The sequence below is a fragment of the Vanessa atalanta genome, chromosome 29 (assembly GCF_905147765.1).
Source record: "Vanessa atalanta chromosome 29, ilVanAtal1.2, whole genome shotgun sequence".
NCBI classification, from domain to species: Eukaryota; Metazoa; Arthropoda; class Insecta; order Lepidoptera; family Nymphalidae; genus Vanessa; species Vanessa atalanta.
This window is the reverse complement of record NC_061899.1, coordinates 385835-446782: the sequence shown is the minus strand read 5'-3', so window position 1 is coordinate 446782 and position 60948 is coordinate 385835. Positions and strand designations below refer to the sequence as shown.

The 60948-nt window shown below is 34.9% G+C and overlaps 1 protein-coding gene and 1 pseudogene across 1 annotated transcript; one reads left to right on the top strand and one right to left on the bottom strand.

Moving 5' to 3' along the window:
- The first annotated feature begins 3272 nt into the window (after positions 1-3272).
- On the top strand, positions 3273-4477 carry LOC125074942 (acetyl-CoA carboxylase 1-like). The gene is made up of 3 exons (XM_047686426.1): positions 3273-3278; positions 3827-4216; positions 4294-4477. Exons 1-3 carry the CDS (start codon positions 3273-3275, stop codon positions 4369-4371), a joined length of 474 nt encoding a protein of 157 aa, XP_047542382.1. The 3' UTR covers positions 4372-4477.
- A 5383-nt stretch (positions 4478-9860) lies between these two features.
- LOC125074941 lies at positions 9861-58520 on the bottom strand (annotated as a pseudogene).
- Positions 58521-60948: the final 2428 nt, after the last annotated feature.

The following is a 60948-nucleotide window of genomic DNA, read 5'->3' as shown; positions in this document are numbered from 1 at the left end:
TAGTATAAACAATAATGTCACGTTATGAGCTTGCTTCATTGAATTTAAATTAAAGTTACAATTAATTATTTAAAGTTACAAAAGTGATAAATTAATATCCTTAAAGCTACTCAACTAATGTGAGATACATAACGAAGCTTTTTATCGTCAATAACTTGATAAAACTTCGGTATGTTAAGTCAATCAGGTTTAACTGAAAGTTTGACAAATGACAATTGTCTGTCTGTGTTTATACAGAGCACACGGACTGTATTTTAAAGTCAGACGAGACGAGGGACTAAACCGATTTTGGTGTGATTTTTAAATGAGCAATAAGCGTGTTACAGGAGTCTTCGAATTCAGAGACTTATGTCTGTGTGACTACGAATTATATATTTTTCTCGTTGAATGCGTCATATAAACATAGTATATGTTGGTGAGTATACGTTGCTAATTTCGAATATTATTTATATATATATAATGTCTGTCTTTCTGATCGTTTAAGGAACGCGGGTAGTTTTAACATATCAGAATTGTATAATTGTTCGTTCTCATTGAATTCAATGGAAGTTTTGTCACAAGAAAATCGTTTACTCCTGTCGACGTACAAACATACATGTATACATTCCTGTTTTTTATATATTGAATAAACTAGTTGTTGTTTTGGTTTGTAGAAAGAATGCTTTTGTTTGTTTTTTTTTAATTCGTTTGATTAAGGATCGCGTGGAGCGCAGCGCCCGCTTCGCTTGCGGTTCGAAGTATCGAGTATACGGTATCGAATCCGGTTGTAGTACTCGCTATTTATAGTAATAAAATATTTGTTAAATTTTATGTTTATCGTTTTATTTTGGTTCACCTTTCGCCAGTGTTAGCGGGATGTGACGTAGCTGGGCTCACTGAGGCCCCGCAGCGACGTTGGATTGAGAAAAATGTCGCGACCATCCCCCCCTATTCTGTCTGTTCATAGTCTGTCTGTTACTCTTAACAGCTAAACCACTGAACCGAAGCAAGCTTGAACCTTAAGGAAGGACATAGGCTACTCTTTATACCTAAAACTTATCAATCCCTAAAACAAAGTCGCGGTCAATAAGTAATATAAAAAAAAAACTGTTTAATTTCGCGTCCGTGCGAACACGCACTCGGTATCATAAACGACAAGTTGGTGCTCAGAAGAACAGAAATTTTAACCGCAAGACTGTAACCGATAGGTGAGAGTACATCGCGTAACAATCTCGTAACCAAGTACCGTTGAAATATATAAAAAGTGCAATTTACATTTCGAGTAGTAAATTTAATAAGTTTAGTTAGCTTATTTATTTATTTAAATACTTTATTGACCACCATAAAGTTAATGGGTCAAAAGGCGGACTTAATGCCTGAAGACATTCTCTGCCAGTCAACCGTTAGGTCAAACAGAAAAACATTATGATGGCGGTAATTAAAAATGAATTAACAATATATGCACATACTAATATATAAAACTATATAAAAAACATATACATACATACCCACATAGTATCTACAAAATAAATATTGATCTATAATGTCTATAGTAAAAACATATATATAACATAACAAAATAATAATAGCCCTTCGCTCTAATGACTTCTGTAATGCATACAGAAGTCATTAGAGCGAAGGGCTTTCTGACAATATCTGCTCGCGTAGACGAGTTTTAAAAGTAAATTTAGAGGTAGCTTTTCTAATATGTTCGGGTACTTTGTTCCATAATGCTTGAACGGCTTACTATTGATTCTGTTATAAACACTTAAGCGAATATCATTAAAGTGCATAAATTGCATCATCGGTTACTGATAAAAAAAAAAATTATAGTAAAGTATCACGAGCTTACGATAGTATCTCATGTTTGTCACCTAAAGTATTAAACTAAGTCATTTATGTATATTTGGAGGTAATGTGCACCAAGAAGTGATCCCTGTGGGACTCCCTCGTTTAAGCTATATATCTATCCAGACAGATATCTGTGAGAGATACATTTGCCATCTGAATTCTATTGCTTAGATACGAAATCAGTAGATTGGTTGCGGCTTTTCTCAGCCATTGTAATGTCGCTACTAAAACCAGTTTTTTAGCTTTTAATTTTAAATGTTTCGTTGAGACCAGAATGAGTTTTATTACATCGCATTTGTATATATTTTTTCTTTATGGTATTGACAGGCCATTTGATGGTAAGTGGTCACCACCGCCCATAGAAAATAGCGCTGTGAGGAATATTAACCATCCCTTACATCGCCAATACGCCACCAACTTAGGGAACTAAGACGTTATATCTCTTGTGCCAGTAGTTGCATAGGCTCACTCACCCTCCAAACCGGAACATAATACTGAGTAATACTGTTTGGTGGAAGAATATCTGACGAGTGGGTGGTGCCTACCCAGACAGGCTAGCACAAATATTAGTATTTAAAATGAAAGATAAATCGGATACAAAGGGATAAGAAGGTGAGTTAAACAAATAAGATTTACTTCATTATTTAATAATTTACTTAGAAATACAATTGACTTCATAAGCGATAGAGATTATTGAGTATCAGTATTATAAAGTGTAATCTTTCTTTCTCTCAAACATTACGATGAAAGTCCTTATTTGCGTCGGGCGCAGCGTAATGATGTAGTCTTGCTCAGCTTGCTCAGTTTGCTCGGCACTTTGTTCAGGCTGGTCTTCGATTGCACTTAAATTAACAAAATTTAAAGCTTATGTTAAAATTCAAGAAAAAAGGTTTAATGTTATATTCAAACCGCCTGCATCAATACATTGTAGCGTAATACATTAAAAAAAAAGTGCGATTGCCTTTCACAGACGCTGTGGTTAATTTTTGGCGCGAAGTTTGGGTGCCTCGGACATACTATTTCCGAGTCATAGAAAATATGCCGTTTTATTTGTATTTTGTTATTCATTTTAGGTAATTAATGTTAATGTTGACAGTTATAGGCGAATTATTTTCAAAAAGTCATTGTCACTTTGGTCTTTAAGACTATAGTAATTCAGGTGTTAGACTGTCTTCAAAAAGTTATAAGCCTTTTAAATAGCAATTTGTTATGTTAAGTTTACGGACAGGCTGTTAAGTGGGATGTTATAAATGCGCAAGTAAGTGTTACTTGATGTTGTAACGTTATTACAAGGCGGTACCGTTTTCTCCGTCTGCTGTAGTCATCTGCATCGTCGCCAGTATTGGTCGACTCTTCCTCTTGGGAATCTTCTTCGTAATCGCTTTCTTGTCTTTTACTTCGATTGCTTTCCCCGCGTCTAACGCCTGGGAATAATTGCAATAATGGACGTTAGTAAACATCAGGACGCAGCAATACTTTTGTCTCATTGTTATACCTTAAGATTAAGATATTTAACTTATTGTATTTAAAATTCACTCCATGCCAAAGTTGAAGGCTCCACCGGTGTTTCTTTATTTGACTGCTTTGTCTTGATGATATATGATTAATGATTTCATATAAAATATTATATTATGTAAAGCTTATCAAAAATTAAATTATTGACACATTATTTTCTAATTTACTCGGTAACTCCCAAGAAATAAGTAACTCTACTCTCGAGGGGAAGACTATTTTACAATGTACATACAATTGTGTTTCATATGATTTCCAGAATTACAGCCGACAACACACAGGTTCGTGCACAGCGAGGTCAATACCGACACGCGAATTTAAAACAAAAAGAGCTACGTATCCAGTCATCTTATATCCTAACATTGGTTTAACATGAATATTCAATAAGTTACATGTAAATGACTTACCTCTTCTAGGGTATAAATCTGCGTTATAGTCTAATCTTCTATAACCAACTCCATTTCTCTCTTTGTAACTCCCACAGTGCTCTTCAGCTTCCTGCCCACTACTATATCTTCTGTTTACAATAGAGTACAGGGGGCCCGCTCGCGCACAGGACATCGTCCCATGGCGCGCGTCGCGGCGCCTGCTGCACTGGCGCCTGCGCCGCCTGCTGCGCCAGAACGCGCAGGAGCGGCGCGTGCAGGCGGCGGCGGGGCCCGAGCCGCTGGACCAGCGCGCCGCCGCCGCCACGCTGCGCCGCTGGTTCACGGAGGACCGCGGCGAGACGCAGTCGCACCAGTGGGAGCACGACAACGAGGCCGTCTGCCGCTGGCTCGAGGCGCAGGCCGACGACCACGACTCGGTGCTCGAGCGCAACCTGCGCGCCATCAAGCAGGACGCCGTCGTGCAGACCGTCAACCGCCTCGTCATGGTGAGTTGCTCCTTCGGGCCGGATGTCGCCTCGAATAGACTATAATAGAGTTTCATTCCGATGATCCACCTTCGCAGGAGCTGACGCCGTCTCAGCGCACGGAGTTCGTGAGAAAACTCACGACCCTCGGGATGGAACCGGACTTCAGCAACTGATCGTCGCCGGTGGCAGTTTTGCGAGGAAAATGCATCCTATTTGTTATGTAGTGAAGTCGAGAATCGATTGTAATGTTGGGATTTTATAAATACTATTTATTTTGTATACTTTTAGTTGTTCAATTGTCTTCTCGATCGTCGAAGGTTGCCGAGGAGCACGTGACACGTGATCCCTTTACGTAAACTCTTCAAGTGACAGTTTTAATGTCGGGAAGTGTTTGCGACGTGACCGTTTGTCACATGTTCTTCATCGACCTCGTTGAGACGTCGTGTATAGATTTATATGATAGTTAATATGAGACAATATACTGCAGCCGCGTGACGTAACGGCGCACCCGGCTTCGCTTGTCCAATTTGAAGAATTAATGCCAAATATGTCTACATTAACGGAAGTAAAATAGTTTGAATAGTTCGAACTGAATCGAGATGAAAGGATCTCCACTGTTCCAAACGGAAGGAGTAAAGATAACACTGTTTCACTTTATGCCCATTTTAATTTAACTTCCAAAGCTCCGACGACAGCTTTGCCGGCTTTGAAGACGCAATTATTTCGCGTCCATAGAGAATGTCATAGATTATCGGCCTCGGCCAATGATATCGCGTGAGATCAGCATAGAAGTGCTTTATTGATCTCTACTCTTGCGGTTGGAATGGGGTGTGGAGCTGAATCTGCTGTCACGGGGTAGCTCCGTGACGAATCTTCAGTGATTGTTAAAACTTCGTATTCGAGAAATGCAATGTGCCTAAAGTCATGGCGCACGGATTTTTATATGTACATAGAATACTAGAATGACTGCCATATTGAAGCAATAAATATATAGCTATATATTTAAAATGATTTAAAAATCATTTATCGTGTATATTGTAACGTAGTTAGTGGTACGCAAAGGAGAGGCCGCAGTTCCGATTTATGTAAAAAGTAACCGTTACGTGTCCCTCTCTGTTAGGGGGTGAAATCTAATGGAATTATTTAAGTTAGGAATCGTGATAGAAAAATTGTTAAAAGTTAAATACATTTGAACAACTAAAATTGCATTGCATTCGTTTCATTTACGGTCTGCGCAAATTTGATCACATTTCTCAATTTCGACGTCAGTTAAAGTGGCTTCCTATCCGACTTCGCCGGAGCTTGCACATATTATCGCTTCTTTTTAATATATTAAACCATGGTAGCCCTGATTACCTACATGAGCGTTTTCTGTTTTGTCCTGCTCGTAAAAGACCAGTACGCGCATGTGTGGCGTCGAAAACTCTTGAGGTACCATTTTTTAATACTACTTCCTATGGCAACTCGTTTTCCGTTGTTGCCGCTCGCCTATGGAACTCTCTTCCAGATAATATTTTCCATAATAATGTTACGATAAAATCTTTTAAAATCAGAGTTAAGCAACACTTTCTTGCCACTTAAGTTTAATTTATTTTATATGTATGTATATATATTTTTTTGTATCTATGTAAGTTGAATGTATATATATATTATAGATAATGGTATATATTAATGTATATATTTGTATTTAGTGTGTAATATATTCATTTATCGCTAAGTCTACTTGAATTCTATAATATAAAACTAATTGATATTGTACCTACACCATAAATATGTATTACAAATAATCTCCACTAAATTCAGGGTTTCTGGAAGAGATCTCTTGTTAGAGATAAGTTATCCCTTTGTACACAATTTTCATTTATATAATTTTCTGTATACTCTGTTGGTACATAAATAAATAAATAAATAAATTAATAAAATTATTGATTAGGAAGCAAAAATAATTGTAAAAATGATTCGAAACGCAATCAGATCGTCGGTTATCTCTCAGTGAAAATACGTTTTCGGCAATGGCTGACATTCGCGCGTCGCGTATCATGACAAATATTGTGTAAGTAGATAATATCCTCATGCGTTGCCTATTTCGGTGTAAAAGTTACATGAACATAGGTCCGTCCGATGTTAGCGAATTTTATCGAATTATCCACTTGAAAGAATATAAATATAATTGTAAGTTTGTTGATGGGAGCTGCGGGAGGGCCGTGACGTGACGTAGCGAGTATACGTAGCGAGCTGGCGGCGTTCGATATGGACGAATATGTATTTAATATTCAAATGTGACCAAACTCATAGCAATTGTAATATCTTTCCGAGGAAGCTCAAAGGAAACAATTTTTTCTTCTGACGGTACATCAAATTAATGGACCAATACTCGACAATACTGTGCGCAATCGTTTCTTATTGGGTCGGTAATTTTCGTTGCTTTAAGAGTACCGTCACTGACATATAGTACATGTATGTATATAAGGCTTTAAATATACATATATAACAAGAGGCGCGCCCTCGTCGCTCGGTACGTCACGGCCGTTGGATAACGCACTCTAATTGCAATTAAAGCGTAATAAATAATAATTGGGTTTTAAGGAGAACGCACGGAGAGCATTCGCGTTTAACGTTCAGACACCAGCGGTACACGTATTCATTCATTTAGACTAATTGCATTTTATGTGTATTTATTAATTTATTTTCCTTATTACACCTAGCTCGCCCGCCCGCAGTTGTCGAAAGTACGTAATTAGCAATGGGACAGAAATATTCTAGAACATTCTTTAATTGTCTAGAACAATAGGCTTATGTAACATAACAGTTACGTTAGACGCGAGTGCTCCCAGTGTACAGCCTCCCTGTGTGATAGTTGCTGTCGGGTCTACATTTTTAATTAATTTATTAACTCATTCTAAGACGTGTTCTCTTTTCGATCCGCTTCGTGCGTTACGGAAACATATCGAACAGCCGACGTAGTGAATATCGATCGAACAGAACGTTTACTGCGATGAAGTTTTTGATATATATTTGTACAAAATGGATTTCTTTGTATCGAGGCTCCTGTTAATAACATATTTATTGCTTATTTTCTTGCTAAATTTTGCCGGTGAGGGGGGGGGGGGGGTTATTGTCTAGGTCAGTATTTGCATATCTCTACTAATTTAGTATAAACAATAATGTCACGTTATGAGCTTGCTTCATTGAATTTAAATTAAAGTTACAATTAATTATTTAAAGTTACAAAAGTGATAAATTAATATCCTTAAAGCTACTCAACTAATGTGAGATACATAACGAAGCTTTTTATCGTCAATAACTTGATAAAACTTCGGTATGTTAAGTCAATCAGGTTTAACTGAAAGTTTGACAAATGACAATTGTCTGTCTGTGTTCATACAGAGCACACGGACTGTATTTTAAAGTCAGACGAGACGAGGGACTAAACCGATTTTGGTGTGATTTTTAAATGAGCAATAAGCGTGTTACAGGAGTCTTCGAAGTCAGAGACTTATGTCTGTGTGACTACGAATTATATATTTTTCTCGTTGAATGCGTCATATAAACATAGTATATGTTGGTGAGTATACGTTGCTAATTTCGAATATTATTTATATATATATAATATCTGTCTTTCTGATCGTTTAAGGAACGCGGGTAGTTTTAACATATCAGAATTGTATAATTGTTCGTTCTCATTGAATTCAATGGAAGTTTTGTCACAAGAAAATCGTTTACTCCTGTCGACGTACAAACATACATGTATACATTCCTGTTTTTTATATATTGAATAAACTAGTTGTTGTTTTGGTTTGTAGAAAGAATGCTTTTGTTTGTTTTTTTTTTAATTCGTTTGATTAAGGATCGCGTGGAGCGCAGCGCCCGCTTCGCTTGCGGTTCGAAGTATCGAGTATACGGTATCGAATCCGGTTGTAGTACTCGCTATTTATAGTAATAAAATATTTGTTAAATTTTATGTTTATCGTTTTATTTTGGTTCACCTTTCGCCAGTGTTAGCGGGATGTGACGTAGCTGGGCTCACTGAGGCCCCGCAGCGACGTTGGATTGAGAAAAATGTCGCGACCATCCCCCCCTATTCTGTCTGTTCATAGTCTGTCTGTTACTCTTAACAGCTAAACCACTGAACCGAAGCAAGCTTGAACCTTAAGGAAGGACATAGGCTACTCTATATACCTAAAACTTAGCAATCCCTAAAACGAAGTCGCGGTCAATAAGTAGTATAAAAAAATAATGTTTAATTACGCGTCCGTGCGAACACGCACTCGGTATCATAAACGACAAGTTGGTGCTCAGAAGAACAGAAATTTTAACCGCAAGACTGTAACCGATAGGTGAGAGTACATCGCGTAACAATCTCGTAACCAAGTACCGTTGAAATATATAAAAAGTGCAATTTACATTTCGAGTAGTAAATTTAATAAGTTTAGTTAGCTTATTTATTTATTTAAATACTTTATTGACCACCATAAAGTTAATGGGTCAAAAGGCGGACTTAATGCCTGAAGGCATTCTCTGCCAGTCAACCTTTAGGTCAAACAGAAAAACATTATGATGGCGGTAATTAAAAATGAATTAACAATATATGCACATACTAATATATAAAACTATATAAAAAACATATACATACATACCCACATAGTATCTACAAAATAAATATTGATCTATAATGTCTATAGTAAAAACATATAACATAACAAAATAATAATAGCGCATAAAAGAAGTCATTAGAGCGAGGGGCTTTCTGACAATATGTGCTCGCGTAGACGAGTTTTAAAAGTAAATTTAGAGGTAGCTTTTCTAATATGTTCGGGTACTTTGTTCCATAATCGGACAGCTTGAACGGCTTACTATTGATTCTGTTATAAACACTTAGCGAATATCATTAAAGTGCATTATTTGCATCATCGGTTATTGATAAAAAAAAATTATAGTAAAGTATCACGAGCTTACGATAGTATCTCATGTTTGTCACCTAAAGTATTAAACTAAGTCATTTATGTATATTTGGAGGTAATGTGCACCAAGAAGTGATCCCTGTGAGACTCCCTCGTTTAAGCTATATATCTATACATCCAGACAGATATCTGTGAGAGATGAATCTGTCATCTAAATTCTATTGCTTAGATACGAAATCAGTAGATTGGTTGCGGCTTTTCTCAGCCATTGTAATGTCGCTTCTAAAACCAATTTTTTAGCTTTTAATCTTAAATGTTTAGATGAGATATTTTTAATACATCGCTTTTTTGTGGTATTGGCAAGCGGACGAAAAAATGGGCCATCTGATGGTAAGTGGACACCACCGCCCATAGATAATGGCGTTGTAAGGAATATTAACCATCCCTTACATCGCCAATTCGCCACCAACTTAGGGAACTAAGACGATATATCTCTTGTGCCAGTAGTTGCATAGGCTCACTCACCCTCCAAACCGGAACACAAGAATACTGAGCACTGCTGTTTGGTGGAAGAATATCTGACGAGTGGGTGGTGCCTACCCAGACAGGCTTGCACAAATATTAGTATTTAAAATGAAAGATACATCGGATACAAAGGTATAAGAAGGTGAGTTAAACGAATAAGATTTACTTCATTATTTAATAATTTACTTATAAATACAATTGACTCTATAAGCGATAGAGATTATTGAGTATCAGTATTACAAAGTGTAATCTTTCTTTCTCTCAAACATCACGATGAAAGTCCTTATTTGCGTCGGGCGCAGCGTAATGATGTAGTCTTGCTCAGCTTGCTCAGTTTGCTCGGCACTTTGTTCAGGCTGGTCTTCGATTGCACTTAAATTAACATCACAAATTAAAACTGAATTTAAAGCTTATGTTAAAATTCAAGAAAAATGCTTAATGTTATATTCAAACCGCCTGCATCAATACCTTGTAGCGTAATACATTAAAAAAAAAAGTGCGATTGCCTGTCACAGACGCTGTGGTTAACTTTTGGCGCGAAGTTTGGGTGCCTCGGACATACCTACTATTTCCAAGTCAAAGAAAATATGCCATTTTAGTTTGTTTTTTATTATTAATTATTATTCATTTTAAGTAATTAATGTTATTGTTGACAGTTATAAGCGAATTATTTTCAAAAAGTCATTGTCACTTTGGTCTTTAAGACTATAGTAATTCAGGGGTTGACTGTCTTCAAAAAGTTATAAGCCTTTTAAATAGCACTTCGTAATGCTAAGTTTACGGACAGGCTGTTAAGTGGGATATTATAAATGCGCAAGTAAGTGTAACTTGATGTTGTAACGTTGTTACAAGGCGGTACCGTTTTCTCCGTCTGCTGTAGTCATCTGCATCGTCGCCGGTATTGGTCGACTCTTCCTCTTGGGAATCTTCTTCGTAATCGCTTTCTTGTCTTTTACTTCGATTGCTTTCCCCGCGTCTAACGCCTGGGAATAATTGCAATAATGGACGTTAGTAAACATCAAGACGCAGCAATACTTTTGTCTCATTGTTATACCTTAAGATTAAGATATTAAGCTTATTGTATTTAAAATTCACTTCATGCCAAAGTTGAAGGTACCACCGGTGTTTCTTTATTGATTAATGATTTCATATAAATTATTCATATAAATTATTTTAATCGAATCCAAAATAAAATTGTTGACACATTATTTTCTAATTTACTCCCAACTCGGTAACTCCCAAGAAATAAGTAACTCTTCGCTCGAGGAGAAGACTATTTTTCAATATACATAGAATTGTGTTTCATATGATTTCCAGAATTACACCCGACAACACACACGTTCATGCACAGCGATGTGAATACCGACACGCGAATTTTAAACAAAAATAGAACGCACGACCTTTAAGAGCCACGTGTCCAGTCATCTTATATCCTAACATTGGTTTAACATGAATATTCAATAAGTTACATGTAAATGACTTACCTCTTCTAGGGTATAAATCCGCCTTATAGTCTAATCTTCTATAACCAACTCCATTTCTCTCTTTGTAACTCCCACAGTGCTCTGTGTTTCTGTTCCCAGCTTCCTCTCCACTATTATATCTTCTGTTTACAATAAAGTAGGGCATTCCTCCAGCTAGTCTTTTTTTATTATTTTTAGCTATGAATTTATAAGAATGATCCTTTTTAATTCTTCTATTGTTTCTTTTCTTAGACATTTCTGAACTTCGTTCATAAAGTTTTTGTGTGTGTATTCGGTTTTTGGTTCTATAATACATATCGTACATTGACTTGGTTACGCCGTCCCCGTAATCTTCAATTTCTGTAGACAGAACAGTAAATATATTTATATTTTCCGACTTCCCAAAATGAATACTTCCCTTTTTGGGTAATAAGAAAATTTGACTCAGTACAGAAGATTTTGGATCCCAGCCCTGCACTACTGAGTCTGCACGTAAACTTTGTGTTTGATGAAAACATCGTCGGGAAATCTGTATTTGTTCGAAGTAAATTAAGTCACCAGCCCACATAGGGGAAAAGGAGTGCTTAACTTCTACCAACGACCAGGGTTTGTTCATAACACGAGCACATTTATCAAGATATAGCTTACTCAATATGCAATTTGCAGCCAAGTATTCAGCAGTATTCTCTTTGCAAAATTTTTATCTATCTTAGCGTGAGACCGAGAATCACTAGTTCTCAGTCGAGAAATTATTCACTTTTTCCAAATTTTACACGAGATGTTACTTACTTGAAACTTCATCTTGTTTGTAATCCTTATTTCTGTTGCGATTCCTTTTCTTGAAGAATCGTCTATCACTTAACAATAAATCATCTTCAGGCGAAACATTGTCGATCTCTTTACTGTCTCCGTAAATAAATTTTCTAGGTATTTTCGATGTAAGGAAGCTTAATTTTGGCAGACCAGTCGTAAATAATCTGGATCTTGATAATGCTTTGTAATGTTTAAGTACATTGGGTCTAATAGTTCTACTATCGAAGGATAATATAGTGTTGTTCGATTCTTTGACTAATTTTGCGTAAGTTGTCAAATTTAGGTCTAGGATTTTGTCAATTATATTATCTGTACTATTTATCGCTCTTCTTCGTCTGTTAGCAAAACCTCGTTTCACTTTTGATTGGTTTTGTTTATTACTATTTTGATTCGACGTTTTCTTTCGGAAATAATCTTCTTCTGAATAATGTTCTATAAGAGAATATGTTCAATTAATGGTAAAATGATTTAGATGTAGGCAAATACATTAAAATTAAATCTCTTTGGTAATTTGTTTTTTTTTTTTTTTTAAATCTCACTTTTAAAAGTAATAGTGGTATTCTCTCTGTCTATTCGATAATCACGCTTTCGTATGCTACCGTGACGGGGCAATTTGAAACCAGCCTTAAGAGCGAATAGAATGTATCCAACAATAATTATATTTGAATAGTGAGTTTTATATATATACAGACATGAAGGTATTGCAGTACTATTTATAAATGATTAAGAAACGTGAAAATATGTTTCGTATATACAAAGTAGTGTCATATTATTGGTTTTCTGTTGGTTCCCATTTAACTAATATATGATTTAACTTCTTACCAGAGTCTTTGACTTCGGTTTGTTTGCTAAATTTGTAATCTTCAGCGTAGTCGGGATTGTCTTCTGGTAAGATGCCATCATCACCGCCGTTGTAAACGTATCTGTAATATATTTTATGTAAATATACTTTGTGATACTCTATTCCCAAATTTTCAAAGTATTAGAATAATTAACAAGTCAATTGTCTCGTTGATCTAGTCAGCTCTAGCCAGATATAAGATAGCTGATCACGTGTTCAATTCCCATGTTTGAAAAATTCTCTGAAGCAGAAGACTAGGGGTGTTCTCTGTACTCCAGGAAACTTAGTTTGGAGGCCCCCATAGTCGCCAATGGCGTCTATCATATGGGAATCGTATATGACCCACCATCGGGTCGTCACGATTGTATGCATAAGAGCTCCCGCGGCGCCGTTCAAAGCGACGAAGGAGGTGCCACTGGTTTTGTAATGGGTATGTCTGCATATAAATGTGTTTTACCAGAGATAAAAGGGTATTCCTTCAGCATAAAATTATTTCTTGATAGATTATCATATACAACAGCACACACCTGGTACTCCAATCCATTTGTCTTGCATCCTGTAACCATTGATTAGCAGCCAGGGTTGTCTCTTGGATGGCTTTGATCGGATGTAGCAATATCTTGTGAATATTGACCGTTATGTGACCATCGTGGTCAATTTGTTCGTTTTCTAAATTATTGGGGCCTAAAAACGATATAATTTCAGACATAATTACTTCCAATTACATATTTATCATATATTTGAAGAGTTCTCTTAAAGTATTATAAATATAAACTCACCATGACCTTTCTCTAAGGTATTTTCTAATCGTAGTAGAACGGAACCAGCTTTCCAAGGTTCCAACGTTAGGATGTGTATGTGTCGAGGGAGTCCGTGAATACGTAGCGCTGAAAACTAAAAAAAGGTAGATTTTTTTTTTTTATTTTAACATTTGACATTGCTTGGCGTTGAGTCCATGTGATTGTACGTCATACACTGGTCATTGCTGTTTGATGGTACCAGAGATGATGAGTTGAAGATGCTGGCTACTAATTGAAACTAGCTCTACAATCCTCATCTCAAGAAGAAATTATCCTTTAGGTCAGCAGTGGATGTTAGTAAAAGTGAAATCCAGGGTGTAGGGCATTGAGTGTGCAAAAAATCCTGGTACCACGCATGCAGCCTCACTGATGGTCAAGTCTTGGAATATAAGTATGTCGCCCTTGAAGTTCTCTTAATTTTTTTTTTTGTTAGAGGAAAGTTTACTAAAAGACTGCTTACACCCGGGCGCTTGTTAAGCTTAAAATGGGGCTGTGAAGTCCAATTCAATCTTTGAGAGCTTTTGTTGAAAAATAGAAACTGATAAAACCTTACTCTTTTATTTCTGACATTCTGCCATTTTCTCCTGCTGATTTTTTCTCCTGAAGTCATGAACAGCCAGGGCTCCAACGTCCACTTCCTCGCTAACTGTGTTGCTCGTTCGGCGAACGACAAGCCTTCAACTGTAAATAACATGTAATAAATACGTGAATAATAAATCCAAATTGTATAAGCAATTGTTTAACCTAAACTAGAAGTTTGACACTAAAGTGTTATACCTCATTTAAATCAGCATTAAATCTGCAAGCTTATTAAACACAGGATCACTTTTCCGTAGTACATTTTTTTTTTCACAGATGCTCTCAAAGTTAGTAGTAATTTTTTGTAATGCTTCAAAATTGACGGGAAGAAATGAATTGCTTTTTAAATTTGGTACCCAGAGCTGCAATTCATTTTTTTTGTAATGATACATTATCTAGTCATAATAAAACACCTTTTGTTTTGTTGTATTTTATCAACTTTTTCTGTATTAATGAAATTGTAAAAAAATCGGTAGCTTATTTGAAAAAAAACAAATCAAACAAATGTTCATCACTTTTTATGCAATTAAGTTATGACCATGCTGTAGAAAGATTTTTTGTTGGAAATTTCACCTCCTCTATCACCTTGATTCGTTTGATCCACGATATTTGGGCCATTCTGTATAATATCTCTTTTTAATTAATTCTCATATTTACCTTCTTGTTTATGGTTACCAAAAAATATTTTATGTTTCCCTTTCACGACTAATCCTACACCGAACGCTTCTTCGTTCAGAGATTCTTCAAGACCAAAGCCATCGTCTGTTAGGAGTCTCCTGTGCACCTGAACAATTTTGGTTTTGTCAAAAATCTATAATATTTGCCACATCCTTTGTTTAATGTTACCCTTTAAAAAATTCACACAAAATTTTATTTATAATTTATTCTGTAACACCTGAATCTAGATCCGCGATGTTATATGTTATTAATCAAATGATATATCTTTTCATGCTATTAATTAAGATTTTAAGATAAATTAGCTTAAATGGCATTGAATAATCGTAGAATCGTATCGAAACTAGAGCACCTATTCGCCTCCAGGCTCTATTAAAGTCATCTAAATTACATATACATGCGTACATTTTGTAATCAATAAAAGCAATCTGAACTTAATTTTTTAGGTTCGCCTACTGTTTTTAGTTTCATTAAGGCTAATTTTCGCTCAAGCAAACAGAAATTTATTCAAAAAGAAAATTGACTAAGATAAATTAAACGGGTGCGTCAGACAGACCAAATATATTAATAGATTAAATTATAGCTATTATTGTAATATTAGAATTATTGTTGCTATAAATATTACCATTAACTCAATTTCTCCTTCATTATACGAGGTCCCTGCCTGCGTTCGGTCTGTCAGTACGCACAGACCCGCGCTGCTGTTCACGCTTTGCAGGCAAATCCGTGAGGTCACTGGGTATTGGCAAGCTGGTACCGCCTTCTTTTGTAGATGACCTGTTTAGTTGAAACCAAAAGTAATCCAATAAAAATATTGCTATTCGGTGGTTAAATCACGTGACGTGAACCCAGGGAAGATGACAGAATTTTAGATTACATATCACATCGAGATAGAGTGTACCGCGTGGGGGCTCTAGAGGTATTCCCTGGTGGCGATTGTGGGCGGAGACGTCTCCTTGTGAGCCATCGTCAATCATATTGTATTCTCGGTAGCGAGACATGTTGGTCGGAAATGCACTCCTTCTGCGAAAACGTCATGTCGCAGAAGAAAGCCACCGAGCCGGAAATAGGGGAGTTCTTTTTATCCCGGGAATCCTTGCAGGTTGGAGGGCCTACAAAGGTTTAGCGGGTATTCCAGTGTCCTAGGGAGCAATAGGTGTCCTGGGCATCGGTGAGTCCCACATAGCCCCTACCCATCAGTTATTGTGGTGAATATGTGTAGAACGTTTTTCCAGTGAAAAAAAAGGAGGCTTGCAAAAAGCTGTGCTATCGATTACCTATTGGGTTTGCTATGTCAATGAAAGCTACTTGTAGCCAACTTACTAGTGGATTCATTCCAACAAGTTCTTTTCATCATTTGTCTTCCATTGGAGTCGGTGTAGAAGAAGCCATTGTTGCTGATATTGGTGTTGAAGATTGTCACCACTTCTTTGCCCAAATCAGTTCTAGATAAAAAAATATGAATTGTAAACTTCCTAAGCAAAAGAAGATTGGTTTGTTAGTCACCTACACAAACAGATTCCAATCAGAGAAGTAGTAAAGACAAATAATCAGTTTGCTTAAATAGCTCTGCTCTGTTATGCACTGCTGACAAAATCAAAATCAAAATAAATTTTATTTAAGTACCTAAGTTCATAAAAAACAATTTTGAATCGTCATGTTACAGTGTTGAATTAAATGTAAAATGACCACCGATTCGGAAACTAGATTCTACCGAGACCGTCCGGCAAAAAATTCAGTAGTTACTCTTTTCCACCATTTTAATTCCAGAGTATGTCAGTAAAGTAGAATTAAATTTATATACATAAGTATATCATTCCCAGAAATCAACAAATACAAAGTCCACGCTTTTTACTTATTAATATAATTTTGTATTAAGTAATACTACTTATTTATCAATAATGTTTGATATGAGCTTTACACTATTTAATAGATCTGATCATAGAAAAGAATACCATGTCCCAGGAAGAAACAGTTCTCAATTTATATAAATTGTTTCATAGCCAACAATATTCCATTTAATTACATATATATGTCTACCATTATTTTACTTTCAAAGTTTCGATCACAACTTCACCGACATTCAAACATATTCACATCCAACTGAGAGTTTTACCCAATCGGAACTGGTCCTATGATCCACTCCACTTCGACGAACTCCTCTCCTCGGTAAAGGCGAATGATCTGCGTGATCCAATCGCTGAAACGTTGCCTGATCTCCTTGACCAGCGTCCCTCGTATCGTGTGGTAAGATACTTTGTCTGTAACCTTAAGAATTTAAGAATCTTAGGAAATGTATCTTCTAAAACACGAGTAAGTAACAATATATTGATAGAATATATAGGCATGGGAGTGTTCCCAGAATACTATCGAGATTCTTCCTCCATAAAAATATCTAATATCGCTATTTATTGGTCACCTGAAATCTGGCAGTGAGGTCATTGCCGTGGTCCAGCTCATGAACTATTTCTGGTCACGTGTAAATCTGACATGACCCGTCTGATTATGAAAGTAAAGCAATAAAGGGTGCACCTGTGTTTGTTACACACGTATACACTTTAATGTGTCCTGCGTAGTTAGTTGATCTTCCTTAATATTGACTAACGTGGTCGAAATAGGTCAGGATGACATCAAATAATACTTACAGGTATCGGTCTATCCTTTCCAGGTCTAAAGCTGTACGCTCCAGACTGCAGTGTTTGCTGACTTTGGCTGTAGTAGTACCAGTTCTGGCTGATGAGTATTTTGATTCCTTCGATATGCTGAATAGACTCCAAGAGGCCCGAAGTTTTATTTACGTTTACTTTGATATACTGTAATATAATTTTTGATCTATACTAATATTATAATTGTGATAGAAAGTCTGTATGTCTGTCTGTTGTGCTTGCAAACACGGCAATATCACTGAACCGAATTTGATGAAATTTGGTATGAAGCAAACTTGAACTCCAAGGAAAGAAGCAAAACTACTTTTTGTGCATAGCCCCTGACGACCAACTTAAATATTCCGGGCGACCACTAGTACAATATAGATATTTGTAGAGCAAAGCTCCTTAAAGACTTACATCATATATAAAAACAATAAATAATTACTTAAATATCTACTTTTTTTAATGTTAGTCCTTAAGACGTAACTGGAATAACCGCATCCGTTCCGCAGGAAAATTCCTTCTCTTCTGTGAAAGAGAAGTTTTGGAACATATATCGCTGTTCCATTGCCAGTTTGTTGGATCGTTGATTCTTTCAAGAGTATTCTCCACAGGGCACAGGATTAATAAATGTGGTGCTTGTCTGAACCCGCGATATCGAAATAAGCTTTCTTCTAACGTACTTAATATAAATTAATTACCTCATTCGAAATAAATGACGTAAGTTCCTGTTCCGTTTCTTGGTTTTGAGTTTTTTTTACAAATTGTCCTTCTGTCTGAAAAGCATATACAAAATATACATTATTCACTTTTGAATCGACATTTCACAAATTTTATATGTTAAATTAAATACTTCTGTTTTGTTTTATTGAACAGAATCGACAATAATCCTTTGTTGTAACTAGTAGACCTACCCTAGACGCCTTAGAGCGGTTTTTTGGCAAGTTCCAAAAAAATATTAGTTATAATTTTAAATAAGTGCGTTCGTAAGCTTTATAGGTGTATATTTTGTGTGTGTGTGCCTTTAGTTTATTTTAATCTTCACTCTATGGCACTATTAAAATTAATGTTAATTAGGCTAAAAATGAAATTCGAACAAAAAACCAAAGATTTAAAAAAAAAAACAAAACAAAATATGTTTTTGTAACCTTTACATATTAAATAGAACCAAATTTCAGATTATCGCTTCGAAGTAATTCTCTGAATGGGTAGAAATATTTGCCTCACCAACTGATCTCGTATTGGCGCTATGAGATACGCTGTGTAACCCAATGGTGGGATATTCTCAGCTTCGAAGCACAGTTCTTGTATGCTGTTAGAAGTACGACCTGGCATATTGATGATTGCAGTTGGCAGCGGTACCAGCTGGTATTCCACTTCCTCGTCTGCAAAAATAATACATTACTGTGTGGTAGGGCTTTGTGCCAGCCCGTCTGGGTAGGTACCATCTACTCATCAGATATTATTCTGCCAAATAGCAGTACAGTAAAAAAGTTGTATTCCGGTTTGAAAGGTGATTAAGCCAGTGTACCTTGACATAGGGGACATAACGTATTAGTTTCCAAGGTTGGTGGCGCATTGTTGATGTTAGGAATGGTCAATATTTCTTACAGCCACGTTGTTTATGGGTGGTGATGACAACTTACCATCAGGTGGCCCATTTGCTCGTCTACCTGTCTTTATCATAAAGGAGACTGCTTATTAGTCTAGCTGACTCATAATGCAGATTTTAGGCTTTCTGGTCGAACCTCGAAACGGATTAGGATTAGTTCTCCTTATTATTCCGAAGTTTGTTAACGTAGTCATCCTCATATCACAGAAAGCGTTCTCCAGTAGTCTTGGACTACCAGAGTGACCGAAAAGAGAGAATACCCCTGTGATATATATAAACTGGTACACTATAACATTTCCTCTGCAATTGATATATATTATTACCCATAATACGATAGCCACGTTTGACCGTTGTCTTGCCTGATGTTAAGCATCGATACGATCTACGATGTAGCACGCTTGCCTAGAAGATACCGGTTAACTCTAGATTTGAAAACCAACGTTGTACCAATCGGAAATACAGACTCAGACATTGGTTGTTAAAAATTGACCCAGACAACTTCGATGTTAATCTACCCACAAATATGAATACATTGTAATATATTCCGGTTGGACGAGTAACTAAGTCATCTGGCATAAGGGATAGAAAATCTTAGTTCTCTTGATTGGTTGCTACACTTTGTTGATAATGTTAAAATTTTGTTGATGTAAGACTTAAGTTCCTATAGTTGTGGTGACCACCTTGTAGACTGATAAATAAAGTCTCATTGTTAAATTTTATAACATGGAATATTATTTTATACGTACCGTTGTAATCCCTGATGGAATAATGCAGAGCGATGGCCGGAAGTCGTACGTGAAAGTAAGCCTTCACGCTGAGTGGGTTATATACTATTAGTAGTATTGATTCTTGGGTTTCCGTGAACTGAAATATTTAGATCTTGTTTATGGAGGTATTTTTACAAAAATATCTCTCTGAGTGTGTAGAATGGAATAATAGTGGTTTTCAAATCAATTTTTTAATTATTTGTGAGTTATTATCTCCATTGAAAATTTTAAGTACGACAAGGAATGTCTGTAACGAATGTCTGTAAATTGTTTGTATTTTGTTGCAATTGTGTTCTCATGTGAGTGATGTAATTGTCTTTATGGGGATAAATAATCTTTAAACCTAAACCTTAAGCCGAGAATACATATCAGTTGCCATAAGTATTCAACTTTTGGATGTCTCGAGAACCCACTAAAGGTCACCTTTCCTTTAAAATAGGTCATTTGTGAGCCTACTAGCAGAAGATTCAAAAGGAGAGTGGGGAAACTGGTGACTGTAATATCCATTAAAAAAGCGGTATCCACCCGTCTCTTGAGGGTGAGGATTGCACATGCTACCGTGACGCCCCGACATCTTATTTTGTTTTGATTGATGAGATGAAGAAAGCAGTACGTTAAAATGACCTCTTTCTCCTTAACAGCAGAGGAGGTTTTCGCTCAGCGTTGGAATTGATAACATAAAAACTCACTCTGCACTGGCTCATGTTAAGTTGATGACATATTATAAACTGTTGGCTGTTCTTCGGTCTCCTGCTTCCTCCCCATGTCGGTGTCAAGATACTACAAAACAAAGTAATGATGTTAACTAGAAATATTCCAAGAATATATATTATCTTCCAAGAAGACGACAAGCTCGAAGTCCAGCGAAGATCTGCTGGATCTGATGTTCAGTAAAAATATTATATTACGTAAAAATATTATTAATTATATTAATTAATATTGATATTACGCCAAAATTTATAAAAATAAAATGTAAGAAAAGGCACGGGCAACTGTGAGCCCGTGGATGTTGTAAATTAAATAAAAAAAAACAAGAAATATTCATATAACATATCTTTTTTAATGGCATTGGTTGGCGGACGAGCATATGGACCACCTGATGGTAAGTGGTCACCACCGCCCATAGATAAAGGCGCTGTAAGAACTATTAACCATTCCTTACATCACCTATGCGCCACAACCTTGGGAACCAAGATGTTATGTCCCTTGTGCTTGTGATTACACTGGCTCACTCACCCTTTCAACCGGAACACATCAATACAGAGTACTGTTATTTGGTGGTAGAATATCTGATGAGTGGGTGGTACCTAAACCAATAATTTAAATTAAAAGTCACTGACATCATTGTAGTAGTAACGGGTAAACGCGGTGACGTCATTTGTTGCTGAAGTCACGTGGACAGAGTCGTCTTGGAGAGTATGGGGACTGTATAGCAACACTTGCGTTTGAGTAACCGATCAGCAAACACCTCCGAGGCGAAACTGTCGGTTAACCTTTTTTTTTTTTAGCATTAGCAGCCCGTAAATGTCCCACTGCTGGGATAAAGGCCTCCTCTCCCTTTGAGGAAAAGGTTTGGAGCATATTCCACCACGCTACTCCAATGCGGGTTGGCGGAATACACATGTGGCAGAATTTCGTTGAAATTAGACACATGCAGGTTTCCTCACGATGTTTTCCTTCACCGCCGAGCACGAGATGAATTATAAACACAAATTAAGCACATGAAATTTCAGCGGTGCCTGCCTGGGTTTGAACCCGAAATCATCGGTTAAGATGCACGCGTTCTAACCACTGGGCCATCTCGGCTTAACCTATTTAAAACTAATTTGTAATTCGTAATAAGCCTTTGTTATTAAACTACTATTTTTATTTCGATTCATCGTGATGGACCCCGTACCACCGAACACCGAAAGGACAATCGTAACGCTCAGCCATCGCTGCCTCCGTCAAATATATTATAAGAACTATTATTTGAAAACACTGACTGAAAAAACTACTAAGCTAGTGTATTATTTAAATTTATACCAGAAGACGCATCACGAAGTACGTGTCAGTATAATAAATGACACGTAACGTCAGCAGACTGTTTTTTTTAATTTCGTTGATCCTTACACCTATTTTGGTTACACCCAACCAAGCGTGCGGGTTAAAACTCGTAGGTATTAAAGCACAGACATATATGAAGTGTCAGAGATGTAATAAGGGAACAAAACTTTGATACTGCGATTATTTATGACTGTTGGAGCGCCTGATAATTTTAAATAGCAACACGAAGCGCTCGTGTATAACTTACAAGTTAATTCTAAGTTCAATTATTATATTATCTTACCAGCGTTCAGTTAATACAAGTTTTTTTAAGGTTTCCGAATTCCTCTGTTTTATTTCGTCAAGCTGGTTAACCCACTTACACGTCAACGTCAAAAATAACTCACCTTAAATAATTCGACACTCTCTTCGAGCAAGCTTCAATAGCCTCGGATAACAGTCTTATGAAATCATTTGTCACGTGCTGTTGACTTGTTCCTGAAATAAAAATAAAAACCTATTTACAAAAACAATGTAAAGATATTATAACACTATTAAATTAAAATAAAGGTGTACACTCTAAAATTAAATATTATAATAATTAGCATGAACGTAAGGGTAGATATCGGCTAAGACCTTTAAAACAAACACAAGAGAGTCGAGTAGTGTTTACACCGGTTTTCATGGGTACGCCATTCCGAGGTCACGGGATTCCCGGCCGAGTCGATGTAGAAAAAGTTCATTAGTTTTCCATATTGTCTTGGGTCTGGGTGTTTGTGGTACCGTTACTTCTGATTTTCCATAACACAAGTGCTTTAGCTACTTACATTGGGATCAGAGTAATGTATGTGATGTTGTTGAACAATTGTAATCCTGTATATCCAATGCTACTCACTTAGAGCGTGTATAATGGTTTTTTATAACTAAAACACGACACATCTCTCTCTTTGTATATAAATAAAATGTTCTATGAATTACATTACATTACATTAACAGCCTGTAAATTTCCCACTGCTGGGCTAAGGCTTCCTCTCCCTTTGAGGAGAAGGTTTGGAGCATATTCCACCACGCTGCTCTAATGCGGGTTGGTGGAATACACTTGTGCGGGATGTGGCAAATTTCGTTGAAATTAGACAAATGCAGGTTTCCTTACGATGTTTTCCTTCAACGCTGAGCACGAGATGAATGATAAACATAAACTAAGCACATGAAAATTCAGTAGCGCCTGCCAGGGTTTAAACCCGCAATCATCGGTTAAGATGCACGCGTTCTAACCGCTAGGCCATCTCGGCTTATGAATAAATAATTAAATAACCAATTCTAAAATGATTATATTTTAGGGAAAATATTGTAAAGTTTTTAGTATCCAAAATAAAGCAGTTGAATCAAGTGATATTTAATCCAGAAATTAGATTATTAATAAATGATTTCGACCTGTAATTGCGTCGTGGTGTAACGCCAAGCCGACGGCGTGTCTCAACAGATGGAGTTCGTACGAGTCCCCCATTCGCGATAGAACCGTCAATTGTTTCACAACCTGAAACATTTAACATTACAAAGATAACAAAACATGTAAAGAAGACATATTATTCGATACAAGATTATACAGATGATAAAAAAACGTGGAGAGAGTTGTTGACTTCCAGGCAGGATGTATTATATACAAAGGTCATAGGTATATAATTGTATTTAACTAACATGACTTTTTATTTTTAAATTTTGAAAAAGAGTAACTACTGAGTTTCTTGCCGGTTCTTCTCGGTAGAATCTACATTCCGAACCGGTGGTAGCTTTACTTTAAATAGTTTGTTAAGTGACGATTCAAAAGTGCTCGTAAAATGCCTTGCCTACTTGAATAAAGTTTAATTATTTCGTTTATCGTATCTCGTACTAAGTGTAAGGTTAATTGAAAACATCACGAAATGAGAAAAACTTCACGTGTCAAATAAAATACCGCCCTATTTCGTATCACAACTGTCACCAGTATACTGAAGCGAGTTTTATTGTTTCTTCCTCTCTAAATACAAGAGGTAAGAAGTACCTTTGAATGTAAAATTTACCTGCAAGAATACATGCGCCCTTTTTATCAAGTATTTAAAACTTGGTCGGGAAGTGTAGAAGCCTGTCCAGTAGGTGTTTGCGTCGCTGGCATACGGCAGGTGATCAGCCTGAACGATAAAAACATACATTTAATTCTTCAGGAATATCCCAATTGTTTCATAAAAGTGGTAATTGTCTATTTTAAATATTTGTCAGTTTCCTTTATAATATATAGGGTCTATGTGATATTACATTTATATATTGCATTGTAATACATACAGACCGGAGAACATACTTGGTGGAATGTGGTGATTTTTGCAAGATCGTCTTCAAAACAGTATAAGTTTTGTGCTGTTCCTATTTGAACTAAGTATAATTTTGTTTCGATTTGAATGGTGAGTTAGCAAGTGTAATTACAGGCACAAGGGATTTAACCTTAGTTCTCAAGGTTGGTGAAACATTGGCGATGTAAGGAATGGTTTACATTTTTTTCAGCAGTAATGTCAAGTGGCACATAGGCCGCATACCTGCTACAATAATGGCACAATAATGACAAAATCATAGATGATAAAAGCCTTCTATCTGTGGTGTCAGCGGTGGTAGCTTCACTTAATATAGTTTGTAAAATGATGATTCAAAAGTGATAAAAACCTACTCGAATAAAATATTTTTTGATTTTATTCGATTTTGGTGGATCGGGAAAATCAATCCCAAGTTTAATTACTTTTAATCTATAAATATAATTACGCCATAGTTTATTATTTGAAAAAAAGTTGGATACATGTAAATTTAGGTCTTGGTTGATGTGTCGAGTTACCTTTTCAGTGTGGAGCGCCTTATCCCTCCTCCCGTACAAATAAACAGACTTCAAATAACAAGATGGCGTCGAATAAAATATATTAACATCGGACATGTTAGCTGGATGCGTGGACACGTGGCTGTGAAAAGTTAAATCAGTTAGTTGATCTTTTGATGTATAAAATTCTATTGGTACATCGCGGATAAGACTGATTCGTATAACGTCGTAGATCAGGGTATAATATATTCGTTGTAATGTACTATTATATGACTAGATATAAAAAAAATACAGTTTATCTTTTACATTTCTTATAATTATAACTTTTATAAGATAAGTTTCCATCGAGTTTATCGTAGCCCTGCACGAAATTGTTATTTGGAACACACTTTCCGAACGCACCCATAAACGTGAAAGATGGCCGCCCGTTGAACTGTCATGTCATTGAATTTAATGGATTTAATGTCCAAATATCTCGGTTAAATGAATTTTGTAGATTAAAATATCATTATTTTTTAACGATTTATAATTGTGGATAGCTTTCGATCGGATATCGTAGACCTGCACGAAATCATGAATATAGAAAAGAGACGTGTCGTGGTAAACAAAATTGCTTTTCCTGTATTACGAATCAAAGAACAAACAACGAAAAAAATTAACAACGTTATGAAAATAATTAAATAACAATGACAACATTGTTAAAAAAAAAAATAACAAATATCATTTTAATTTTTTTTTATATTTCCACTATGACATTTTACGAATTCTAAGAATGTATTTAAATTCACAATCGTTAATTATATTTAAATAATAATTTGAAAAAAAACTGTATTTACACTATTTTCCTATTATCTCATTATTCTTATTTGATTAATTATTTTTTTATAATTATCGTTTTTAAAATGTTGACTTTCATTCCATCACTCTAATGGACGCCGCGTAAATGAACTTCGTTCCAAATATATCTTAAATTACTTTACGCCATATCTGCCGAACTTCCCGTGTCGGTAATATTATTTTTTAACGTTAAATAATTTTAATTCTAGTGTATTCACTAAAGCGTGACGTTTTGGCTCACTGACCGCTTCAGATAATACGCCGAAAATTGTACGAGGTGCACTTCCTTCCGAGATTTTTTGCTTTTTAATTTTTCGTGACTAGCAACATTGAATTCATAATAATAACCATTTTAATTTTAAATACAAATAGTTCATATTAAATCTATGTAATATATTTATATATGATTATAATTTTTCGGTACGTGTATATTTAATTGGTCTCCTAAACGGCTGGACAGATTTTGATGATTTCTTCTATGAGTGTCTTATGGGGTGGGTTGATTGTGCCCTAAGTGGTAGATTGGATCCGATTGTGGCACTGTGATCAGTTGGGAGTGGTGACTTTAATTCATCAGTGTAACATGTCGATTCTATTTATATTCACCCTTACAAAGGCGAGAATTCAACTTGTAAATAATAAAATAAATGTGTAAAATTATTATAACAATATCAGCGAAAGTGTGCAAAATTTCAAAATTAATTGCTATATCATTTATTTATATGCAAGATCTGAACTAATGTTTTTTTTTCTTTATTTAAGAGCTTTGTCGCTAAAGCGACTATGTCGCCCTGTTATTAAACATTTATATTAATTCAGATTCTTTGTACACTTTCAATCAATTTGTACAATTTCTTTGCCGAGACAGAATCAGGTATGGACAAAATACTGTTACATTCTCCAACGTTACAAAAAAAAAGCTTATCACAAAAGATTTGGCGTCTTATAGTTTCGTTCTTGACACACTCCATCAAAACATGATAGGCATCCTCCACAACTCCACAAACCGAACAATAAGGATGCGGAACCACTCCCATCAGATGCGCAAATTTTCCAAATGGAATGTGTCCAGATCGCAACCGTAAAGCAGTGACTACGTCTTTCCTGTTCAATAAAACTGTGTCAATCCAAGGCTGATTAGGTAGGAAAGGTTGTATGGTCCGATACCAGATATGAACTAATGTTATGGCCTTTGAATGGTGTTTCAAAACTTACTGGCAAGAGATTCAGTAGTTACTCTTGTTTCCAAATTGAAATGTGTAATATGTTTTTGTCTAGCAAATGTTCCATCTACAATACCATCCTAAGACTTCACTTCGTGTCTAACTCATGCGTGACAACTACAGTAACTCAATGTATTTTGTCATTTGTGTTTTGTTTTGTATTTTTGGAGGGATTTTTTTTAGCCGGCTGACAATAGAGTGAACTAGAAATCGTCACGTTAGGAAAAATGTATTGTATATCGTTTTATATAAAACTAGCGACCCGCCCCGGCTTCGCACGGGTGTAATGCTGGTAATAAATATACTACAGAATGTCCTACAACGTTCACAGTTTTTCAGTCATTAGACAATACAAACCGCTATGTCCCTGCTTTTTAAATCTGTAATATCTTCGAAAATATTCATTTTAATTACATGCTGTTAATGGCCATATTGATCTATAATTAATTCACAATGTATTTAAAATTAATGCTGTATAGCTTAAAATCGCTTCGAAAATAAGCCATTATTTCTCGTAAAAAGTAAAGGGTACAAAATGGTTAATGTGGGCTATCCCTAAGAGATAGACAGAAACTATCACGGACTTTTTCGAAGACCTTTTTAAGGTGTACAATACTGTAGTACATTATTTTGTTCTAAATCGTACGGTTCAGTCAGCGTTTGCAATGTAAACGCAAAAAATCTGTTTAATTACGACACTTCAGAAACCTCTAAAATTATCATTGTTTCTCTACTACATATACTGTGCATGTATTATAGATGTAAACATTCCTATTGAATCAATTTATCTATTTAAACAAAAAACCGCATCTAAAAGCCGTTATGTGCTTTTAAAGATCTAAGCATACATAGGGACAGACAGCGGTAAGCGACATTTGTTTTATACTATGGAATTATTATTTTTTGTTATTATTTGAATTCTATCAATATATAACAAAAGGAACTGTCCCTCTGACCGGATGTGCCATGAACCCTCTCGGTTTTAATTTAATTCATCGATAGGTATAGCTAATAATATCCACGGAGTCCTATAACAAATGAAGACTAGACTCCATGATATTCAATCTTTTAAATATTGTTATATGAAATTATTATAACGTAAGAATATAATTAACTAGTTGTTTTTCGCGGCTTCGCGTCTTAGGTTTGGTCGTTTAGTGTAATCTAGTGAAGTAGTTGAAGCTAGTGTTACGAGACTAGCCCTAGCCTCCAATACGGTGCTACGTCATAGGATATCATAATTAATAATATCATTAATAATGTCACATTATTATTATTATTATTACATATTATTACAATTATTATTGTAATTAATTAATCAATAATTTGTACAACTTTAGTTGATATTATTTTATAACATTCAATACTGGCATGTAACACTATTTCTTATTTTAAAAGTGACTGAGCTGTCATAAGGAAAACAATTGGATGATTGTGGGCATTGTAAATAGAGAGAGATTGAAACATCATGGTATAACATAATTTTATTTTGCCATCCCGAACTACTGAAATTACACTAGCTAAATACCAAATTTCATAAAATTCGGTTCAGTGGTTTCGTACTGGGTTCGAGTTATTTAAGCATTTATAATATTAATATAGATTAAAATTGAAAATATAATAATAACAAACTAAACTATATAAAACACAGACATGATATGAATTATAAAACAAACACGTCATCTAAAAAAAAAGTCACGTAGGCACGCAGGACAATGGCGCTTCCATACTTACTTAATCAATTTGTCAATATTAATGAACCAGTTGGCAGCGCTCTGGTAGGTGAAGTCTCCCCCCATTGTCACGATGATGTTGTCATGGTCGTAGTATTTGGCCTGACGTTCGACTTGCGAGATGAAATCATTCACCTGTAAATATAATTTCAATTTACGACTATACCCTGTACAAGATAGCTTGATCTTTTTGACAGATGTAATTTTTTCCGATCGACATAACTTTACAATGACAAACATATAATTTCCTTAATTTAATGATTTTAAAAATTGTTAAAATATTTAAAAAAAATACGTATAATACAAAAGTTCCTAAAGATTCAAGCGTTATCCGAAAATTTTAAGACTTTTTCTTTTACATATTATTGCTTCAAAGTAAAATTTTAAATAGAAACACTGAAAATAATAGACGCTTGTACAATGTTACATCGGTCGGACGGTAGGGACGCGAACAACAGGCAGTAACTGCTACAAATATCGATTACAAAAATCCTTATTAAAGATCATTGTTACGAACGGGGGTCCTTTTGGTTGGGTTAGCCAAAGAAAGGTTGTTGGTAGTTGGGGTCTCTTTGGCTGGTATAAATATTTTTAGAAAAACAAGTGAAAAAAAAAATGAATTCTAATTTGAATTACGCCTTCCATCGTTCCATCGACTGTTATATATGTTATATTTTCTGTTTCTCATCACTAGCCCGTCTGTCAAAAAGATCAAGCCAACTTGAACAGGGTATAAATATCAATCGTTGCATATTGGATCTTCTAGCTGTACGTACATACAAGGGTACATTTTTGTGCAGAAAATCGTAATTGTGATTTAATGGAATAATGCTGTTATCCCTTTTGACACCTCACCAAGCAGTCATGATTTGCTTTACATGAAGAAGAAAAAAGGAAAAATTGGCATGGAGTTTATGCTACCACGCTGCTCATATTGACACGATTAATTCCATATTATAATTATTGAGCCGAGATGGCCCAGTGGTTAGAACGCGTGCATCTTAACAGATGATTTCAAGTCCAGGTAGGCACCACTGAATTTTCATGTGCTTAATTTGTGTTTATAATTCATCTCGTGCTCAGCAGGGAAGGAAAACATCGTGAGGAAACCTGCATGTGTCTAATTTCAACGAAATTCCACCACATGTGTATTCCATTAACCCGCATTGGAGCAGCGTGGTGAATATGCCTCAAACCTTCTCTTCAAAGGGAGAGGAGGCCTTAGCCCAGTAGTGGGAAATTTACAGGCTGCTAATGTAATGTAAGAAAAATGTATAATTATATTATTCAAATGAACTTACTCGTTTATCGGCATTGTAGACTTTGCTGTCAGGGTCTTCGATGATCGGTTCGTCGCTGCAGAGGAAGTCGAAACAGAAGCCGTCCGGAGCGTTGTATAGATTGAACAGCGCATGCGTTATTATGTCAGACATTTTACCTTCAAGAAGTAACCTTTTATTAGTAGGAAGACTGGCTATATCTGTCCTTATTGATAAGGACATCGTCATGACTTTGCGCACAGAGCTGATACTAAAAAATCGCTGTTAATAGAGAGTGTTCCTGTAATGTCCGCGGTTCATTTCAGTTTTGTGGTAGACAGTTCTTGTATGGACTAATGGAGACGATATGATCCAGATGAACGCTATGCTGGATTACTGGACTGGGATAATGTTAACCGGGCTTAGAGTAGCGAGAATTTACGATAAAATATTAGTATCGTTAATTTGCCTACCAACGAATGAAATCCAAAAACAAATCATACTTTATTCAAGTAGGTTTTTCCAAGCACGTAACGTAAAGCTAGCACCGGTTCGGAATGTAGATTTAACCGAGAATAACCGGCAAGCAACTTAGTAGTTAAAACTATATAATTTCAAATGTAACGTAACATCAACTTGCAATAAATATTTTAGTTTTTTGATATATTTTAAAATCAATACTTTGTACTTTTTACAATTATTTTGTTTCACATTATGAAAACGTCATAATGTGAAACAAAATAATATAATATACAGTATTAGTTATGGATTCTCTGTAATCGTGGAAGTAGAGATATATTAATCAAGAACTGTTTTTAGTGCGTAAAAGGTTATGCATAGATATAGTCCAACATTTCTAAAGTCTTAGGAGTTTTTGGAACTAGCTTTACTGAATAAAGTAGCAAAACTTACCGAGCACATCGCTGCCTCTCCAAATAAACTCCATTCGGTCTTCCTCTAGCATTGTTTCTCTTTCTTTGTGTTCAACTCTACCTAGAAATTTAATCACCAATTGTACTGATTTTCTTTTGACGAACACTCATTTAAAATTAATAATAAATCAAACGTGTCATATCTGATTAGTGTTATCGATAATAATATTTTTGGTTTCTCTGAATTTGAAGATCAAACTGTCCATAATAACACTTCTCTCCTGAAAATCGCAATCTTAGAGGTAACGACCCCACCATTTGCAGTTCTATGATGTCTCCTAGACTTATGAACTTTCGATTCTTGAAGCAGTAGGATTCACATTGTATCCGCTTTTCTGGTCACACTTAAGGCTCTATCTGACGAAGAAAATGGTAATTCTTTTTCAAGAGGTCAATAGTCTTAGAGTCTTAGCAGAGTTTTGGTGCATTGTCAGTGTTCTATGGTGGAAAACTGTTGCAGAAAATGTACATTTTGAAAAACGTATTTTGGACTATATTACTTGATCCATCTCATTGAATAAATATAAAGTTTCATGAGAAGACCACATTAAATATTTACAGAGAGAGATACCTATAAAAAGACCATCGAAGCCCATTTGCGCGATCAAGGATGCGTGTTCCCGCGTATGCCCGTACGTGTCGATCTGCCACGCTGCCTTAGGTTTGCCGCATGGACCTAAAGTGTCATTTAGTTTTCTGAAAAAGTATACATTATAGCAGATTAATCTTAGTCGCATAACCGTCTGTAATTTTTCAGCACTTATTTTTTTTAGACTGCCCAATGAGATTTAGTGGCTGGATATAAGGCCGAAGATCTCGGGGTCCTGGCTTCAAACCCCACGTTGAGCGGATAAAAAGTTATTGGGTATTGTTGTCAAAAAATTTTCAGTAATAGTCCGGATTCTGGAAGTTTGAAATGTGCACAACACAGGCCCCGAAAAGCAAGTAAATCCATGGTCCTGCTTCTTCTTAAATCGGACACCACCAGTAAGAGTTCACTTACTGGTGGTGTCCGATTTGGCATCTCTATTTCCTCACTCGTATAATCCCAATGGATTATGGAGTGAGGGAATACAGAGTGCCTCTGTGTATGCACACGTATTTGTGCACTATAAAATTCATAGTAGGTAAATCATTCTTGAAATCGGTCAGGGTGGAATGATTATCATAATTATTGTCTAATATTAAAATTGCTCTAGTAGACCGAAGTGGTGCTCGAATGTCAATTATAAAGTAATTCAAAGCTTGCCAGTCACATTTATGCCATTAACTATATCTGCAGTGACATTTTAGGTGTTTTATAGCTACGACGTTACAAATATATTTCGGAAACTTTCTTATTTAATATAATTTAGCACTATTTTCTAACTGCAATAATAAGAGTCCAGACACGTTTGATGTGATAAAATTATACACGAATGCACTCTTATGGGCAATAGAATATTGCGGAGAAGCACTATATATAGCACAGTTCTCTCTGAGTCTTCACCGAAACAAGGCCTATGCTAGCACGGGTTATATGCGAATTAGTAATTGATTTCTTAAAACAAGATATAGTACATATTAGGCTAAAGGAAAGATATGTTAACTCCGGGGGATGGAATTTTATTTTAGAAAACATGGTGTTAGAGAAATAGATCATCAGAAATCTACTAGACAATTACCTGAGTCCCCATGTATACTGGTCCAAGAGTTGAAGATAGTCAATAGTAGCCTCATCAGCTTGCACCCAGCCACCACCCGCAAACTCTATCCGACCTTCCGCAACGAGAGATCTGAATGTGGCCCGAGTTGTTCCGCGCTGTTCCTTCCACCAACGCCAGAAGTATGCCGTTTCCGAGAAAGTGAATCTGAGGGGAAAACGTCATCAGAGACTATATTTTTCCTTGTCATAACCATTACCATGTCCATTTCCATGTCGTAACCATTAAAACAATCATATTGCAATTATCTACTTTAATATTATCAATTCGAAAGTAACTTTGTCTGTTTGTTGCTCTTTCACAGCCAAATCATTAAACCCAATTTGATAAAATTAGGTATGTAGCATGCTAGAACTCTAACGGCAGTTCCATGCTTAAAACCTGACGTCAAAACCATAAATCACTAGTGTAGTCCGATCGACAACTTGTTTTAAATAATCTAGTTCCTTTTACAAAGACACTTATAGTATAATTATTTTTCGGTAGATAGCACAAATATTTGGTGGTAGAGCTGTTGTACCCACTCAGCAGATATTCTATACAATACACAATATTATCATTCCAGGACAAGGGACAAAGCATTTTGTTTCCTAATGTTGATCACGCGTTGGTTATGTTAGAAATCATTACAATTACATACGGTGCCGATATCTATTAGCAGTGACCGCTTACCATCAGGCGATCCATTTGATCACCCGCCTAACGATGCCATTAAAACTATGGGTGACCTGGTTCAAAGACCTGTATAAGAGCTATTTCCAAATGTTTTTTCCGATGTTCCTTTCTCCGTTCATTGCCCTGGTTACATACTCTATGTCAAATTTAAGCACGACCTCTATGGTTAAGTGGTTTCAAACTGATAAACTTTCGCATTAGTTACTTACTTTCTTCTCTTGTCGTGGATCAGTTCAGATAACACAGAGTGGTATATGAGTTGAACGTTCGCTGAGCTGACGCTGGTCTTAGCTGAAAAAATAATGCCATTTCAATAGTGAAATAACCTTTTTTATGTAGATAGACGTACTGGCAAATGGTCCACCTGATAAGTCATCACCGCCATAGACATTAGCGCTGTGAGAAATATTAACCATTTCTTACATCAATAATGCGCTGTGAACCTTGGGAGATAAGATGTTATGTCCCTTGTGACTGTAGTTACTCTGGGTCATTCCGAAACAAAATAATTCTAAGTATTGCTGTATAGCTGATGAATTACTGGTACCTGCCCGGACGGCGTTACACAAAGTTCTATCACCGAGTAAGTCATACTTTATCCTTAAAAATAAAAACAGGTACCAGCCTCTAAATACCACAGAGGCTTTACTTTTGAGGATGCTATGAGCTTGTAACATCACATTAATTAGAATTACTTCTGTGTTTTCGATCACTAACACAAGATGATTTTTTTATAGATAGACGGACGGCCAAATAGCCTATCTGATGGTAAGTGGTGACCACCGCTCATAGATAATGGGGCTGTAATAAATATAACCATTCTTTACACTGCCAAAAGGCCATGGGCGCTAAGATGTTATGTTTCTTGTGACTGGTGTTACTGCTGGTAAGATATCTGATGAGTGGGTGATACCTACTCATATTTGCTTGCACAAAGCCCTACCACCATGAAAGTATTATACACACAAATTAAGTACTTGGAACTTAGTAAAGGTTACTCGAGTTTGCAAAATATTCTATCCAAATTCGTGAGTACCATTTGCTCTTAACCTTGTTTTATCTTTTTTTTTATTAATGAACGATAAAGAACAATTTTCCTGGTTTGTTATTAAATATTACAAGCCCGATATATTATTTTATTTTTTAAGGTGTTCCGGTTAGATTTTATCTGTGGTTTTTTTTTCATAATAAGTATTTTGTTGCACAAAATTAATGGGCATGATTTAACACGGAATGTTTCCTTACTGCCATAGTAATATTCATCGAAGGTCTTAACCCATCCAGCGTCCATGTGCGAGTGCGGGATCACATGGACGTTCAGAGCGCCATCCTTTGTCGGTGGACATTGCTGTTGGTAAAAGGAAAGGCCAATGTAGATTTATTTAAAATTAGCGGTGCCCGTGACTTCGTGTGCGTTTGGATTTATTACTAATTCTAAAATAAAAGTAGCCTAGTAAGTTATTCCTTATTACACCAGCTATCTGCCATTGAAAGTCCCGTTAAAATCGGTGCAGCCGTTCCAGAGATTAGCCGGAACAAACAGACAGACAGACAGACACACAATAATTGTAAAAAACGTTATTTTAGTATACGTACCGTGTGCATTTAATAAAAAGCGGGTATTTTAATATTACAAACAGACACTCCAATCTTATTATACGTATAGAAAATTGGAACTTTTTATTTATTTATTTATTCAGAACATCTAACAGGAATGACAATAGTTATAATAATCAAATTAAATGTTTTTATTGAAGTAAACTTCACAATGAAGCGTTTTTGAATCGTCAATATTAAACACTACCACCGTTTCGGAAAGCAGCCTCCAGCGATATAAAACTGCAAGAAACTCGCATAGTTGCTCTTTTCAAAAAAGCAGATTTACAATGCTGTCCTGTGATGGAACCTGAGCCTAAATCCAGACGCTTTTTTTTGTACTAGTACTTTAACGAATAATAAGATTTATTTAGTAATTTTGTTGTAATAAACTTTGTAAAAATTTTAAATGGTATACGAAATAATATTATACGTAAATAAATTGCGTGAAAATATAAGAAAAAATAGTTAATTGTAAAGTTATCTTACTTTTTTTATGAGCGGCGCGTGCACTTAGCAAAGAAATGTTAAACAGGTATATTTGTTCTACAGCGTTTAATTGTGTATTCGTTAATATACGAACATATGTCAAAATGTGTTCACAGCATATACATTATTTTATAGGTTTAACTGCCAACGGTCAACTGGTCTACGTTTTATTACAGTTAACTGATCACCCGTTAAGCAGAAGTTTTTTTCGTTACACATAATTTGGACGAAGATATCTGCCAATAATTATAATATTCCAATAAAAAATTCATGGGTACGCCACTCCGAGGTCCCCTCGAGATTCCCGGCCGAGTCGATGTAAAAAAAGTTCATTAGTTTTCCATATTGTCTTGGGTCTGGGTATTTGTGGTACCGTCGTTACTTCTGATTTTCCACAACACAAGTGCTTTAGCTACTTACATTGGGATCAGAGTAATGTATGTGATGTTGTCCAATGTGATTTATTTATTTAAAATAATATTCATAAATAAGGCATATTAATAATAAAAAAGCGTGGTCTTAGTATTTATTAATTTCTAAGCAGGATATTTAAAACAATAATAGTAATTTACTGATATACTCTATAATTAAAATACTGGAAAATAGTAACTACTGAGTTTCTTGCCGGTTCTTTTCGGTAGAATCTACTTTCCGAACCGATTGTAGCTTAACATTTAATTCAACACTGTATCACGACGATTCAAAAATGTTTTTATTAAATACCTTACCTTGTAACCACATTCCGCGTTTGTTTTGGTGAAAACACTTTTATTAATAAACGTTAATATAATAAAGTACTTAAACATTATTAATAATTAATGTTTTTAATATGTATCAACCAATTGATATATTTAGACCAGTGATTCGTTTTCATTCATCATTTTTACAAATTGAGATTGGTACAAAAAATACTAATTAAATTCTATGTATGTATAATGTTTTATACGAATCTGTCCGTCTGTTAAAACGCGTGTGAACCGATTACGCGTTTCACAAGCACGTAATAGTAATCACGAGAGTGCGTTCACAGTGAGATTTCTTGTAAGACTTTTGTCGGGCTTGGTCTTGGTGATAGGGCTTTGTGCAAACCCGTCTGGGTAGGTACCATCCACGCATCAGATATTCTGCCGTCAAACAAGTATGTCAGTGCTCAGTATTGTTGTGTTCCTGTTTGAAGAATGAGTGTACCAGTGCTACTACAGGCACAAGAGACATAACATCTTATCCCAAGGTTAGTGGGGCATTGGCGAAGTAAGGAATGGTTAATATTTCTAACAGCGCCAATGTCTACGGGCGGTGGTGACCACTTAACATCAGGTGGCCTAAAATAAAAGAAGTCTATGTTTAAATTGGTGAAAACTTGCATGTGTAACTTTTAACTAACTTGCATTGGATCGTGATGGAACAATCTTTAAACTTTCGTCTCGTAAGGTAAGTCGTTAGTCCACCAAAATCAAAATATATATAATTCGAGAACTCCCTTACGAGCACTCTTGATCGTCATTTAACAAAATTCAATTAAATCTAAAGTTAAGTTACACCTTCCAAAACAATTAAACTTTTAATTACATTTTTGTCGCAATATTAAATTCGCGGTATGGACGTTGCTTTATCATTTACAGTGAACCCGAGGTTCTATTTCTTGGTAATGTCAACACGCTCGTTTTTCCTAAACATCGATAGAAATTCACAATACAACGTAAGAATATAAGCATGCGAATAGTAACAAACGGACGGACATTTTCATGTTTACTTAGTAATAAAAAACTAATTAAAAAGATACTTTCGGGAATAAAACGATGTGATAGTATATTCCTATTATCTTATTTCGAGATTACTTTGTATTCATTGGACCGAGCTACACTGAAGCGTACCACACACGTACACACAGAATCATTAATAAAAGTCTTTAAGCTATCACTGTTGCGTCACAATATATTTACAACAATTTTATGTATATTCACAGTGGCATTGATCACTTTGATAAAATCAGTGATAATCATTGTAAGTGCACAAGAAGTGAGGGTAAGCTTAGAACGCCAAGTTTCCGACTCCGCAAAGTCAATAAATCATTCTTGGGGCAAGGTATCCGCTTCTATAATAAAATTCCGCAGATATTTTTAACTTTGGCGTTTTATAGATTCAAGTCAATTGTAAAAAATACATTGGTCAAGAAGGCATATTATTCGATACAAGATTATAATGATGATAAAAAAGCGCGGAGTTAATGCTTGTTGACTTCCAAGCAGGAGACATAACATACATATATAATTGTATTTAACTAACACGACTGTATTTTTAGATGTTGAAAAAGAGTAACTACTGATTTTCTTGCCGGTTCTTCTCGGTAGAATCTACATTCCGAACCGGTGGTAGCTTTACTTTAAATAGTTTGTTAAATGACGATTCAAAATTTCTTGTAAAAGGCCTTGCCTACTTGAATAAAGTTTAATTATTTCTTTTATCGTATCTCGTACTATGTGTAAAGTTAATTCAAAACATCGTGAGAAAGCCTGAGAAAATAAAATACCGCCCTATTTCGTATCACAACTGTTACCAGTATACTGAAGCGAGCCTACTTGAATAAAGTATATTTTGATTTTGATGAAAAAGAAAAGGATATTTATGTAATAAAAATAAATGTTACGAAATGTCTTTAATGTAATATGTTGAACATTATTACGACTCTTATTAGTACCTACTTATGTCGGTTGGAAGATTTCTACACGCGGTCCAATTGCGCAAAAAATCTCCGTCGTCTTGCCTGTGAAACTAACAGAGAGTATTCATTGATAATATTATAATAATTTAAGTTTAAAATAAGGGCTCTAATTATATACAAATAGAAATTAAAAATGGTTACTGTACAAATCATGACCGCGTGGAAAGGCAAGAATGCTAGCAGCATTTCATCGCAATTCCGATCCTCTGGCCAAAAAATTAACCAGCCCTCCTGTCACCAGTGGAGGCAATAAGGCGAGGTGTTATACATTATTAACAATTAATAAACAAAAACAAAAAGAGAGTATTGCTCAGCAGTGTTATATTAGCAGCCTGTAAATTTCCCACTGCTGGGCTAAGGCCTCCTCTTCCTTTGAGGAGAAGGTTTGAAGCATTCTACCACGCTGCACCAATGCGGGTCGGTGGAATACACATGTGGCAGAATTTCGTTGAAATTAGACACATGCAGGTTTCCTCACGAGGTTTTCCTTCACCGCCGAGCACGAGATGAATTATAAACGCAAATTAAGTGCATGAAATTTAGCGGTGCCTGCCTGGGTTTGAACCCGAAATCTTCGGTTAAGATGTATGCCTTCTAACCACTGGGTCTTCTCAGTGGACAATTTTTAAATGATCAACTTAAATGAACTAATTAATGAATTTCAACATCGATTATAACGAAATCGATTTTAGTACGAGACCGATTAATTACGATCGAAACGATAACATATAATTATTGTATATGTAATAATGTAAATTCGTTATACAAACGAGACCGCCTACTATTTAATTTTTTTTTAAATCTGTAGGTCATATACATGATGCCGTTTTTTATTTAATTTTTAAGTATCTCCCATTTTAGTTGAGTAGTTTATTTATTAGGCTGTATATTCTAAGGTCCTGGTCTTCAAGTTGGACCAACTTAAATCTAATCAGTGAAATGATGATTCGGAAGTGTCAGTAAAAATAGTTGTATTTTGATTTTGAAGATTTGTTAAGCCAGCTTTGTTAACATCCCATGCCTTTGTTTTATGGCATTGGTTGGCGGACGAGCATATGGGCCACCTGATGGTAAGTGGTCACCACCGCCCATAGACAATGGCGCTGTAAGAAATATTAACCATTTCTCACATCACCTATGCGCCATCAACCTTGGAAACTAAGATGTTATGTCCCCTGTGCCTGTGATTACACTGGCTCACTCACCCTTCTAACCGGAACACAACAATACAGTGTACTGTTATTTGGCGGTAGAATATCTGATGAGTGGGTGGTACCTACCCAGACGGGCTTGCACAAAGCCCTACTACCCAGTAAAACGTGTCAATTGGTTATTAGAATTTGTCGTACGCTCATTTTATGGTAGTTGAGAGATAAAGAGAGCTTTTCTGTGCAGTTGCGACTTTTGTGCTAAATATGTCCTTAAGACTGAAATATGTCGGTAAGCACATGATAAATCAGTGGTACAGGCCCGGGCTTTAAGCCCGCGATCATTTAATATTCACATGTCGAATGACCGGACCGCAAACGCAGAAAAACATCATCAATACTGGCCCAGCCGTTTAGGAGTACTTCAGTGGCTAGAAAACGATTTTTAAATAATGTTGTTAAATTTATAATAAAATAGTTGTTTCCCGCGGCTTCGCTCGCCTTTTAAGGGTTGGTTGTCATGTGTTAGGCAATAAAGTAGCCTATTTCCTTACTTAGAGTTTAACTTTGCTTCACACCAAATTTCGTCAACTTCGTTTCGTCAGTGAAAGAGCGACAGACAAGCAGACAGACAGAGTTACTTTCACATTTATAATATTAATATAATAGATAATAAACATTTATTAATATAATAGATAATATAGATTGTTTATCGAAACACCCTGTATACAATTTGGTAATTCAATGTATGTTTGCGTATATTGGCAATGATCGTTATCTTAATAACATAGATCATGTCTATGTCTATGTATAATAAAACATTAAATTTATTTTAAGATTCATTGTTTCTGTTCAAAATCCCTCAAGTTTTCATTATTAAGGACATTTTTTGTGACGGGCAAATGGTGAGTCCCCAACGTCCATGCACCATCCCTTGCGTCGCCAATGGTCCACTAACCTTGGGGCTAAGGAGTGTCCTTTGCACTCGCAGTTACACTCAAAATATTCTTTATTCGGGTAGGCTCATAGAAGAACTTTCAAATCGCCATGTTACAGAGTTAAATTAAACGTCAAGCTACAACCAGAAGTTCTGTAGGTAATCATTTCCATCGTTTTAATTACAGAGTATGCAGTATATAGAGCCGAAATGCATGCATCTTAACCGATGATTGCGGGCTCAAACCTAGGCAAGCACTGAATTTCATGTGCTTAATTTGTGTTTATCATTCATCTCGTGCTCGGCGGTGAAGGAAATCATCGTGAGGACACTTACATGTGTCTAATTTCAACGAAATTCTGACACATGTGTATTCCACCAACCCGCATTGGAGCAGCGTGGTTATGCTCCAAGCCTTCTCCTCAAAGGGAGAGGAGGCATTAGTGCAGCAGTGGGAATTTACAGGCTGCTAATGTAATGTTAATGTCAGTAAAATACAATTAAATTTTTATACTCTGGCTCACTCAGCCTTCAAACCGGAACAAGCATTTAAGTATTGCTGTTTGTCGGTAGAATATCTGTAAAGTACCCAGGTACCCAGAGGGACATGAACAATCCACTAACACAAAGTAAATTTAGGATAGGTGTTTGCAAAATTGACATAGTCCTTCTGGCTTAAAATAGTAATCTTAAGGTTAAGTACAAAGGTCAGATAACAAACGGATACACTGACGCACGACTGATCTCAAATGCTCTAAGCATTTTTTTTTTTATTTACGTTGCTTCAATGAACTCAGAACAACAGCCGAAAATACCCAGACACGTGGATCTTATCTGAAGGTCTCAGGTTCATATCCGGACGAGTGCTATTGAGTTTTTTATTGAATAAATTTAAGTCATCTCGTACTCAATCTGAATGGTCAAAATACATATCTACGGAACGTATTTCTAAAGCAATTTAAATTAACATGGCTATTTTTATTACTAACAGTATTTAAAATGGGATATTTACCATGTTTTTTATTTTTATTTGGTGGAGTGTACTCAAAATCTACCCGCAAACCTCAGTCTCGTGAACAAGACATTCGTAGATAATGTCGAAATATCGAGCTCCACCAAATAAATATAAAAAAAACATGGTAAATATCCCGTTTTAAATACTGTTAGTATTTCTAATGCGTTTCCTAAGTTTATAAACCTAACTAAAAAAGATTTAATTTAATCTTATAAATGATTTAATAGTCGAATGTTTGAAAACGTTAATTTCAAGTAACTACGAGTCGGATTTAAAATAATATTGTTGGCAATTTTCAATCCTATTCGTTAGGAAAGCAAATTAATAAAATTCACAATACGCACAACTTGACACGTCGTAATGGACAAAGTGATGAAACAGTAAACACAGATAATGTTTTTTTTTTTTTGCTTAAGCTTAGTGCACGCTGTGGTCTCCTATAATTGAAGGAGCACACAACTTGTAACCCTTAAATTATTTAGTCTATATCTTTTGTTGGAGACTCGTGAATTAAGTAAAAAATGATACCACTAATTCAAAACTAAAAGTTCTTTTCAAAGAATATGATATCCGAACCCGCCCAAGATGGCAGTTCCAATTTGATAGCAGAGAAAACAGATCACTTAAGTAATTATAAAATTATATTGATTAATATGTTAAGTATTCAGTTTATTAAAAAAAACTAAATTACTCGTAATTTTTTATTGTACTAATTATTTAAAAAATATTATATAAAAATGTTAACTTTGAATCTTTAAATGAACGTAAGTTACGAATATTTGTAGTCGTGTGTTTATGTGTGGTGCGAGTGACAGCGGGATTGATGCGTACTCTTTGTTTTAATATACTGACTTATGAAATGATGGCTCAGTAATTAGAACACGTGTATCTTTTCCGACGGTTGCGAGTTGCAAACCCAGGGAAGCACCACTGAATTTTCATGTGTCTAATTTGTGTTTATAATTCATCTCACGCTCGGCGGTGACGGAAATCATCGTGTGCCTAATTTGTGCGAAATTCTGCCCTATGTATATTCACCGTCCAGCAATGAAGTACTGTGGTCGAATAATCTCGAAGCTTTCTCCTCGAAGGAAGAGGATGCCTTAGGGACTTACGCCAAATAAAAAATATAATATTTTGGAAAAAAACCATTAATTAATAAGGAATATTACTCAACACAAGATGGTTGTTAAATAAATCGTGCGGTTAGTATTTTAGACTTTCGTGTATGTTCATTAGCACAACTTTTAAATTGAAATATTAGAAATTAGTAACTGGAGTACATGAGTAATTTTGTATTTTAAATGTTGGAAGTAACTATTGAGTTTCGTTACGGTTCTTCTCGGTAGAATCTAAATTCCGAACCGGTGGTAGCTTTACTGAATGTAGTTTTGTAAAATGAAATTTGTAACCGTAAAAGCCTACTTGAATAAAAAGAATTTTGATTTTATTTTTGGTTCTTACTACTTCAGATAATGCGTTGCGTTTAATAGAGATTACCTTCGGCTTATTAATCGCTAACACTCGCGTCACGCCTGCGACTGTTGATGTAATATTGCTATCGAGGTCCTTGTGTGCTGCTTTATGGCTACGCAGTATATGGAAATACCTGAGATTAATCCTTGTAAAGATTTTGATTTATTACTTGTAAAGTTTACTAATCGAATAACAACAAATACTGACTAAAAATATTTTAATAATTATTGCTTTTTAAAAATATTAATTTAAATTTTGTTCACTGTCTAGGAATTTATAAAAGAGAAAGCGATGACTCTGACAAATTGGCGGGAATTCGGTAGGCAGTTGGAATATCGTTTTGTTGTAATAAAATTGAAAATAGCATTTAATGTTTGTTAAATATAAGTCACAGTGAGATAAATTGTATAATTATAGAATTATAACCTGATGTTTTCTTGGATTGGAGGCCGCAAACTAAAGAAAATAATTTATATGAAGTATAAAAGTAGAGTTTAGATGGAATCTGTTAGTTTTTTTTTTACAAAAGTTGTTGTAAAGACAAAGGAACGAGAGATACAAATGTTCACAAAAGATCTTTAAGTTGAATCTGTATTAATGCTATAATTGTGAAAGGAACTCTGTCTATCTGTTTGTTACATCGTCACGATTAATTCACTGAATCGATTCAAATTTTTTTATCGTTAAGTTAACCTATACATATAAGGGATATACGGAAAAAAATCTATGCGAGCGGATTCAAGTCTTAAATCTTTTAAAAAATATTAATTTTTTTTTAATGCATGTTTATTTACTATACAAAACGAATGACTTTAAAAGAACGGTTATTTTCACAAAATCGATACAAAAATAATGACTTTACTTGATGTGATGTGACGCTTCTAGCGTTACAGATTCTTATTGGTCATCATGTTAAACAAAGATTTTGATTTAGAAACATTACATACAGTAAGTAACAGTAAGCTGTGATCACAAAAAAAAAGAAAGTATTTGGTTACAACAAACCTGAGATACACCGATGAGAGAAAGTAAGTATTACTTGTTCTCGGCTTGACCTGCATTTGGTGGGGTGGGGGGTAAGGATTCAGATGTGTTGTCACTGTATATAATCTATTTCTATTTCAAAATTCATCCAAATCCAATCAGCCAGATAGATAGCTTGGATTGCGTGATAGAGTAACAAACCAGACTTTCACATTTAAAGTTTGTTGTATTATTAAAATTTCGCGCCTTTTGCTTCGTTGACTTGTGTTGTATTTTATGTCAAGTTTGCTTCTTTTTTTTCTATGACTTACTCTCCACTCTGTGAAAATTACTAGCCGATGTATAAAACTACTTGTTTCCATTAAATCTTAACAAAATTACTAAGATAATACTTGGCCACGGCTTCACCCGCGTGTTGTGGCGTTTTCCTGTATAAAATTAACCTACGTACCACTGTATTTTAAATGTTGAAAAAGAGAAAACTAGTGAATTTCTTGGCGGTTCTTCTCGGTAGAATATACATTCCGTACCGGTGTTAGCCTCACTTAATATAGTTTGTAGAATGACGATTCAAAAATCCTTATAAAAGCCTACTAGAAAATATACTTTATTTTGATTTTGATTGCAGACTTTATAATCTATCTCTGTGTCAAATGTAAATATTACTTACTTACTTTGATTTATTATATAGAAATAAATAAATACAATAATCGCTTGAGTTTAATCTAAAGTTCGCGCATGCTCTGCGCACCGACCTCGCCCCACATAAGCCTTGGTCCGTTATATAATGTAATGTAAAAAAAATTACTCATACTGTACGCTGTATTAAGATATTTGAAACAATTAAAACGACTTTTAATTAAATAATTAAAAAATATACACACAAACAATTTTAATATAAAAATATTACAAAGAGGTTATTTGCAAACACAATATGTACGAGACAAAAAGTATACTTTTTTTTTATTATTTTGCAGACTGACTAGTGCGCGGCAACCTTGGGTTATAAGATGTTATGTCCCTCGTGTGTGTAGTTACCCTTTCTCATAATATAATCTTCGAACCGGAACAAAAATTCTAAGTATTGTTATCATTACATAGTAAAAAACAAAGTCGCTTACCGCTGTCTGTCCTTTTGTATGCTTAGATCTTTAAAATTACACAACGGATTTTGATGCGTTTATTTTTAATAGATAGATTCAAGAGAAAGGTTTTATGTATAATACTTGCACAGTATAGTAGAAGAGTAGAGATACACTGATATTTTTAGAGGTTTCTGAAGTGATGTCGTAAATAAACACATTATTTGCGCTTACATTGCAACCCTACGAGATAGATCAAAATAATGTAGGTATTGTACACCTTAAAAAGGTCTTCAAAAAAGTCAAAGATGGTATTTGTCTATCTCTTAAGGATAGCTCACAAAAACATTTTTTATCATTTACTTTTTACGAGAAATAATGGCTTATTTAGAGCCAGTGTAACAGACACAAGGGACATGTTATATTAGCTCCCAAGGTGGCTATGGGCGGTGCTGAACGCTTACCATAAATGTATTTTTTTAATTTATTAAGTAGAACTTCAACAATCCGCGCCATGTTCGTTCCGTTTTAAACTTACGTTGTTTAAAAAAATACGAATTTTAACCACGAGTTCTAATAAGGTTTAATTATTTCAAAGTCAACAAACTTTTTAGGAACGATTGTGAAATAAAGTAAGATATTTCTTAGAGCGGTCTAGATCACCTTGTGTAGTTTAGACCTTTCGAAATTCGTCACGTGTACTCGGTCTATTGGCCAATATTACTGCTGTAAGGATAAATTATTTAACAATATTTTAAATGTTTTAGTTAAGTAATACACATACCTAATCTAACAGTATTTTTCTGTTCCGGTTTGAAGAGTTAGTCTGCCAGTGTAACTACAAAAGAGACGTAAACGAATTCTCTAGTTAAATGACGTGAGGTTAAAATATCTCAAGGCAAAATTCTCTAATGGAAGTGCCCACTTATCTTTAATAGGTCCACTTGCAAGTAACTGTATTTTACATTAGCAGCCTGTAAATTTCCCACTTCTGGGCTAAGGCCTCCTCTCCTTTTGAGGAGAAGGTTTGGAGCATATTACACCACGCTGCTCCAATGCAGTTTTGTGGAATACACATGTTGCAGAATTTCGTTGAAATTAGACACATGCAGGTTTCCTCACGATGTTTTACTTCACCGCCGAACACGAGATGAATTATAAACACAAATTAAGCACATGAAAATTCAGTTGTTCCTGGACTTGAACCCGAAATCATCAGTTAAGATGTACGCGTTCTAACCACTGGGCCAGGTCAGGTGGAAGTTAAATAAAAAAGTGTCTACCATCAATTTAAATTGATTATCTAAGAAAATATCAAAGTTAAAACAATACAAAAATTGAACTAAAAATTAATTTCAGAAATTGTCTACCGATTAGAAAGTTCAGGCAATTATTTTATCGTAAATATTTATATTTGAACTACCAGATTTGAACCATATTAGTAGTTGTCTTACTTAAAGTTAAAATTGCAAATTATTCAAGCTCATGACATGACATGACAAGGATGGAAGGCATTATTCGAACGTATCCGTAACTCAACATCAAAATATTCTCTATTCAAGTAGGCTCATAAAAACACTTTTGATGCGTCGTTACACGTCGTTACGATTGAATTAAATGTAAATACCGGTTCGATTCAAAGTAGATTATACTAAAATCAGTATCCTTTATTCCAACAATAACAGGAGAAAAGCCAAATAAACAACATTTGACAGCAAATTGAAGCGATATCATTGGTCGAGAGCTTGTTTGATCTATGATGTTCACTATGGATTTGCGTAAAAATGGCGTTTTATACGTCAACGATACTGTTATTTGAATTTTAGAAGTAAAATTAAAAATGGGTATAAGTGGTTAAGTGCAGTGTTGTATTACAAATAAAGATATACTAATCATAAACTCTTAATAGTGCACAATATAGCTGAGTTATTAGCAAATCGCATGAAATACGTAAATCTGAGGTTTGTTTATCTTTTTTCCTACTTCCATTGTACTATAGTTACTCTTTTTCACCAATTTAATAATAGCGTATGTCAATAAAGTACAATTCAATTTGTCTTTGTCAAAAACCAGCGACACTCATCACAAAGTAGTAGTTTAATAGATGCCGTTTAAGTATACCAAGTTATTATGTTATATTTTGTTACGTGTTTAAGTCATTTAATAACAGTCACGAGGTCGAACAGTTCAGCTCAACGCACGCTTTGACAGTGACCAGGGTCAAAGGTGATGTCGAGGTCGTCGAATGTACGAATTAATTTATTTGTGTAATGTGTTTATTTCCGCTGTGAGGTTTACAAATGGTAAATATTACTTAATTATTTTGACATAAATTGCCCAAAATGTGAAATAACTACTTATAAATTTATTTCAGGGTGAACTAGTAAATATTTTACGTGGTGGTAGAGCTTTGTGGAAGCCCATCTGGGTAGGTACCACCCACTCATCGGACATTCTACCGCCAAACAGCAGTACTCAGTATTGTTCTGGGAAATAGAACACTGTTGTGTTCTGGTTTGTAGGTTGAGTGAACCAGTGAAATAGGCACAAGAGACATAACATCTTAGTTTCCAAGGTTGGTGGCTCAATGTGATGTAAGGAATGGTTAACATTTCTTACAGCGCCATTGTCTATGGGCGGCGGTGACCGCTTACCATCTGGTGGCCCATATGCCTCTTCGCCTTCATATATTATAAAATAAAATTAATAATGCTATCTTCTTGAAATAAAACTAGTTTTTAACGGATTTTGCAGTGTTCGTGGTCACGGGCAGACACGAACACTGCAAAGTGCTCGAAACGTCGGGATGTTAAAATAATTAATATACGCGATTAAATCCGTTAAAAACTAGTTTTATTTCAATGTGTAATAATCGCGAAAATCTAAGACAACATAATGCTATCTTCTTCTTGTCAGTGTCCAATAATAACTGTTAAATGACGATTCAAAAGTGCTTGTTAAAGCCTACTTGAATAAAGTATATTTTGATTTTGATTTGAACAGAAAGAGACACATAAGTATGTGAGTATACACTAGCGAAATAATCTTTTACTTATTGGCGGAACAAAACGAAATAACAATAATTAAAATTCTTGCTAAATATTCTGAATATTAGTAAGCATTCACAGAATATAAGGACTCCAAAATAAGACTTCGTAGTACCACTACGTTGGAGTCCAATATTAATCGGTACATCATCAACCAGATGAGAGTTCCATTTCAAATGAAGTGGCTATTACAATTTTTGGTAATAACAGTACTAATTACGTACTAGTTACAGTACTAGTTGGTTTTTGCAAAGCACTCCTACCAAGTACTACAACTATTCCTTATTAAATATTTATTTATATTTATTTTAATTTTAATATTAAATATTTATTTACATAAGCATAACATACATAAGCAGCCCGTAAATGTCCCACTGCTGGGATAAAGGCCTCCTCTCCCTTTGAGGAGAAGGTTTGGAGCATATTCCACCACGCTGCTCCAATGCGGGTTGGCGGAATACACATGTGGCTGAATTTCGTTGAAATTAGACACATGCAGGTTTCCTCACGATGTTTTCCTTCACCGCCGAGCACGAGATGAATTATAAACACAAATTAAGCACATGAAATTTCAGTGGTGCCTGCCTGGGTTTGAACCCGAAATCATCGGTTAAGATGCACGCGTTCTAACCACTGGGCCATCTCGGCTCAATATTTATTTATTTATTAGTAATTATTTTCCATGATTTTATCTGCACACTTTTTTATTTTAGCTCATACTATTATTGGATCCCTTTGGACTAAGTATATGAAGATTCTGAGATCCTGAGTGCTAGGGTTTTCTTTCCAAAAAAAAAATATTTATTTATAATGCAAAACTGTATACATATAATTACAGGACATGGTTGTCCTAAAATATTTAAAATAAGTCTCTACGTTATATATGATACAGTACAAGTGGATATAGTTGTGAGTTCACTCAGGCTGCAACAAAACAGATCCACCCTGTCGGCTATGACGTTGAGGGTACGTAACGTGCGCGTCAGTGGCGCCTCCTTGAGCAACTTGGTTCGTTCGTTGAGCACCGCTAGGAAGATATCAGTAACAGTCTGGAAGTTAGAAGCATAGTCCTTCCGCTGAGCTATTTCTGGTCGTATTAGATTTCCCATCGGATTTTGAGAGTGAAAGAATAAAGGGTGCACCTGTGTTTTGACACACACTTGTCCACTTTAATATGTCCTGCGTAGTTGGTTAGTCACCCTTGATTAGCCGCATTGGTCGAAATAGGTAGGGACGATATCACCAACCCACAATTAGAAAGCAACTTTCTTAATAACAGGAGTACGACGGACAAACAAACGAAAAAGTATTTATATATTAATAATATCGAAATGATTTCATTCCGTAGTAATAAAATTTATATTGACAAACGGCCAATGTCAACTGAAATTTATTTCCTGTTTCCTATTCAATATTATTAAATTGTATTTATAAAATAAAAAGAAAATGGCAACATTTTTTAAATAACAATATGTCAATGTTAAATATTAATTTGATTGATCTGATTTTATAATTATATTGTCATTGTAGTTACTAAGATAATTCTAAACAACTATTGTTTCTGAAGATAATATTTTATTGCTTCGTGGAAAACATTAATAAATGTAATTTGCTCTTAAATTTATTTTCATTTAATTGGTTGAGGTTAGAAAATGAATGTCATATTTAAAAAAAAGAACATTCTAGTTTTATGACAGATTAAAAACCGTGATAGTGTTTTATTTTTTCAAGCAATCCGAATTTGTGAAATAAAATCATAGCCAAAATAAAATATTAAATTAAAAACGTATTTTGTGCATTTTGCCGTTGGAATTTCGAAAAATATTCAAGAAAAAAATAAAATTCCCACGCAAAAAGTTACGCGCCAACATTCTTGTGATTATACTTTTTAAAAAATGCAACAAGGTCCAAGATCGAAAAGTGTAATTCATAAATTCAAACAAAACGTTTCCAATCCAAATTGTTCAGCCTATTAAATATAAAAATGTTTATTTTTAAATACTTTATGGATCACCTAAACCGAGAACCGACCTCTGACTTCCACCTAAGAACCAAAGAGCATGAAGGTTAATGTAATCAGACGTTAATTATTAGATTAACTTTTGTGTTAATTGTCGCAAAAACACTGTCACGAATGATTGCTTGAAGCCGGGGTCGAAACGGTTGGTATCGCCCGCTATCTAATTTTGGCGCCAGTTTTGCTTCCATAGATAAAAAATATAATATAAATTCTTGATGTTTGTCAAAGCTGTTAACACTTTTAAGAAGATTTAAATATTCAAACCATAAGAAGAGTAAAACCAAATTAACATTTGACAGCAAAAAATTGACGCGATATCATTGGTCGAGAGCTTGATTAGTCTATGATATTCACTATGGATTTGCAAAAAAATGGCGTTTTGAACGTCGACGAAACTGTTATCGGAATTTTGGAAGTAAAATTTAAGTGTTTAAAATTAGTTAAGTGTAATAGTGTTGTATTATAAATAAAGATTTATTAATCTTAAACTCTTAGTAGTTCACAATATAGCCGAGTTATTAGCAAATCGCATGCAATACGTAAATCAAAGATTGTTTATCTTTATTCCTACTTTCATTGGAATAGGCCATATATAAATAAGGAACAAGAACTCTCTGAGATGTCCATTCTCCACCCGTTATAATAAAAATAAAATAGTCACCTAGCTTCCGTCTTAATTAAATAAGCTTAAGAGTTTTGAGCCGAGATGGCCCAGTGGTTAGAACGCGTGCATTTTAACAGATGATTTCGGGTTCAAACCCAGGCAGGCACCACTGAATTTTCATGTGCTTAATTTGTGTTTATAATTCATCTCGTGCTCGGCGGTGAAGGAAAACATCGTGAGGAAACCTGCATGTGTCTAATTTCACCAACCCGCATTGGAGCAGCGTGGTGGAATATGCTCCAAACCTTCTCCTCAAAAGGAGAGGAGGCCTTTAGCCCAGCAATGGGAAATTTACAGGCTGCTAATGCTAAGAGTTTTGAAGGGTTAAAGGTATTTTATTTTCGTTAGAATTTAGTTTCGTATATCTTCAGTTACAAAATAATTAGTTATGATATTCAATAATAGGTAGTTCTAGTTTAATACAAAATTTGTAAAATAAACGAGTTCTTAAAAGAACCAGTAAAGACATGGGTATTCGTTTATTTTTTTTACAAGTAGTTTATGTTATCATCTTCCTACACACTATTTGACAATGAGTTGCTTATCTCATCCTCATTAATAGTTTGATTACAGTTATATAAAAATTAAAAGGTTTTATTAACTATTAAATGCTTATAATATAGCAGCGATCGTAGCGTTGAATTACTTTCATTTGTTTAAGAGTTCCGTTGTCTACCTCTGAAAGTCATCGAAATTCAAATGGAACCTTTTTGGAATAAACTTCTTTCGAACAATTTCCAAATCGGTCAATATGGCGGAGTCGTGCCCGAACATACTCGTACATGAAAAAATATGGAAGTCGATTGAAAATGATATTACTTATTGTACATTGTAAATAAATTTATTTTACTAAGGAACTAAAAACGATCCTACGACCTTGAGCGGCAGTCCTTTTACTACGAGCTGTTTTAATGATGTTACGAAATGTCGTATAGTTTCAACGAAGTCGGATAACAATGTTCGTGATATTTAGTTTTAATAAGTTCTTGCTTGGTGCTCTGTGCTAACACATCTGGGAGCATAATTGTCTGAGATATTCTACCTCCAAATATAAATGGTATTGTTATGTTCCAGTTTTAACGGTGAATGAGCTGGTGTAACTACAGGTACAAGCATAACATCTTGGTGGAGTCCATTTGCCCGTCCGTCAAATTCAGTTATCGGAGAAAAAATAAACTCGGAGTATCGGTAAGGTGGGTCACCATATCTAGAATAATTCCGCAATTTAATAGTCATACTTTGGAGCCAATGTAATGTTCACTTGACGAACTTTGGACATGACTGTCTCTAGGAAGAGTATCTAAGAAGAGTAGTCAAATATACTTTAAACAATTTAGAACACAGGTATGTGCATAATCACAGATGTACTCTGTATATTTTCATTTTCATAAATCAAAGAGGACAAACGGACATGACTGGAGCAACGGCTTAACGTGTTTACCGAGGCACAGGTCTAATATTACTCACTTTCAGACTTTGGACCGTAACTGTATATTTTATTGGTCTAACCCAGACTTGTTGACTTCCAGGCAGGAAACATAACATACATATATAATTGTATTTAACTAACATGACTGTATTTTTATATGTTGAAAAAGAGTACCTAATGAGTTTCTTGCCGGTTCTTCTCGGTAGAATCTACATTCCGAACCGGTGGTAGCTTTACTTTAAATAGTTTGTAAATGACGATTCAAAAGTGCTCGTAAAAGCCTACTTGAATAAAGTATCTTTTGATTTAGATCGATTTTGAATTCAAAATTTCAAACAAGACGCGATTCTTAAATTAATGTTTAATACGGTAGGCGCGAAACTATTAAAAAATAACTCTCCTTTCAGGGATCTATTCGTGAATAATTTGCGCAGGAGTACCATGGTAAGGATGGTATCCTGCATTAGGTACTGTAGACCATGCTGTGTGTGCTGTGCTCTGTCACAGGGAGTCGTGCGGCGAATGTGTTTGACTTAACTATCAAACATTGGGCAAACGAGGAACATAAATAATCTATACTAGTATTATGAATACGATAGTAACGCTGTCTGTATGTCTGGCTTTGATGACATTTGGTATGAGGCAAGCTTGAACCCCAAGACATAGGCTACTCTTTAAAACTAAAACCTTCGACAAGTTCCTTACATTAACATCCTGTAAATTTCCCACTGCTGGGCTTGGAGGAGAAGGTTTGGAGCATATTCCACCACGCTGCTCCAATGCGGGTTGATGGAATACACATGTGGCAGAATTTCGTTGAAATTAGGCACATGCCGGTTTCCTCACGATGTTTTCCTTCACCGCCGAGCACGAGATGAGTTATAAACCCAAATTAAGCACATGAAAATTCAGTGGTGCTTACCTGGGCTTGAACCCGAAATCATCGGTTAAGATGCACGCGTTCTAACCATCTCGGCTTTCAATTTTATATTTGGAACATGGAAATGTATACAAACCGACTAAATGCGTGTCGGACTCGCACATGAAGGGTTCCGTACAATTATCTATAAAAACGACTTTTATTTTATTCTGTATAACGGCAACAGATATACATCATTTGTAAAATTTTCAAGTGTCCAAATATCACGGTTCATGAGATACAGCCTGGTGACAGACAGGGTTTTACCTTTTGGCTACGGAACCCTGAAAATGGACTGTTGACTAAAGGTAATTTCGAATTCTTGTTAAATGAGTTTCGAATTAATAGTCGTCGTTCGTCCTTTAATTCAAAATAAATAACATCGTGTTTATTTATTTAGGACAACCAACTTAGTAATACTTATTTATGACTTACTTGAAGTGTTGCTTACTTTAGTAATCTATTACTTGGATTTTTGAAGTTTAATTAGTTTAGTGCGTTATGAGAAATGGATGCAAGTGAGTCTACATGATGAAGTTTATTTATTTATTTTTTTATTTTATGGCATTGGTTGGCGGACGAGCATATGGGCCACCTGATGGTAAGTGGTCACCACCGCCCATAGACAATGGCGCTATAAGAAATATTAACCATTCCTTACATCACCTAAGGCGCCACCAACCTTAGGAACTAAGATGTTATGTCCCTTGTGCCTGTGATTACACTGGCTCATTCACCCTTCTAACCGGAACACAACAATACAGTGTACTGTTATTTGGTGGTAGAATATCTGATGAGTGGGTGGTACCTACCCAGACGGGCTTGCACAAAGCCCTACCACCAAGTACGTACGTAAGTAAGTAGTTGCTCACTAAACCACAAATTAAGTGTCACTTCGTTCGAAATAGACAACTTCACACCGTATCTAATTTTACCATGTTTATTTAATTACAAAATTTAATCGTGAATGTTTAAATTTGTGATATAGTTTTGGCGAAAATAAGCAAATTACAATTTAATTAATGAATTAATTATTTAATTATTTTTATGCAAAAAACTATTATAATTACGAAACAGATGTACCTATTACGCGTTTAAGTAAGTACACGTATCATTTTTGTTTTACTTGCGCGAATGTGTCAAAGAGCCTAAATTCATATCGGCAAACTTAATTAGGTTTTAATTATCAATTACAATACAGGATACTCTAATTAATAATAAGAACGATAAATAATATAAATGATTGTTTTTAAAGTGATTTTTTTTTCTTATGTATATTTTTTTCGTATTAATTTTCGTTTATTTTTTTTTTATTAACTTCCTTGTAGTTTTTTTACTGAAATAATCGGAAAATAAATTAATAATTATATCTTATTTATTTGTTTCTGATTTGTTTATTTGCAGCTTGCAACACTATAGAAACCTGGAAGAGGGTGTTGCAGGTCAAACTGAAATTGTTATTTCTCGTTTTACAAATGCTTAAAAATCTAATTGAAATTCAAATTCAACATATAACTGTCAAGATACTACCACCTACCACCGGCTCGGAAAGAAACACCTCCGAAATGAACCGCCGAAAGAATCTTTTTTTTTTTTCGTTTGTCAGTTATTTGTGTTTGCAATAATAAATTGACAGATAAAAAATATTACACAGCTACATCCATTTTTTTTACGTATTCTACAAATTAATATCATAATTAAATACCAATATTAATGGAATTCATAATCATAACATACCTATATATTTAAATCATTTTTGACTAAATTATTGTAGTTGTTCCAGTGGACTTGATGCCACAAAACTCATATACCGGACAATATTATATAATCAACAAAAAAAAAAAAAATTGGTAATGACAGTACAAACAGCAATAGTCAAATTAAATAAATTACGCACATAATATAAATACTATGAGAAATATTCGAAGAAACGATTGTCGTAGGTACCACCCACTCCTTAGATATTCTACCGCCAAACAGCAGTACTCAGTATTGTTGATTTCCGGTTTTGAAAGGTGAGTAAGCCAGTGTAACTACAGGCACAAGGGACGTAAAATCTTAGTTCCCAAGGATGATGACGCATTCTCGATGTAAGAATATTTTTATAGCGCCATTGCGTATGGTGGCGACCACTTACCATCAGGTGGCCCATTTATTCGTCCGACAAATTATACTAAAAAGAACCTATGATAATATTATAGTACGATACATGACATAGAAATAAATTATAAATTGGCTCGGTGGTAAGTGGCAAGAAATTATGACTATCAGTCATTGTCACTACTGGTAAAAGTAAGACAGTGTAACTACAGGAACAAGTCAAAACATGTTAGTTTCGAGGTTAAGGCAGATATTATTAACATTGCCGTTTCATAAATTGAAATTATTTGCTTTTGTAAAGGCATATTATTCAACAAGATTATACAGATGATAAAAAAGCTTGGAGCTAATACTTGTTGACTTCCATTTGCGTTTGTTCCATGTAATTGTATTTAACTAACATGACATTGTATTTTTAAATGTTGGAGAAGAGTGACTACTGAGTTTCTTGCCGGTTCTTCTTGGTGGGATCTGTATTCCTCCCAGCTTCCTAGCTTCACTTAATATAGTTTATAAAAGTCAATTCAAAAGTGCTTGTAAAAGTCTACTCGAATAAAGTAAATTTTGATTTTTTATTTTTTCTGAAAGAGCGAATCTTTATTGAATAAGAAATAATACAAAAGTCTCGTACATTTTTATAAATTTAAATTAAATATTAAGCTTCTGTCAATAAAAAAAAAATATTATAGAGCAGTTTTTCCGTCGGTATACTTTATATCCAAAAACGGAGCGCTAAGGTTAAACGACATTGTTAAAATTCTCCCTCCGCAGTCAACTGATGTAACCAGCTTGTCACTTCTGAATAAGGCCGACTATTCATTCGTTTAATACTTTAAGTTTTTTCTTAATTATTACTTCCCGTTAAATAATTGTCAATTAAAATTATATTGCAACCAGTAAAGATACCAAATGTTTTCTAAACCTAACAACTTTTTAGATGACTAGCGATCAACCACCATATCAGTGGGGTGCAATTAATAGATAAAGAAAATCATATTATAGATCATAGAAAAATATAGATAGATAATTTCGAAATTGTTTCGACAATCATTGGTAAATTTACTTTTTCTAACCTTTTATCGGAACAATACCAAATCTGGCTAGCAAAGAGAGAGGATTATTCATCCCAGTGGAATAATGGTAGTAGTAGGTGATAATGGAGAACGTGTTGATTTTTCAAGGGATCAAAGGGTCCATGAAAAAGTCGTAGTATTTAATAATGTTGATCGAAATTGTTAAAGCGAAACAGCGAACGTCATTGAATATGCGTTAGATTTCGAGCGAGCAAATGTGACCATGAATTAACTTAACATATTTTGACATTAATTCGAAAGGAAAATGTGCCTTATATGGACTGGCTCGTTGGTCTAGTGGCTAGATAGAAACCACACATCCTAAGCTTCCTGGTTCAAATCCCAAGTCGGACCTATGATAATTTAGTGGAAATTTCTGTTCAAAAAATTCCCAGTAATAATAGTATTAGGGGGCTTTCAACTGGCAACTGGCGGTTTGGAAGTGTGTGCACTCTTGTGCGTCAAATAGGACGTAAGGCTGTTGGTCCTACGCCTGAAACGGACCATCGGATTATGAGTGCCGAGGAATGGTATATCTGTGTTAGTGCACATTTGTACACTGTAATATGTTCTGCCTAGTTAGCTGGTCTCCCTTAAAATTAGTCTCCGTGCCCAAAATCAGTAATGACGATATCATCATTATTTACTAGAATACTCAGATTCCATTACATTCTGCAATGTGCTGTATTACTTCGTATCGTATTATCGTAAGTAATCGTATCGGATTTATGACTATAACAAACTAGATTTAGTAGCTTGATTATAGTGAATTGTCTTGTTAAAAACCATTTAAATATTTTGACTATATTATACAAACATAGTGAATAACTATGAAGAAGAATTTCAACAGTAATATCGTTAATAAAGATTAAGATAAATTATGGACCCAAATAAGAGCCCTGGGGCACCCTTTCTTGATCCGTAAAAAACCAGAACGATAAACTGACATATCTGATTGATAACATACTAATAATTTGCTAAAACAATGCAAGAACATTATTAATTTTCATGAATAAAAAATAATAGATTAATAATTTTTAAAGTAAGGAAGTGTTTTTGCAGTTTGTAATGTCCCAAACTCGTGCACAACGGATATCCGGGTTCACCGCAAAGTATGCTGTATCAAGGTGAACTGTATTCTTAAATGTTTGACTAACCGCTTTAAGTGTGCACATTACAAGTTGTAATCCATGATACGTTTTAAATAATGATAATTTAAACATGTAATAACGGATCTACAAACGCGACCTCTGTCTGGCCCACGCTGATTTTTCTCATGTATTTATTCATATTGTAACATTTTCAAAACTACTGGTTCAAACTTGACATTTTTGAATGCAAAGTAAACGATATTAGATATCGAATTAATGTTTTATTTATTTTGGTAATGATTGACACTACGTGATAAATGGAGTTAGTTAAATTATTGATCGTTGATTTCCATTTTTACTGATAAAGCTTTTTTGATATTTTGATTATAAAATTTCCATGTATCTGTTAAGTTAAGCGATCGGATTTTTTAGTAAAAGCTTCATTACATTACATTACATTAACAGCCTGTAAATTTCCCACTGCAGGATTAAGGCTTTCTCTCACTTTGGGGAGAAGGTTTGGAGCATAATCCATCACGCTTTTCCAATGTGGCTTTATGCAACACATAAATATGTCCACTGTCCATCTTCAAACGTTATCATCAAAATCAGCTCCTGACTGTCCATTCATCATCCAATACCCGCTTGCTGCCTTACAAATATCATTAAACCACTAAGCTACTGGGTGCTCAATATTATGTTACCTTTTCTTATGATATAGTTTGGTAGATATATATAGGACACCTTATGGTTGTGGTCACCGCCCATAGACATCAGCGCTGTTATAAATGTTACCATTCCTTACATCGTCAATGCGCCGCATCCTTGAGATCCAAGATGTTGTCTGATTCACCCTTCAAACCGAAGCATAACAATACTAAATACTGCTGATAGAACATCTGAAATAGGTGGTAACTACCTACAGCTTGCACATGAACCTACCCCCAAGTAAGTTTTAACGGTCATAATGTTATTGTTGCTGTCAATGTCCTACCGTCCGTTTCGCAGCGGACGATTTATTGGTCGTATGTCATTTGGAGACGGTGACAACTCCTAAAGTTTTCACTCGAATGATACAGTGTAAACGACAATTTTAATCTATATTAAATGCCCAATGTAACGTTCTTTTTTTTTAGACACATGTTATAACAGACTTTTTTGTAGACCCTTTTAAGACCTACAGTTTTGTTTAGTGTAGTGTTTTGTTGTATATCTTAAGGTTTACCAGCGATAGTCGTACGAAAACAGTTTGGATAAACCACCGTCATAGTTCAGCGGTTTTGTATATTTTTTTATTTATACACTTTCCTCGTTATATTAGTGAAAACCTTATCGATATTGCGTAGATAAAAGGGGGAGAAGAGATAGGAAGTAGCGACTTTAAGCTATTTATTTTTTATATACTGTAACGTTGAAAATATCCAATCGAAGATAATGCCAAAGAAAATTATTCCCGAAAATTATTCAAGATAATCATCCCAGTAAATAACTAAATAAAGAAAAATAACGTAGAAATAAGCGAACACAAATAACAGAATGCATCGTGGGAAATATTCTAAAAATTCCCTGTAAAGAACCACAATCGTTGATACTAAACGGTACAATTCGAATAAATTCATTTCGAAGAAATATTCAAAACTTACCACGAGGCGACAAATATCCGAATTCATTTTGATAATCCGACATGGATTTACTTCCAATTCTTCATAATAGAACTCAATGTACATTTAAACAACTATTTTCAACAATATTTAAAGTTTAAAACAAAAAAAATGATAAAAACTTCGAAAATAAATTAGCATCACATTTCGACTCAAAAGGCGGAAGGTAAATGAAGCTTTAGACAAATGTCAAAGATAATTTCAAAGATAATATAAAGATAATAAATCACAATTACTTCAGAAATGCTTAATGCATAAATGGTGCATTTTTATTTGAAATGTCAAAATTAGCGGTAATTTTAAATTATGCGTAAACATAACCTTAGAAAGATTTGTCAAAGTCAATTGACAGATGACATCCACATATTTTACGTTAGAAATTCAATAATTGTAATAAAATTAAGTTGTAAATATTCCAATTGAGTGATATATCTTATTATATATAGTTTAGAGTACTAACAATTATTTGTAATTTATCCTATTATTAACCCTTAATGTTAGTGTTGTTCTAGGTTACGGATTAACAAGGAAATGACTACTACTATACTTGGCTTTAAAATTTAATTGAGTTTGTTATCTCAACCATACCGATCAATCTCATTCGCGTCTTCTCCATTTTACGTGACATTGGCGAAATAATCTGTGCCCTGTGGCACAACTAAAAGCCTTTAAACTAAGAATTGAATTCAATAATTTTGTCGTATTTATTTTCAAAGAATGTAAACATGTAACTTGCGCCAAAATTATGTTACAATACATACATACTACCAGAATATATATAACTATGACACTTAAGCTAAGATAACACGTAAAGTTACTATAATAGTACTTTTTTACTATTATTATTTACTTTATACTTTATTGTAAACCATAAAGAAAAAAACAAAACACAGATACAGAATAAATAGAAGTAGCATACAATTTTGGTGATTGTTTATTTATTGGTAAGTCTTGATGCAAGCTCTTTTGCGACGGTACCTCCAACTCAATCCATATTTTATTTTATCAGCGATTTTGAGCAATGAGATTTAAACACTGGTTATTTATTAATATTAAAACAATAATTATTGACGCAAATTAAAAATTCGAGGCGAAAAACGAAATTATTTCAATATATTTTTTTTTTCCACAAATATACCTAGGGGTTGGGATCGACCCCGAGACTTTTAACATCGCTAGACGGCCTTAAACCATTGTGCTATTGACGTTTCATTACCAGACAATTATCAAGATTGTAAAAACATTGAGTATTAATATTCATCGTTAGCCAGAGGATATGTAAAACAACCTTATAAGCTAACAATATCAACGAGACGGGCATTCAGATCAAGTTCACAGCATTCCAAAATGGCAACATTGTTAAATTAAACTAATGACCCCTTTTACAGTCTATAAATACATTTTAAGTGAAAGTAAGGGCGAATAGCTATTTAAAATAACTTTTTATTTATAGAAATGTCAAAAATAACTTTAAAAATATAAAATTCAAGATGGTCGTTTTGAAACATCATTTAATAATTGTTCTAACACCAAACTAATACCTTGGTCACCACCATAGGGTTGTGAGTGAGCCAGTGTAATAACAAGCATGACATGATCACGAGGTTGGCTGCGGATTGATTATTAGAAGTGATTTCAATTCCTCGCAGTAACAGTTTTATTTTTTTACTTTACTTATTATTTTCGGTAGGTCTGGTAATTGGGCTACCTGATGGTGGTAACCACCGTCACCGAACATTGTGTTGAACACTCCATAAAAAATATGAACCATCCAATAGAACTTCAATGTGTTACCAACCTTGAGAACTAAGTTTAAGCGGATTTGAACTCTTCTGGGCTCAAACAATTTATTTAATAAATAATATACGCACTTAAACTACGATATTCTTGTTATTCCCACGTTTAACGTTGCTTCCGTTCACCTGTCCTTTAGTATCTTTATCGTCAGGGTCAGAACCGGTTGGACCCTAAATCATTTACCAGCTAAAACCATTCTTAAAAAGCCTCGTTACATTTTATGCACCATCAGGGCCGGATCTGGGGCTACAGAGCGGGGATCACCACGAGGCTGGTAATAACCCACATCGATAAAAAGTGTTGAGGTCATTAAACCTTTTGACATATTATGTTATTTTACAAGGAGAATAAGTTGTTTTTTATATGTTGGTGTAACGCTTTAGATCTTTGACGTGATTAAAAAAAAATACAATTAAAACCACAATAGTTTTAAAACTAATGTTAATCTCTACATAGTATAAAACAAAGTCGCTTCCAGCCGTCTGTACTTTTAGATCTTTTAAGCAACGCAACGGATTTTAATGAGGTTTTTCTTAAAAACAGAGTGATTCAATAGTAAGGTATATACGGTATAGATCATACATATATAGCATATTATATTATAGAAGAGAAGAGCTGAGTGTTTTAACAGCTTTCGCCGGCGTTTTTTTCCG

Excerpts from the sequence above, each read along its gene's own strand:
- LOC125074942 (XM_047686426.1), top strand. Across the intron at positions 4,217-4,293 it reads CCGTCAACCGCCTCGTCATG|GAGCTGACGCCGTCTCAGCG; the intron begins GTGAGTTGCTCC and ends CCACCTTCGCAG.